Below are 72,089 nucleotides of genomic sequence, written 5' to 3' on the forward strand. Positions count from 1 at the left end.
TTTTGTGAGAATGATGACAAGTTAAAATTTTTGGTGGTTTCTTGTTCAGTCCATAGGCCTACAGCATGTGGCAAACCGGTGAGCATGTGGTTCTATTGGTATAGGAGATACCTGAAAACATATCACACTTTTCATCATAGTGCTTTTACCAATGCATAAAATGCATGGAGAAGTCATTTCGAATGAAACGTCCTTAGTGTTGTGAGAACGATGACGGGTTAAAATGTTTGGTGGTTTCTTGTTCAGTCCATAGGCCTACAGCATGTGGCAAACCGGTGAGCATGTGGCTCTATTAGTATAGGAGATACCTGAAAACATATCACACTTTTCATCATAGTGCTTTTACCAATGCATAAAATGCATGGAGAAGTCATTTCGAATGAATCGTCCTCAGTGTTGTGAGAACGATGACGGGTTAAAATTTTTGGTGGTTTCTTGTTCAGTCCATAGGCCTACAGCATGTGGCAAACCGGTGAGCATGTGGCTCTATTAATATAGGAGATACCTGAAAACATTTTCATCATAGTGCTTTTACCAATGCATAAAATGCATGGAGAAGTCATTTTGAATGAATCGTCCTCAGTGTTGTGAGAACGATGACGGGTTAAAATTTTTGGTGGTTTCTTGTTCAGTCCATAGGCCTACAGCATGTGGCAAACCGGTGAGCATGTGGCTCTATTAGTATAGGAGATACTTGAAAACATATCACACTTTTCATCATAGTGCTATTACCAATGCATAAAATGCATGGAGAAGTCATTTCGAATGAATCGTCCTCAGTTTTGTGAGAATGATGACAAGTTAAAATATTTGGTGGTTTCTTGTTCAGTCCATAGGCCTACAGCATGTGGCAAACCGGTGAGCATGTGGTTCTATTAGTATAGGAGATACCTGAAAACATATTACACTTTTCATCATAGTGCTTTTACCAATGCATAAAATGCATGGAGAAGTCATTTCGAATGAAACGTCCTCAGTGTTGTGAGAACGATGACGGGTTAAAATGTTTGGTGGTTTCTTGTTCAGTCCATAGGCCTACCGCATGTGGCAAACCGGTGAGCATGTGGCTCTATTAGTATAGGAGATACCTGAAAACATATCACACTTTTCATCATAGTGCTTTTACCAATGCATAAAATGCATGGAGAAGTCATTTCGAATGAATCGTCCTCAGTTTTGTGAGAATGATGACAAGTTAAAATTTTTGGTGGTTTCTTGTTCAGTCCATAGGCCTACAGCATGTGGCAAACCGGTGAGCATGTGGTTCTATTGGTATAGGAGATACCTGAAAACATATCACACTTTTCATCATAGTGCTTTTACCAATGCATAAAATGCATGGAGAAGTCATTTCGAATGAAACGTCCTTAGTGTTGTGAGAACGATGACGGGTTAAAATGTTTGGTGGTTTCTTGTTCAGTCCATAGGCCTACAGCATGTGGCAAACCGGTGAGCATGTGGCTCTATTAGTATAGGAGATACCTGAAAACATATCACACTTTTCATCATAGTGCTTTTACCAATGCATAAAATGCATGGAGAAGTCATTTCGAATGAATCGTCCTCAGTGTTGTGAGAACGATGACGGGTTAAAATTTTTGGTGGTTTCTTGTTCAGTCCATAGGCCTACAGCATGTGGCAAACCGGTGAGCATGTGGCTCTATTAGTATAGGAGATACCTGAAAACATTTTCATCATAGTGCTTTTACCAATGCATAAAATGCATGGAGAAGTCATTTTGAATGAATCGTCCTCAGTGTTGTGAGAACGATGACGGGTTAAAATTTTTGGTGGTTTCTTGTTCAGTCCATAGGCCTACAGCATGTGGCAAACCGGTGAGCATGTGGCTCTATTAGTATAGGAGATACCTGAAAACATATCACACTTTTCATCATAGTGCTTTTACAATGCATAAAATGCATGGAGAAGTCATTTCGAATGAATCGTCCTCAGTTTTGTGAGAATGATGACAAGTTAAAATTTTTGGTGGTTTCTTGTTCAGTCCATAGGCCTACAGCATGTGGCAAACCGGTGAGCATGTGGTTCTATTAGTATAGGAGATACCTGAAAACATATCACACTTTTCATCATAGTGCTTTTACCAATGCATAAAATGCATGGAGAAGTCATTTCGAATGAAACGTCCTTAGTGTTGTGAGAACGATGACGGGTTAAAATGTTTGGTGGTTTCTTGTTCAGTCCATAGGCCTACAGCATGTGGCAAACCGGTGAGCATGTGGCTCTATAAGTATAGGAGATACCTGAAAACATATCACACTTTTCATCATAGTGCTTTTACCAATGCATAAAATGCATGGAGAAGTCATTTCGAATGAATCGTCCTCAGTGTTGTGAGAACGATGACGGGTTAAAATTTTTGGTGGTTTCTTGTTCAGTCCATAGGCCTACAGCATGTGGCAAACCGGTGAGCATGTGGCTCTATTAGTATAGGAGATACTTGAAAACATTTTCATCATAGTGCTTTTTCCAATGCATAAAATGCATAGAGAAGTCATTTCGAATGAATCGTCCTCAGTGTTGTGAGAACGATGACGGGTTAAAATTTTTGGTGGTTTCTTGTTCAGTCCATAGGCCTACAGCATGTGGCAAACCGGTGAGCATGTGGCTCTATTAGTATAGGAAATACCTGAAAACATATCACACTTTTCATCATAGTGCTTTTACCAATGCATAAAATGCATGGAGAAGTCATTTCGAATGAATCGTCCTCAGTGCTGTGAGAACGATGACAGGTTAAAATTTTTGGTGGTTTCTTGTTCAGTCCATAGGCCTACAGCATGTGGCAACCCGGTGAGCATGTGGCTCTATTAGTATAGGAGATACCTGAAAACATATCACACTTTTCATCATAGTGCTTTTACCAATGCATAAAATGCATGGAGAAGTCATTTCGAATGAATCGTCCTCAGTGTTGTGAGAACGATGACGGGTTAAAATATATGGTGATTTCTTGTTCAGTCCATAGGCCTACAGCATGTGGCAAACCGGTGAGCATGTGGCTCTATTAGTATAGGAGACACCTGAAAACATTTTCACCATAGTGCTTTTACCAATGCATAAAATGCATGGAGAAGTCATTTCGAATGAATCGTCCTCAGTGTTGTGAGAACGATGACGGGTTAAAATTTTTGGTGGTTTCTTTTTCAGTCCATAGGCCTACATCATGTGGCAAACCGGTGAGCATGTGGCTCTATTAGTATAGGAGATACCTGAAAACATATCACACTTTTCATCATAGTGCTTTTACCAATGCCTAAAATGTATGGAGAAGTCATTTCGAATGAATCGTCATCAGTGTTGTGAGAACGATGACGGGTTAAAATTTTTGGTGGTTTCTTGTTCAGTCCATAGGCCTACAGCATGTGGCAAACCGGTGAGCATGTGGCTCTATTAGTATAGGAGATACCTGAAAACATATCACACTTTTCATCATAGTGCTTTTACCAATGTATAAAATGCATGGAGAAGTCATTTCGAATGAATCATCCTCAGTGTTGTGAGAACGATGAAGGGTTAAAATTTTTAGTGGTTTCTTGTTCAGTCCACAGGCCTACAGCATGTGGCAAACCGGTGAGCATGTGGCTCTATTAGTATAGGAGATACCTGAAAACATTTTCATCATAGTGCTTTTACCAATGCATAAAATGCATGGAGAAGTCATTTCGACTGAATCGTCCTCAGTGTTGTGAGAACGATGACGGGTTAAAATTTTTGGTGGTTTCTTGTTCAGTCCATAGGCCTACAGCATGTGGCAAACCGGTGAGCATGTGGCTCTATTAGTATAGGAGATACCTGAAAACATATCACACTTTTCATCATAGTGCTTTTACCAATGCATAAAATGCATGGAGAAGTCATTTCTAATGAATCGTCCTCAGTGCTGTGAGAACGATGACGGGTTAAAATTTTTGGTGGTTTCTTGTTCAGTCCATAGGCCTACAGCATGTGGCAAACCGGTGAGCATGTGGCTCTATTAGTATAGGAGATACCTGAAAACATATCACACTTTTCATCATAGTGCTTTTACCAATGCATAAAATGCATGGAGAAGTCATTTCGAATGAATCGTCCTCAGTGTTGTGAGAACGATGACGGGTTAAAATTTTTGGTGGTTTCTTGTTCAGTCCATAGGCCTACAGCATGTGGCAAACCGGTGAGCATGTGGCTCTATTAGTATAGGAGATACCTGAAAACATATCACACTTTTCATCATAGTGCTGTTACAAATGCATGAAATGCATGGAGAAGTCATTTCGAATGAATCGTCCTCAGTGTTGTGGGAACGATGACGGGTTAAAATTTTTGGTGGTTTCTTTTTCAGTCCATAGGCCTACAGCATGTGGCAAACCGGTGAGCATGTGGCTCTATTAGTATAGGAGATACCTGAAAACATATCACACTTTTCATCATAGTGCTTTTACCAATGCATAAAATGCATGGAGAAGTCATTTCGAATGAATCGTCCTCAGTGTTGTGAGAACGATGACGGGATAAAATCTTTGGTGGTTTCTTGTTCAGTCCATAGGCCTACAGCATGTGGCAAACCGGTGAGCATGTGGCTCTATTAGTATAGGAGATACCTGAAAACATATCACACTTTTCATCATAGTGCTTTTACCAATGCATAAAATGCATGGAGAAGTCATTTCGAATGAATCGTCCTCAGTGTTGTGAGAACGATGACAGGTTAAAATTTTTGGTGGTTTCTTGTTCAGTCCATAGGCCTACAGCATGTGGCAAACCGGTGAGCATGTGGCTCTATTAGTATAGGAGATACCTGAAAACATATCACACTTTTCATCATAGTGCTTTTACCAATGCATGAAATGCATGGAGAAGTCATTTCGAATGAATCGTCCTCAGTGTTGTGAGAACGATGATGGGTTAAAATTTTTGGTGGTTTCTTGTTCAGTCCATAGGCCTACAGCATGTGGCAAACCGGTGAGCATGTGGCTCTATTCTTATAGGAGATACCTGAAAACATATCACACTTTTCATCATAGTGCTTTTACCAATGCATAAAATGCATGGAGAAGTCATTTCGAATGAATCGTCCTCAGTGCTGTGAGAATGATGACGGGTTAAAATTTTTGGTGGTTTCTTGTTCAGTCCATAGGCCTACAGCATGTGGCAAACCGGTGAGCATGTGGCTCTATTAGTATAGGAGATACCTGAAAACATATCACACTTTTCATCATAGTGCTTTTACCAATGCATAAAATGCATGGAGAAGTCATTTCGAATGAATCGTCCTCAGTGTTGTGAGAACGATGACGGGTTAAAATTTTTGGTGGTTTCTTGTTCAGTCCATAGGCCTACAGCATGTGGCAAACCGAGGAGCATGTGGCTCTATTAGTATAGGAGATACCTGAAAACATCACACTTTTCATCATAGTGCTGTTACCAATGCATGAAATGCATGGAGAAGTCATTTCGAATGAATCGTCCTCAGTGTTGTGGGAACGATGACGGGTTAAAATTTTTGGTGGTTTCTTGTTCAGTCCATAGGCCTACAGCATGTGGCAAACCGGTGAGCATGTGGCTCTATTAGTATAGGAGATACCTGAAAACATATCACACTTTTCATCATAGTGCTTTTACCAATGCATAAAATGCATGGAGAAGTCATTTCGAATGAATCGTCCTCAGTGTTGTGAGAACGATGACGGGATAAAATCTTTGGTGGTTTCTTGTTCAGTCCATAGGCCTACAGCATGTGGCAAACCGGTGAGCATGTGGCTCTATTAGTATAGGAGATACCTGAAAACATATCACACTTTTCATCATAGTGCTTTTACCAATGCATGAAATGCATGGAGAAGTCATTTCGAATGAATCGTCCTCAGTGTTGTGAGAACGATGACGGGTTAAAATTTTTGGTGGTTTCTTGTTCAGTCCATAGGCCTACAGCATGTGACAAACCGGTGAGCATGTGGCTCTATTAGTATAGGAGATACCTGAAAACATATCACACTTTTCATCATAGTGCTTTTACCAATGCATAAAATGCATGGAGAAGTCATTTCGAATGAATCGTCCTCAGTGTTGTGAGAACGATGACGGGTTAAAATTTTTGGTGGTTTCTTGTTCAGTCCATAGGCCTACAGCATGTGGCAAACCGGTGAGCATGTGGCTCTATTAGTATAGGAGATACCTGAAAACATTTTCATCATAGTGCTTTTACCAATGCATAAAATGCATGGAGAAGTCATTTTGAATGAATCGTCCTCAGTGTTGTGAGAACGATGACAGGTTAAAACTTTTGGTGGTTTCTTGTTCAGTCCATAGGCCTACAGCATGTGGCAAACCGGTGAGCATGTGGCTCTATTAGTATAGGAGATACCTGAAAACATATCACACTTTTCATCATAGTGCTTTTACCAATGCATAAAATGCATGGAGAAGTCATTTCGAATGAATCGTCCTCAGTGTTTTGAGAACGATGACGGGTTAAAATATTTGGTGGTTTCTTGTTCAGTCCATAGGCCTACAGCATGTGGCAAACCGGTGAGCATGTGGCTCTATTAGTATAGGAGACACCTGAAAACATTTTCATCATAGTGCTTTTACCAATGCATAAAATGCATGGAGAAGTCATTTCGAATGAATCGTCCTCAGTGTTGTGAGAACGATGACGGGTTAAAATTTTTGGTGGTTTCTTGTTCATTCTATAGGCCTAAAGCATGTGGCAAACCGGTGAGCATGTGGCTCTATTAGTATAGGAGATACCTGAAAACATCACACTTTTCATCATAGTGCTTTTACCAAGGCATAAAATGTATGGAGAAGTCATTTCGAATGAATCGTCCTCAGTGTTATGAGAACGATGACGGGTTAAAATTTTTGGTGGTTTCTTGTTCAGTCCATAGGCCTACAGCATGTGGCAAACCGGTGAGCATGTGGCTCTATTAGTATAGGAGATACCTGAAAACATATCACACTTTTCATCATAGTGCTTTTACCAATGCATGAAATGCATGGAGAAGTCATTTCGAATGAATCGTCCTCAGTGTTGTGAGAACGATGACGGGTTAAAATTTTTGGTGGTTTCTTGTTCAGTCCATAGGTTTACAGCATGTGGCAAACCGGTGAGCATGTGGCTCTATTAGTATAGGAGATACCTGAAAACATATCACACTTTTCATCATAGTGCTTTTACCAATGCATAAAATGCATGGAGAAGTCATTTCGAATGAATGGTCCTCAGTGTTGTGAGAACGATGACGGGTTAAAATTTTTGGTGGTTTCTTGTTCAGTCCATAGGCCTACAGCATGTGGCAAACCGGTGAGCATGTGGCTCTATTAGTATAGGAGATACCTGAAAACATATCACACTTTTCATCATAGTGCAATTACCAATGCATAAAATGCATGGAGAAGTCATTTCGAATGAATCGTCCTCAGTGTTGTGAGAACGATGATGGGTTAAAATTTTTGGTGGTTTCTTGTTCAGTCCATAGGCCTACAGCATGTGGCAAACCGGTGAGCATGTGGCTCCATTAGTATAGGAGATACCTGAAAACATATCACACTTTTCATGATAGTGCTTTTACCAATGCATGAAATGCATGGAGAAGTCATTTCGAATGAATCGTCCTCAGTGTTGTGAGAACGATGATGGGTTAAAATTTTTGGTGGTTTCTTGTTCAGTCCATAGGCCTACAGCATGTGGCAAACCGGTGAGCATGTGGCTCTATTAGTATAGGAGATACCTGAAAACATATCACACTTTTCATCATAGTGCTTTTACCAATGCATAAAATGCATGGAGAAGTCATTTCGAATGAATCGTCCTCAGTGTTGTGAGAACGATGACGGGTTAAAATTTTTGGTGGTTTCTTGTTCAGTCCATAGGCCTACAGCATGTGGCAAACCGGTGAGCATGTGGCTCTATTAGTATAGGAGATACCTGAAAACATATCACACTTTTCATCATAGTGCTTTTACCAATGCATAAAATGCATGGAGAAGTCATTTCAAATGAATCGTCCTCAGTGTTGTGAGAACGATGACGGGTTAAAATTTTTGGTGGTTTCTTGTTCAGTCCATAGGCCTACAGCATGTGGCAAACCGGTGAGCATGTGGCTCTATTAGTATAGGAGATACCTGAAAACATATCACACTTTTCATCATAGTGCTTTTACCAATGCATAAAATGCATAGAGAAGTCATTTCGAATGAATCGTCCTCAGTGTTGTGAGAACGATGACGGGTTAAAATTTTTGGTGGTTTCTTGTTCAGTCCATAGGCCTACAGCATGTGGCAAACCGGTGAGCATGTGGCTCTGTTAGTATAGGAGATACCTGAAAACATATCACACTTTTCATCATAGTGCTTTTACCAATGCATAAAATGCATGGAGAAGTCATTTCGAATGAATCGTCCTCAGTGTTGTGAGAACGATGACGGGTTAAAATTTTTGGTGGTTTCTTGTTCAGTCCATAGGCCTACAGCATGTGGCAAACCGGTGAGCATGTGGCTCTATTAGTATAGGAGATACCTGAAAACATATCACACTTTTCATTATAGTGCTTTTACGAATGCATAAAATGCATGGAGAAGTCATTTCGAATGAATTGTCCTCAGTGTTGTGAGAACGATGACGGGTTAAAATTTTTGGTGGTTTCTTGTTCAGTCCATAGGCCTACAGCATGTGGCAAACCGGTGAGCATGTGGCTCTATTAGTATAGGAGATACCTGAAAACATATCACACTTTTCATCATAGTGCTTTTACCAATGCATAAAATGCATGGAGAAGTCATTTCGAATGAATCGTCCTCAGTGTTGTGAGAATGATGACGGGTTAAAATTTTTGGTGGTTTCTTTTTCAGTCCATAGGCCTACAGCATGTGGCAAACCGGTGAGCATGTGGCTCTATTAGTATAGGAGAAACCTGAAAACATATCACACTTTTCATCATAGTGTTTATACCAATGCATAAAAAGCATGGAGAAGTCATTTCGAATGAATCGTCCTCAGTGTTGTGAGAACGATGACGAGTTAAAATTTTTGGTGGTTTCTTGTTCAGTCCATAGGCCTACAGCATGTGGCAAACCGGTGAGCATGTGGCTCTATTAGTATAGGAGATACCTGAAAACATATCACACTTTTCATCATAGTGCTTTTACCAATGCATAAAAAGCATGGAGAAGTCATTTCGAATGAATCGTCCTCAGTGTTGTGAGAACAATGATGGGTTAAAATTTTTGGTGGTTTCTTGTTCAGTCCATAGGCCTACAGCATGTGGCAAACCGGTGAGCATGTATAGGAGATACCTGAAAACATTTTCATCATAGTGCTTTTACCAATGCATAAAATGCATGGAGAACTCATTTCGAATGAATCGTCCTCAGTGTTGTGAGAACGATGACGGGTTAAAATTTTTGGTGGTTTCTTGTTCAGTCCATAGGCCTACAGCATGTGGCAAACCGGTGAGCATGTGGCTCTATTAGTATAGGAGATACCTGAAAACATATCACACTTCATCATAGTGCTTTTACCAATGCATAAAATGCATGGAGAAGTCATTTCAAATGAATCGTCCTCAGTGTTGTGAGAACGATGACGGGTTAAAATTTTTAGTGGTTTCTTCTTCAGTCCACAGGCCTACAGCATGTGGCAAACCGGTGAGCATGTGGCTCTATTAGTATAGGAGATACCTGAAAACATTTTCATCATAGTGCTTTTACCAATGCATAAAATGCATGGAGAAGTCATTTCGACTGAATCGTCCTCAGTGTTGTGAGAACGATGACGGGTTAAAATTTTTGGTGGTTTCTTGTTCAGTCCATAGGCCTACAGCATGTGGCAAACCGGTGAGCATGTGGCTCTATTAGTATAGGAGATACCTGAAAACATATCACACTTTTCATCATAGTGCTTTTACCAATGCATAAAATGCATGGAGAAGTCATTTCTAATGAATCGTCCTCAGTGCTGTGAGAACGATGACGGGTTAAAATTTTTGGTGGTTTCTTGTTCAGTCCATAGGCCTACAGCATGTGGCAAACCGGTGAGCATGTGGCTCTATTAGTATAGGAGATACCTGAAAACATATCACACTTTTCATCATAGTGCTTTTACCAATGCATAAAATGCATGGAGAAGTCATTTCGAATGAATCGTCCTCAGTGTTGTGAGAACGATGACGGGTTAAAATTTTTGGTGGTTTCTTGTTCAGTCCATAGGCCTACAGCATGTGGCAAACCGGTGAGCATGTGGCTCTATTAGTATAGGAGATACCTGAAAACATATCACACTTTTCATCATAGTGCTGTTACAAATGCATGAAATGCATGGAGAAGTCATTTCGAATGAATCGTCCTCAGTGTTGTGGGAACGATGACGGGTTAAAATTTTTGGTGGTTTCTTTTTCAGTCCATAGGCCTACAGCATGTGGCAAACCGGTGAGCATGTGGCTCTATTAGTATAGGAGATACCTGAAAACATATCACACTTTTCATCATAGTGCTTTTACCAATGCATAAAATGCATGGAGAAGTCATTTCGAATGAATCGTCCTCAGTGTTGTGAGAACGATGACGGGATAAAATCTTTGGTGGTTTCTTGTTCAGTCCATAGGCCTACAGCATGTGGCAAACCGGTGAGCATGTGGCTCTATTAGTATAGGAGATACCTGAAAACATATCACACTTTTCATCATAGTGCTTTTACCAATGCATAAAATGCATGGAGAAGTCATTTCGAATGAATCGTCCTCAGTGCTGTGAGAATGATGACGGGTTAAAATTTTTGGTGGTTTCTTGTTCAGTCCATAGGCCTACAGCATGTGGCAAACCGGTGAGCATGTGGCTCTATTAGTATAGGAGATACCTGAAAACATATCACACTTTTCATCATAGTGCTTTTACCAATGCATAAAATGCATGGAGAAGTCATTTCGAATGAATCGTCCTCAGTGTTGTGAGAACGATGACGGGTTAAAATTTTTGGTGGTTTCTTGTTCAGTCCATAGGCCTACAGCATGTGGCAAACCGGTGAGCATGTGGCTCTATTAGTATAGGAGATACCTGAAAACATCACACTTTTCATCATAGTGCTGTTACCAATGCATGAAATGCATGGAGAAGTCATTTCGAATGAATCGTCCTCAGTGTTGTGGGAACGATGACGGGTTAAAATTTTTGGTGGTTTCTTGTTCAGTCCATAGGCCTACAGCATGTGGCAAACCGGTGAGCATGTGGCTCTATTAGTATAGGAGATACCTGAAAACATATCACACTTTTCATCATAGTGCTTTTACCAATGCATAAAATGCATGGAGAAGTCATTTCGAATGAATCGTCCTCAGTGTTGTGAGAACGATGACGGGTTAAAATTTTTGGTGGTTTCTTGTTCAGTCCATAGGCCTACAGCATGTGGCAAACCGGTGAGCATGTGGCTCTATTAGTATAGGAGATACCTGAAAACATCACACTTTTCATCATAGTGCTGTTACCAATGCATGAAATGCATGGAGAAGTCATTTCGAATGAATCGTCCTCAGTGTTGTGGGAACGATGACGGGTTAAAATTTTTGGTGGTTTCTTGTTCAGTCCATAGGCCTACAGCATGTGGCAAACCGGTGAGCATGTGGCTCTATTAGTATAGGAGATACCTGAAAACATATCACACTTTTCATCATAGTGCTTTTACCAATGCATAAAATGCATGGAGAAGTCATTTCGAATGAATCGTCCTCAGTGTTGTGAGAACGATGACGGGATAAAATCTTTGGTGGTTTCTTGTTCAGTCCATAGGCCTACAGCATGTGGCAAACCGGTGAGCATGTGGCTCTATTAGTATAGGAGATACCTGAAAACATATCACACTTTTCATCATAGTGCTTTTACCAATGCATGAAATGCATGGAGAAGTCATTTCGAATGAATCGTCCTCAGTGTTGTGAGAACGATGACGGGTTAAAATTTTGGGTGGTTTCTTGTTCAGTCCATAGGCCTACAGCATGTGGCAAACCGGTGAGCATGTGGCTCTATTAGTATAGGAGATACCTGAAAACATATCACACTTTTCATCATAGTGCTTTTACCAATGCATAAAATGCATGGAGAAGTCATTTCGAATGAATCGTCCTCAGTGTTGTGAGAACGATGACGGGTTAAAATTTTTGGTGGTTTCTTGTTCAGTCCATAGGCCTACAGCATGTGGCAAACCGGTGAGCATGTGGCTCTATTAGTATAGGAGATACCTGAAAACATATCACACTTTTCATCATAGTGCTTTTACCAAGGCATAAAATGCATGGAGAAGTCATTTCGAATGAATCGTCCTCAGTGTTGTGAGAACGATGACGGGTTAAAATTTTTGGTGGTTTCTTGTTCAGTCCATAGGCCTACAGCATGTGGCAAACCGGTGAGCATGTGGCTCTATTAGTTTAGGAGATACCTGAAAACATTTTCATCATAGTGCTTTTACCAATGCATAAAATGCATGGAGAAGTCATTTTGAATGAATCGTCCTCAGTGTTGTGAGAACGATGACAGGTTAAAACTTTTGGTGGTTTCTTGTTCAGTCCATAGGCCTACAGCATGTGGCAAACCGGTGAGCATGTGGCTCTATTAGTATAGGAGATACCTGAAAACATATCACACTTTTCATCATAGTGCTTTTACCAATGCATAAAATGCATGGAGAAGTCATTTCGAATGAATCGTCCTCAGTGTTTTGAGAACGATGACGGGTTAAAATATTTGGTGGTTTCTTGTTCAGTCCATAGGCCTACAGCATGTGGCAAACCGGTGAGCATGTGGCTCTATTAGTATAGGAGACACCTGAAAACATTTTCATCATAGTGCTTTTACCAATGCATAAAATGCATGGAGAAGTCATTTCGAATGAAACGTCCTCAGTGTTGTGAGAACGATGACGGGTTAAAATTTTTGGTGGTTTCTTGTTCATTCTATAGGCCTAAAGCATGTGGCAAACCGGTGAGCATGTGGCTCTATTAGTATAGGAGATACCTGAAAACATCACACTTTTCATCATAGTGCTTTTACCAAGGCATAAAATGTATGGAGAAGTCATTTCGAATGAATCGTCCTCAGTGTTGTGAGAACGATGACGGGTTAAAATTTTTGGTGGTTTCTTGTTCAGTCCATAGGCCTACAGCATGTGGCAAACCGGTGAGCATGTGGCTCTATTAGTATAGGAGATACCTGAAAACATATCACACTTTTCATCATAGTGCTTTTACCAATGCATGAAATGCATGGAGAAGTCATTTCGAATGAATCGTCCTCAGTGTTGTGAGAACGATGACGGGTTAAAATTTTTGGTGGTTTCTTGTTCAGTCCATAGGTTTACAGCATGTGGCAAACCGGTGAGCATGTGGCTCTATTAGTATAGGAGATACCTGAAAACATATCACACTTTTCATCATAGTGCTTTTACCAATGCATAAAATGCATGGAGAAGTCATTTCGAATGAATGGTCCTCAGTGTTGTGAGAACGATGACGGGTTAAAATTTTTGGTGGTTTCTTGTTCAGTCCATAGGCCTACAGCATGTGGCAAACCGGTGAGCATGTGGCTCTATTAGTATAGGAGATACCTGAAAACATATCACACTTTTCATCATAGTGCAATTACCAATGCATAAAATGCATGGAGAAGTCATTTCGAATGAATCGTCCTCAGTGTTGTGAGAACGATGATGGGTTAAAATTTTTGGTGGTTTCTTGTTCAGTCCATAGGCCTACAGCATGTGGCAAACCGGTGAGCATGTGGCTCCATTAGTATAGGAGATACCTGAAAACATATCACACTTTTCATGATAGTGCTTTTACCAATGCATGAAATGCATGGAGAAGTCATTTCGAATGAATCGTCCTCAGTGTTGTGAGAACGATGATGGGTTAAAATTTTTGGTGGTTTCTTGTTCAGTCCATGAGCCTACAGCATGTGGCAAACCGGTGAGCATGTGGCTCTATTAGTATAGGAGATACCTGAAAACATATCACACTTTTCATCATAGTGCTTTTACCAATGCATAAAATGCATGGAGAAGTCATTTCGAATGAATCGTCCTCAGTGTTGTGAGAACGATGACGGGTTAAAATTTTTGGTGGTTTCTTGTTCAGTCCATAGGCCTACAGCATGTGGCAAACCGGTGAGCATGTGGCTCTATTAGTATAGGAGATACCTGAAAACATATCACACTTTTCATCATAGTGCTTTTACCAATGCATAAAATGCATGGAGAAGTCATTTCAAATGAATCGTCCTCAGTGTTGTGAGAACGATGACGGGTTAAAATTTTTGGTGGTTTCTTGTTCAGTCCATAGGCCTACAGCATGTGGCAAACCGGTGAGCATGTGGCTCTATTAGTATAGGAGATACCTGAAAACATATCACACTTTTCATCATAGTGCTTTTACCAATGCATAAAATGCATAGAGAAGTCATTTCGAATGAATCGTCCTCAGTGTTGTGAGAACGATGACGGGTTAAAATTTTTGGTGGTTTCTTGTTCAGTCCATAGGCCTACAGCATGTGGCAAACCGGTGAGCATGTGGCTCTGTTAGTATAGGAGATACCTGAAAACATATCACACTTTTCATCATAGTGCTTTTACCAATGCATAAAATGCATGGAGAAGTCATTTCGAATGAATCGTCCTCAGTGTTGTGAGAACGATGACGGGTTAAAATTTTTGGTGGTTTCTTGTTCAGTCCATAGGCCTACAGCATGTGGCAAACCGGTGAGCATGTGGCTCTATTAGTATAGGAGATACCTGAAAACATATCACACTTTTCATTATAGTGCTTTTACGAATGCATAAAATGCATGGAGAAGTCATTTCGAATGAATTGTCCTCAGTGTTGTGAGAACGATGACGGGTTAAAATTTTTGGTGGTTTCTTGTTCAGTCCATAGGCCTACAGCATGTGGCAAACCGGTGAGCATGTGGCTCTATTAGTATAGGAGATACCTGAAAACATATCACACTTTTCATCATAGTGCTTTTACCAATGCATAAAATGCATGGAGAAGTCATTTCGAATGAATCGTCCTCAGTGTTGTGAGAATGATGACGGGTTAAAATTTTTGGTGGTTTCTTGTTCAGTCCATAGGCCTACAGCATGTGGCAAACCGGTGAGCATGTGGCTCTATTAGTATAGGAGAAACCTGAAAACATATCACACTTTTCATCATAGTGTTTATACCAATGCATAAAAAGCATGGAGAAGTCATTTCGAATGAATCGTCCTCAGTGTTGTGAGAACGATGACGAGTTAAAATTTTTGGTGGTTTCTTGTTCAGTCCATAGGCCTACAGCATGTGGCAAACCGGTGAGCATGTGGCTCTATTAGTATAGGAGATACCTGAAAACATATCACACTTTTCATCATAGTGCTTTTACCAATGCATAAAAAGCATGGAGAAGTCATTTCGAATGAATCGTCCTCAGTGTTGTGAGAACAATGATGGGTTAAAATTTTTGGTGGTTTCTTGTTCAGTCCATAGGCCTACAGCATGTGGCAAACCGGTGAGCATGTATAGGAGATACCTGAAAACATTTTCATCATAGTGCTTTTACCAATGCATAAAATGCATGGAGAACTCATTTCGAATGAATCGTCCTCAGTGTTGTGAGAACGATGACGGGTTAAAATTTTTGGTGGTTTCTTGTTCAGTCCATAGGCCTACAGCATGTGGCAAACCGGTGAGCATGTGGCTCTATTAGTATAGGAGATACCTGAAAACATATCACACTTCATCATAGTGCTTTTACCAATGCATAAAATGCATGGAGAAGTCATTTCAAATGAATCGTCCTCAGTGTTGTGAGAACGATGACGGGTTAAAATTTTTGGTGGTTTCTTGTTCAGTCCATAGGCCTACAGCATGTGGCAAACCGGTGAACATGTGGCTCAATTAGTATAGGAGATACCTGAAAACATATCACACTTTTCATTATAGTGCTTTTACCAATGCATAATATGCATGGAGAAGTCATTTCTAATGAATCGTCCTCAGTGTTGTGAGAACGATGATGGGTTAAAATTTTTGGTGGTTTCTTGTTCAGTCCATATGCCTACAGCATGTGGCAAACCGGTGAGCATGTGGCTCTATTAGTATAGGAGATACCTGAAAACATATCACACTTTTCATCATAGTGCTGTTACCAATGCATGAAATGCATGGAGAAGTCATTTCGAATGAATCGTCCTCAGTGTTGTGGGAACGATGACGGGTTAAAATTTTTGGTGGTTTCTTGTTCAGTCCATAGGCCTACAGCATGTGGCAAACCGGTGAGCATGTGGCTCTGTTAGGATAGGAGATACCTGAAAACATATCACACTTTTCATCATAGTGCTTTTACCAATGCATAAAATGCATTTAGAAGTCATTTCGAATGAATCGTCCTCAGTGTTGTGAGAACGATGACGGGTTAAAATTTTTGGTGGTTTCTTGTTCAGTCCATAGGCCTACAGCATGTGGCAAACCGGTGAGCATGTGGCTCTATTAGTATAGGAGATACCTGAAAACATATCACACTTTTCATCATAGTGCTTTTACCAATGCATAAAATGCATGGAGAAGTCATTTCGAATGAATCGTCCTCAGTGTTGTGAGAACGATGACGGGTTAAAATTTTTGGTGGTTTCTTGTTCAGTCCATAGGCCTACAGCATGTGGCAAACCGGTGAGCATGTGGCTCTATTAGTATAGGAGATGCCTGAAAACATATCACACTTTTCATCATAGTGCTTTTACCAATGCATGAAATGCATGGAGAAGTCATTTCGAATGAATCGTCCTCAGTGTTGTGAGAACGATGACGGGTTAAAATTTTTGGTGGTTTCTTGTTCAGTCCATAGGCCTACAGCATGTGGCAAACCGGTGAGCATGTGGCTCTATTAGTATAGGAGATACCTGAAAACATATCACACTTCATCATAGTGCTTTTACCAATGCATAAAATGCATGGAGAAGTCATTTCAAATGAATCGTCCTCAGTGTTGTGAGAACGATGACGGGTTAAAATTTTTGGTGGTTTCTTGTTCAGTCCATAGGCCTACAGCATGTGGCAAACCGGTGAACATGTGGCTCAATTAGTATAGGAGATACCTGAAAACATATCACACTTTTCATTATAGTGCTTTTACCAATGCATAAAATGCATGGAGAAGTCATTTCTAATGAATCGTCCTCAGTGTTGTGAGAACGATGACGGGTTAAAATTTTTGGTGGTTTCTTGTTCAGTCCATATGCCTACAGCATGTGGCAAACCGGTGAGCATGTGGCTCTATTAGTATAGGAGATACCTGAAAACATATCACACTTTTCATCATAGTGCTGTTACCAATGCATGAAATGCATGGAGAAGTCATTTCGAATGAATCGTCCTCAGTGTTGTGGGAACGATGACGGGTTAAAATTTTTGGTGGTTTCTTGTTCAGTCCATAGGCCTACAGCATGTGGCAAACCGGTGAGCATGTGGCTCTGTTAGGATAGGAGATACCTGAAAACATATCACACTTTTCATCATAGTGCTTTTACCAATGCATAAAATGCATTTAGAAGTCATTTCGAATGAATCGTCCTCAGTGTTGTGAGAACGATGACGGGTTAAAATTTTTGGTGGTTTCTTGTTCAGTCCATAGGCCTACAGCATGTGGCAAACCGGTGAGCATGTGGCTCTATTAGTATAGGAGATACCTGAAAACATATCACACTTTTCATCATAGTGCTTTTACCAATGCATAAAATGCATGGAGAAGTCATTTCGAATGAATCGTCCTCAGTGTTGTGAGAACGATGACGGGTTAAAATTTTTGGTGGTTTCTTGTTCAGTCCATAGGCCTACAGCATGTGGCAAACCGGTGAGCATGTGGCTCTATTAGTATAGGAGATACCTGAAAACATATCACACTTTTCATCATAGTGCTTTTACCAATGCATGAAATGCATGGAGAAGTCATTTCGAATGAATCGTCCTCAGTGTTGTGAGAACGATGACGGGTTAAAATTTTTGGTGGTTTCTTGTTCAGTCCATAGGCCTACAGCATGTGGCAAACCAGTGAGCATGTGGCTCTATTAGTATAGGAGATACCTGAAAACATATCACAATTTTCATCATAGTGCTTTTACCAATGCATAAAATCCATGGAGAAGTCATTTCGAATGAATCGTCCTCAGTGTTGTGAGAACGATGACGGGTTAAAATTTTTGGTGGTTTCTTGTTCAGTCCATAGGCCTACAACATGTGGCAAACCGGTGAGCATGTGGCTCTATTAGTATAGGAGATACCTGAAAACATATCACACTTTTCATCATAGTGCTTTTACCAATGCATAAAATGCATGGAGAAGTCATTTCAAATGAATCGTCCTCAGTGTTGTGAGAACGATGACGGGTTAAAATTTTTGGTGGTTTCTTGTTCAGTCCATAGGCCTACAGCATGTGGCAAACCGGTGAGCATGTGGCTCTATTAGTATAGGAGATACCTGAAAACATTTTCATCATAGTGCTTTTACCAATGCATAAAATGCATGGAGAAGTCATTTTGAATGAATCATCCTCAGTGTTGTGAGAACGATGACGGGTTAAAATTTTTGGTGGTTTCTTGTTCAGTCCATAGGCCTACAACATGTGGCAAACCGGTGAGCATGTGGCTCTATTAGTATAGGAGATACCTGAAAACATATCACACTTTTCATCATAGTGCTTTTACCAATGCATAAAATGCATGGAGAAGTCATTTCAAATGAATCGTCCTCAGTGTTGTGAGAACGATGACGGGTTAAAATTTTTGGTGGTTTCTTGTTCAGTCCATAGGCCTACAGCATGTGGCAAACCGGTGAGCATGTGGCTCTATTAGTATAGGAGATACCTGAAAACATATCACACTTTTCATCATAGTGCTTTTACCAATGCATGAAATGCATGGAGAAGTCATTTCGAATGAATCGTCCTCAGTGTTGTGAGAACGATGACGGGTTAAAATTTTTGGTGGTTTCTTGTTCAGTCCATAGGCCTACAGCATGTGGCAAACCAGTGAGCATGTGGCTCTATTAGTATAGGAGATACCTGAAAACATATCACACTTTTCATCATAGTGCTTTTACCAATGCATAAAATCCATGGAGAAGTCATTTCGAATGAATCGTCCTCAGTGTTGTGAGAACGATGACGGGTTAAAATTTTTGGTGGTTTCTTGTTCAGTCCATAGGCCTACAACATGTGGCAAACCGGTGAGCATGTGGCTCTATTAGTATAGGAGATACCTGAAAACATATCACACTTTTCATCATAGTGCTTTTACCAATGCATAAAATGCATGGAGAAGTCATTTCAAATGAATCGTCCTCAGTGTTGTGAGAACGATGACGGGTTAAAATTTTTGGTGGTTTCTTGTTCAGTCCATAGGCCTACAGCATGTGGCAAACCGGTGAGCATGTGGCTCTATTAGTATAGGAGATACCTGAAAACATTTTCATCATAGTGCTTTTACCAATGCATAAAATGCATGGAGAAGTCATTTTGAATGAATCATCCTCAGTGTTGTGAGAACGATGACGGGTTAAAATTTTTGGTGGTTTCTTGTTCAGTCCATAGGCCTACAACATGTGGCAAACCGGTGAGCATGTGGCTCTATTAGTATAGGAGATACCTGAAAACATATCACACTTTTCATCATAGTGCTTTTACCAATGCATAAAATGCATGGAGAAGTCATTTCAAATGAATCGTCCTCAGTGTTGTGAGAACGATGACGGGTTAAAATTTTTGGTGGTTTCTTGTTCAGTCCATAGGCCTACAGCATGTGGCAAACCGGTGAGCATGTGGCTCTATTAGTATAGGAGATACCTGAAAACATATCACACTTTTCATTATAGTGCTTTTACGAATGCATAAAATGCATGGAGAAGTCATTTCGAATGAATTGTCCTCAGTGTTGTGAGAACGATGACGGGTTAAAATTTTTGGTGGTTTCTTGTTCAGTCCATAGGCCTACAGCATGTGGCAAACCGGTGAGCATGTGGCTCTATTAGTATAGGAGATACCTGAAAACATATCACACTTTTCATCATAGTGCTTTTACCAATGCATAAAATGCATGGAGAAGTCATTTCGAATGAATCGTCCTCAGTGTTGTGAGAATGATGACGGGTTAAAATTTTTGGTGGTTTCTTGTTCAGTCCATAGGCCTACAGCATGTGGCAAACCGGTGAGCATGTGGCTCTATTAGTATAGGAGAAACCTGAAAACATATCACACTTTTCATCATAGTGTTTATACCAATGCATAAAAAGCATGGAGAAGTCATTTCGAATGAATCGTCCTCAGTGTTGTGAGAACGATGACGAGTTAAAATTTTTGGTGGTTTCTTGTTCAGTCCATAGGCCTACAGCATGTGGCAAACCGGTGAGCATGTGGCTCTATTAGTATAGGAGATACCTGAAAACATATCACACTTTTCATCATAGTGCTTTTACCAATGCATAAAAAGCATGGAGAAGTCATTTCGAATGAATCGTCCTCAGTGTTGTGAGAACAATGATGGGTTAAAATTTTTGGTGGTTTCTTGTTCAGTCCATAGGCCTACAGCATGTGGCAAACCGGTGAGCATGTGGCTCTATTAGTATAGGAGAAACCTGAAAACATATCACACTTTTCATCATAGTGTTTATACCAATGCATAAAAAGCATGGAGAAGTCATTTCGAATGAATCGTCCTCAGTGTTGTGAGAACGATGACGAGTTAAAATTTTTGGTGGTTTCTTGTTCAGTCCATAGGCCTACAGCATGTGGCAAACCGGTGAGCATGTGGCTCTATTAGTATAGGAGATACCTGAAAACATATCACACTTTTCATCATAGTGCTTTTACCAATGCATAAAAAGCATGGAGAAGTCATTTCGAATGAATCGTCCTCAGTGTTGTGAGAACAATGATGGGTTAAAATTTTTGGTGGTTTCTTGTTCAGTCCATAGGCCTACAGCATGTGGCAAACCGGTGAGCATGTATAGGAGATACCTGAAAACATTTTCATCATAGTGCTTTTACCAATGCATAAAATGCATGGAGAACTCATTTCGAATGAATCGTCCTCAGTGTTGTGAGAACGATGACGGGTTAAAATTTTTGGTGGTTTCTTGTTCAGTCCATAGGCCTACAGCATGTGGCAAACCGGTGAGCATGTGGCTCTATTAGTATAGGAGATACCTGAAAACATATCACACTTCATCATAGTGCTTTTACCAATGCATAAAATGCATGGAGAAGTCATTTCAAATGAATCGTCCTCAGTGTTGTGAGAACGATGACGGGTTAAAATTTTTGGTGGTTTCTTGTTCAGTCCATAGGCCTACAGCATGTGGCAAACCGGTGAACATGTGGCTCAATTAGTATAGGAGATACCTGAAAACATATCACACTTTTCATTATAGTGCTTTTACCAATGCATAAAATGCATGGAGAAGTCATTTCTAATGAATCGTCCTCAGTGTTGTGAGAACGATGACGGGTTAAAATTTTTGGTGGTTTCTTGTTCAGTCCATATGCCTACAGCATGTGGCAAACCGGTGAGCATGTGGCTCTATTAGTATAGGAGATACCTGAAAACATATCACACTTTTCATCATAGTGCTTTTACCAATGCATGAAATGCATGGAGAAGTCATTTCGAATGAATCGTCCTCAGTGTTGTGAGAACGATGACGGGTTAAAATTTTTGGTGGTTTCTTGTTCAGTCCATAGGCCTACAGCATGTGGCAAACCAGTGAGCATGTGGCTCTATTAGTATAGGAGATACCTGAAAACATATCACACTTTTCATCATAGTGCTTTTACCAATGCATAAAATCCATGGAGAAGTCATTTCGAATGAATCGTCCTCAGTGTTGTGAGAACGATGACGGGTTAAAATTTTTGGTGGTTTCTTGTTCAGTCCATAGGCCTACAACATGTGGCAAACCGGTGAGCATGTGGCTCTATTAGTATAGGAGATACCTGAAAACATATCACACTTTTCATCATAGTGCTTTTACCAATGCATAAAATGCATGGAGAAGTCATTTCAAATGAATCGTCCTCAGTGTTGTGAGAACGATGACGGGTTAAAATTTTTGGTGGTTTCTTGTTCAGTCCATAGGCCTACAGCATGTGGCAAACCGGTGAGCATGTGGCTCTATTAGTATAGGAGATACCTGAAAACATTTTCATCATAGTGCTTTTACCAATGCATAAAATGCATGGAGAAGTCATTTTGAATGAATCATCCTCAGTGTTGTGAGAACGATGACGGGTTAAAATTTTTGGTGGTTTCTTGTTCAGTCCATAGGCCTACAACATGTGGCAAACCGGTGAGCATGTGGCTCTATTAGTATAGGAGATACCTGAAAACATATCACACTTTTCATCATAGTGCTTTTACCAATGCATAAAATGCATGGAGAAGTCATTTCAAATGAATCGTCCTCAGTGTTGTGAGAACGATGACGGGTTAAAATTTTTGGTGGTTTCTTGTTCAGTCCATAGGCCTACAGCATGTGGCAAACCGGTGAGCATGTGGCTCTATTAGTATAGGAGATACCTGAAAACATTTTCATCATAGTGCTTTTACCAATGCATAAAATGCATGGAGAAGTCATTTTGAATGAATCATCCTCAGTGTTGTGAGAACGATGACGGGTTAAAATTTTTGGTGGTTTCTTGTTCAGTCCATAGGCCTACAACATGTGGCAAACCGGTGAGCATGTGGCTCTATTAGTATAGGAGATACCTGAAAACATATCACACTTTTCATCATAGTGCTTTTACCAATGCATAAAATGCATGGAGAAGTCATTTCAAATGAATCGTCCTCAGTGTTGTGAGAACGATGACGGGTTAAAATTTTTGGTGGTTTCTTGTTCAGTCCATAGGCCTACAGCATGTGGCAAACCGGTGAGCATGTGGCTCTATTAGTATAGGAGATACCTGAAAACATATCACACTTTTCATTATAGTGCTTTTACGAATGCATAAAATGCATGGAGAAGTCATTTCGAATGAATTGTCCTCAGTGTTGTGAGAACGATGACGGGTTAAAATTTTTGGTGGTTTCTTGTTCAGTCCATAGGCCTACAGCATGTGGCAAACCGGTGAGCATGTGGCTCTATTAGTATAGGAGATACCTGAAAACATATCACACTTTTCATCATAGTGCTTTTACCAATGCATAAAATGCATGGAGAAGTCATTTCGAATGAATCGTCCTCAGTGTTGTGAGAATGATGACGGGTTAAAATTTTTGGTGGTTTCTTGTTCAGTCCATAGGCCTACAGCATGTGGCAAACCGGTGAGCATGTGGCTCTATTAGTATAGGAGAAACCTGAAAACATATCACACTTTTCATCATAGTGTTTATACCAATGCATAAAAAGCATGGAGAAGTCATTTCGAATGAATCGTCCTCAGTGTTGTGAGAACGATGACGAGTTAAAATTTTTGGTGGTTTCTTGTTCAGTCCATAGGCCTACAGCATGTGGCAAACCGGTGAGCATGTGGCTCTATTAGTATAGGAGATACCTGAAAACATATCACACTTTTCATCATAGTGCTTTTACCAATGCATAAAAAGCATGGAGAAGTCATTTCGAATGAATCGTCCTCAGTGTTGTGAGAACAATGATGGGTTAAAATTTTTGGTGGTTTCTTGTTCAGTCCATAGGCCTACAGCATGTGGCAAACCGGTGAGCATGTGGCTCTATTAGTATAGGAGAAACCTGAAAACATATCACACTTTTCATCATAGTGTTTATACCAATGCATAAAAAGCATGGAGAAGTCATTTCGAATGAATCGTCCTCAGTGTTGTGAGAACGATGACGAGTTAAAATTTTTGGTGGTTTCTTGTTCAGTCCATAGGCCTACAGCATGTGGCAAACCGGTGAGCATGTGGCTCTATTAGTATAGGAGATACCTGAAAACATATCACACTTTTCATCATAGTGCTTTTACCAATGCATAAAAAGCATGGAGAAGTCATTTCGAATGAATCGTCCTCAGTGTTGTGAGAACAATGATGGGTTAAAATTTTTGGTGGTTTCTTGTTCAGTCCATAGGCCTACAGCATGTGGCAAACCGGTGAGCATGTATAGGAGATACCTGAAAACATTTTCATCATAGTGCTTTTACCAATGCATAAAATGCATGGAGAACTCATTTCGAATGAATCGTCCTCAGTGTTGTGAGAACGATGACGGGTTAAAATTTTTGGTGGTTTCTTGTTCAGTCCATAGGCCTACAGCATGTGGCAAACCGGTGAGCATGTGGCTCTATTAGTATAGGAGATACCTGAAAACATATCACACTTCATCATAGTGCTTTTACCAATGCATAAAATGCATGGAGAAGTCATTTCAAATGAATCGTCCTCAGTGTTGTGAGAACGATGACGGGTTAAAATTTTTGGTGGTTTCTTGTTCAGTCCATAGGCCTACAGCATGTGGCAAACCGGTGAACATGTGGCTCAATTAGTATAGGAGATACCTGAAAACATATCACACTTTTCATTATAGTGCTTTTACCAATGCATAAAATGCATGGAGAAGTCATTTCTAATGAATCGTCCTCAGTGTTGTGAGAACGATGACGGGTTAAAATTTTTGGTGGTTTCTTGTTCAGTCCATATGCCTACAGCATGTGGCAAACCGGTGAGCATGTGGCTCTATTAGTATAGGAGATACCTGAAAACATATCACACTTTTCATCATAGTGCTGTTACCAATGCATGAAATGCATGGAGAAGTCATTTCGAATGAATCGTCCTCAGTGTTGTGGGAACGATGACGGGTTAAAATTTTTGGTGGTTTCTTGTTCAGTCCATAGGCCTACAGCATGTGGCAAACCGGTGAGCATGTGGCTCTGTTAGGATAGGAGATACCTGAAAACATATCACACTTTTCATCATAGTGCTTTTACCAATGCATAAAATGCATTTAGAAGTCATTTCGAATGAATCGTCCTCAGTGTTGTGAGAACGATGACGGGTTAAAATTTTTGGTGGTTTCTTGTTCAGTCCATAGGCCTACAGCATGTGGCAAACCGGTGAGCATGTGGCTCTATTAGTATAGGAGATACCTGAAAACATATCACACTTTTCATCATAGTGCTTTTACCAATGCATAAAATGCATGGAGAAGTCATTTCGAATGAATCGTCCTCAGTGTTGTGAGAACGATGACGGGTTAAAATTTTTGGTGGTTTCTTGTTCAGTCCATAGGCCTACAGCATGTGGCAAACCGGTGAGCATGTGGCTCTATTAGTATAGGAGATACCTGAAAACATATCACACTTTTCATCATAGTGCTTTTACCAATGCATGAAATGCATGGAGAAGTCATTTCGAATGAATCGTCCTCAGTGTTGTGAGAACGATGACGGGTTAAAATTTTTGGTGGTTTCTTGTTCAGTCCATAGGCCTACAGCATGTGGCAAACCGGTGAGCATGTGGCTCTATTAGTATAGGAGATACCTGAAAACATATCACACTTCATCATAGTGCTTTTACCAATGCATAAAATGCATGGAGAAGTCATTTCTAATGAATCGTCCTCAGTGTTGTGAGAACGATGACGGGTTAAAATTTTTGGTGGTTTCTTGTTCAGTCCATATGCCTACAGCATGTGGCAAACCGGTGAGCATGTGGCTCTATTAGTATAGGAGATACCTGAAAACATATCACACTTTTCATCATAGTGCTGTTACCAATGCATGAAATGCATGGAGAAGTCATTTCGAATGAATCGTCCTCAGTGTTGTGGGAACGATGACGGGTTAAAATTTTTGGTGGTTTCTTGTTCAGTCCATAGGCCTACAGCATGTGGCAAACCGGTGAGCATGTGGCTCTGTTAGGATAGGAGATACCTGAAAACATATCACACTTTTCATCATAGTGCTTTTACCAATGCATAAAATGCATTTAGAAGTCATTTCGAATGAATCGTCCTCAGTGTTGTGAGAACGATGACGGGTTAAAATTTTTGGTGGTTTCTTGTTCAGTCCATAGGCCTACAGCATGTGGCAAACCGGTGAGCATGTGGCTCTATTAGTATAGGAGATACCTGAAAACATATCACACTTTTCATCATAGTGCTTTTACCAATGCATAAAATGCATGGAGAAGTCATTTCGAATGAATCGTCCTCAGTGTTGTGAGAACGATGACGGGTTAAAATTTTTGGTGGTTTCTTGTTCAGTCCATAGGCCTACAGCATGTGGCAAACCGGTGAGCATGTGGCTCTATTAGTATAGGAGATACCTGAAAACATATCACACTTTTCATCATAGTGCTTTTACCAATGCATGAAATGCATGGAGAAGTCATTTCGAATGAATCGTCCTCAGTGTTGTGAGAACGATGACGGGTTAAAATTTTTGGTGGTTTCTTGTTCAGTCCATAGGCCTACAGCATGTGGCAAACCGGTGAGCATGTGGCTCTATTAGTATAGGAGATACCTGAAAACATATCACACTTTTCATCATAGTGCTTTTACCAATGCATAAAATGCATGGAGAAGTCATTTCAAATGAATCGTCCTCAGTGTTGTGAGAACGATGACGGGTTAAAATTTTTGGTGGTTTCTTGTTCAGTCCATAGGCCTACAGCATGTGGCAAACCAGTGAGCATGTGGCTCTATTAGTATAGGAGATACCTGAAAACATATCACACTTTTCATCATAGTGCTTTTACCAATGCATAAAATCCATGGAGAAGTCATTTCGAATGAATCGTCCTCAGTGTTGTGAGAACGATGACGGGTTAAAATTTTTGGTGGTTTCTTGTTCAGTCCATAGGCCTACAACATGTGGCAAACCGGTGAGCATGTGGCTCTATTAGTATAGGAGATACCTGAAAACATATCACACTTTTCATCATAGTGCTTTTACCAATGCATAAAATGCATGGAGAAGTCATTTCAAATGAATCGTCCTCAGTGTTGTGAGAACGATGACGGGTTAAAATTTTTGGTGGTTTCTTGTTCAGTCCATAGGCCTACAGCATGTGGCAAACCGGTGAGCATGTGGCTCTATTAGTATAGGAGATACCTGAAAACATTTTCATCATAGTGCTTTTACCAATGCATAAAATGCATGGAGAAGTCATTTTGAATGAATCATCCTCAGTGTTGTGAGAACGATGACGGGTTAAAATTTTTGGTGGTTTCTTGTTCAGTCCATAGGCCTACAGCATGTGGCAAACCGGTGAGCATGTGGCTCTATTAGTATAGGAGATACCTGAAAACATATCACACTTTTCATCATAGTGCTTTTACCAATGCATAAAATGCATGGAGAAGTCATTTCGAATGAATCGTCCTCAGTGATGTGAGAATGATGACGGGTTAAAATTTTTGGCGGTTTCTTGTTCAGTCCATAGGCCTACCGCATGTGGCAAACCGGTGAGCATGTGGCTCTATTAGTATAGGAGATACCTGAAAACATATCACACTTTTCATCATAGTGCTTTTACCAATGCATAAAATGCATGGAGAAGTCATTTCGAATGAATCGTCCTCAGTTTTGTGAGAATGATGACAAGTTAAAATTTTTGGTGGTTTCTTGTTCAGTCCATAGGCCTACAGCATGTGGCAAACCGGTGAGCATGTGGTTCTATTGGTATAGGAGATACCTGAAAACATATCACACTTTTCATTATAGTGCTTTTACCAATGCATAAAATGCATGGAGAAGTCATTTCGAATGAAACGTCCTTAGTGTTGTGAGAACGATGACGGGTTAAAATGTTTGGTGGTTTCTTGTTCAGTCCATAGGCCTACAGCATGTGGCAACCCGGTGAGCATGTGGCTCTATTAGTATAGGAGATACCTGAAAACATATCACACTTTTCATCATAGTGCTTTTACCAATGCATAAAATGCATGGAGAAGTCATTTTGAATGAATCGTCCTCAGTGTTGTGAGAACGATGACGGGTTAAAATTTTTGGTGGTTTCTTGTTCAGTCCATAGGCCTACAGCATGTGGCAAACCGGTGAGCATGTGGCTCTATTAGTATAGGAGATACCTGAAAACATATCACACTTTTCATCATAGTGCTTTTACCAATGCATAAAATGCATGGAGAAGTCATTTCGAATGAATCGTCCTCAGTTTTGTGAGAATGATTACAAGTTAAAATTTTTGGTGGTTTCTTGTTCAGTCCATAGGCCTACAGCATGTGGCAAACCGGTGAGCATGTGGTTCTATTAGTATAGGAGATACCTGAAAACATATCACACTTTTCATCATAGTGCTTTTACCAATGCATAAAATGCATGGAGAAGTCATTTCAAATGAAACGTCCTTAGTGTTGTGAGAACGATGACGGGTTAAAATGTTTGGTGGTTTCTTGTTCAGTCCATAGGCCTACAGCATGTGGCAAACCGGTGAGCATGTGGCTCTATTAGTATAGGAGATACCTGAAAACATATCACACTTTTCATCATAGTGCTTTTACCAATGCATAAAATGCATGGAGAAGTCATTTCGAATGAATCGTCCTCAGTGTTGTGAGAACGATGACGGGTTAAAATTTTTGGTGGTTTCTTGTTCAGTCCATAGGCCTACAGCATGTGGCAAACCGGTGAGCATGTGGCTCTATTAGTATAGGAGATACCTGAAAACATTTTCATCATAGTGCTTTTACCAATGCATAAAATGCATAGAGAAGTCATTGCGAATGAATCGTCCTCAGTGTTGTGAGAACGATGACGGGTTAAAATTTTTGGTGGTTTCTTGTTCAGTCCATAGGCCTACAGCATGTGGCAAACCGGTGAGCATGTGGCTCTATTTGTATAGGAGATACCTGAAAACATATCACACTTTTCATCATAGTGCTTTTACCAATGCATAAAATGCATGGAGAAGTCATTTCGAATGAATCGCCCTCAGTTTTGTGAGAATGATGACAAGTTAAAATTTTTGGTGGTTTCTTGTTCAGTCCATAGGCCTACAGCATGTGGCAAACCGGTGAGCATGTGGTTCTATTAGTATAGGAGATACCTGAAAACATATCACACTTTTCATCATAGTGCTTTTACCAATGCATAAAATGCATGGAGAAGTCATTTCGAATGAAACGTCCTTAGTGTTGTGAGAACGATGACGGGTTAAAATGTTTGGTGGTTTCTTGTTCATTCCATAGGCCTACAGCATGTGGCAAACCGGTGAGCATGTGGCTCTATTAGTATAGGAGATACCTGAAAACATATCACACTTTTCATCACAGTGCTTTTACCAATGCATAAAATGCATGGAGAAGTCATTTCGAATGAATCGTCCTCAGTTTTGTGAGAATGATGACAAGTTAAAATTTTTGGTGGTTTCTTGTTCAGTCCATAGGCCTACAGCATGTGGCAAACCGGTGAGCATGTGGTTCTATTAGTATAGGAGATACCTGAAAACATATCACACTTTTCATCATAGTGCTTTTACCAATGCATAAAATGCATGGAGAAGTCATTTCGAATGAAACGTCCTTAGTGTTGTGAGAACGATGACGGGTTAAAATGTTTTGTGGTTTCTTGTTCAGTCCATAGGCCTACAGCATGTGGCAAACCGGTGAGCATGTGGCTCTATGTATAGGAGATACCTGAAAACATATCACACTTTTCATCATAGTGCTTTTACCAATGCATAAAATGCATGGAGAAGTCATTTCGAATGAATCGTCCTCAGTGTTGTGAGAACGATGACGGGTTAAAATTTTTGGTGGTTTCTTGTTCAGTCCATAGGCCTACAGCATGTGGCAAACCGGTGAGCATGTGGCTCTATTAGTATAGGAGATACCTGAAAACATTTTCATCATAGTGCTTTTACCAATGCATAAAATGCATAGAGAAGTCATTTCGAATGAATCGTCCTCAGTGTTGTGAGAACGATGACGGGTTAAAATTTTTGGTGGTTTCTTGTTCAGTCCATAGGCCTACAGCATGTGGCAAACCGGTGAGCATGTGGCTCTATTTGTATAGGAGATACCTGAAAACATATCACACTTTTCATCATAGTGCTTTTACCAATGCATAAAATGCATGGAGAAGTCATTTCGAATGAATCGTCCTCAGTTTTGTGAGAATGATGACAAGTTAAAATTTTTGGTGGTTTCTTGTTCAGTCCATAGGCCTACAGCATGTGGCAAACCGGTGAGCATGTGGTTCTATTAGTATAGGAGATACCTGAAAACATATCACACTTTTCATCATAGTGCTTTTACCAATGCATAAAATGCATGGAGAAGTCATTTCGAATGAAACGTCCTTAGTGTTGTGAGAACGATGACGGGTTAAAATGTTTGGTGGTTTCTTGTTCAGTCCATAGGCCTACAGCATGTGGCAAACCGGTGAGCATGTGGCTCTATTAGTATAGGAGATACCTGAAAACATATCACACTTTTCATCATAGTGCTTTTACCAATGCATAAAATGCATGGAGAAGTCATTTCGAATGAATCGTCCTCAGTGTTGTGAGAATGATGACGGGTTAAAATTTTTGGCGGTTTCTTGTTCAGTCCATAGGCCTACCGCATGTGGCAAACCGGTGAGCATGTGGCTCTATTAGTATAGGAGATACCTGAAAACATATCACACTTTTCATCATAGTGCTTTTACCAATGCATAAAATGCATGGAGAAGTCATTTCGAATGAATCGTCCTCAGTTTTGTGAGAATGATGACAAGTTAAAATTTTTGGTGGTTTCTTGTTCAGTCCATAGGCCTACAGCATGTGGCAAACCGGTGAGCATGTGGTTCTATTAGTATAGGAGATACCTGAAAACATATCACACTTTTCATCATAGTGCTTTTACCAATGCATAAAATGCATGGAGAAGTCATTTCGAATGAAACGTCCTTAGTGTTGTGAGAACGATGACGGGTTAAAATGTTTGGTGGTTTCTTGTTCAGTCCATAGGCCTACAGCATGTGGCAAACCGGTGAGCATGTGGCTCTATTAGTATAGGAGATACCTGAAAACATATCACACTTTTCATCATAGTGCTTTTACCAATGCATAAAATGCATGGAGAAGTCATTTCGAATGAATCGTCCTCAGTGTTGTGAGAACGATGACGGGTTAAAATTTTTGGTGGTTTCTTGTTCAGTCCATAGGCCTACAGCATGTGGCAAACCGGTGAGCATGTGGCTCTATTAGTATAGGAGATACCTGAAAACATTTTCATCATAGTGCTTTTACCAATGCATAAAATGCATAGAGAAGTCATTTCGAATGAATCGTCCTCAGTGTTGTGAGAACGATGACGGGTTAAAATTTTTGGTGGTTTCTTGTTCAGTCCATAGGCCTACAGCATGTGGCAAACCGGTGAGCATGTGGCTCTATTAGTATAGGAGATACCTGAAAACATATCACACTTTTCATCATAGTGCTTTTACCAATGCATAAAATGCATGGAGAAGTCATTTCGAATGAATCGTCCTCAGTTTTGTGAGAATGATGACAAGTTAAAATTTTTGGTGGTTTCTTGTTCAGTCCATAGGCCTACAGCATGTGGCAAACCGGTGAGCATGTGGTTCTATTAGTATAGGAGATACCTGAAAACATATCACACTTTTCATCATAGTGCTTTTACCAATGCATAAAATGCATGGAGAAGTCATTTCGAATGAAACGTCCTTAGTGTTGTGAGAACGATGACGGGTTAAAATGTTTGGTGGTTTCTTGTTCAGTCCATAGGCCTACAGCATGTGGCAAACCGGTGAGCATGTGGCTCTATTAGCATAGGACATACCTGAAAACATATCACACTTTTCATCATAGTGCTTTTACCAATGCATAAAATGCATGGAGAAGTCATTTCGAATGAAACGTCCTCAGTGTTGTGAGAACGATGACGGGTTAAAATGTTTGGTGGTTTCTTGTTCAGTCCATAGGCCTACCGCATGTGGCAAACCGGTGAGCATGTGGCTCCATTAGTATAGGAGATACCTGAAAACATTTTCATCATAGTGCTTTTACCAATGCATAAAATGCATGGAGAAGTAATTTTGAATGAATCGTCCTCAGTGTTGTGAGAACGATGACGGGTTAAAATTTTTGGTGGTTTCTTGTTCAGTCCATAGGCCTACAGCATGTGGCAAACCGGTGAGCATGTGGCTCTATTAGTATAGGAGATACCTGAAAACATATCACACTTTTCATCATAGTGCTTTTACCAATGCATAAAATGCATGGAGAAGTCATTTCGAATGAATCGTCCTCAGTGTTGTGAGAATGATGACGGGTTAAAATTTTTGGCGGTTTCTTGTTCAGTCCATAGGCCTACCGCATGTGGCAAACCGGTGAGCATGTGGCTCTATTAGTATAGGAGATACCTGAAAACATATCACACTTTTCATCATAGTGCTTTTACCAATGCATAAAATGCATGGAGAAGTCATTTCGAATGAATCGTCCTCAGTTTTGTGAGAATGATGACAAGTTAAAATTTTTGGTGGTTTCTTGTTCAGTCCATAGGCCTACAGCATGTGGCAAACCGGTGAGCATGTGGTTCTATTAGTATAGGAGATACCTGAAAACATATCACACTTTTCATCATAGTGCTTTTACCAATGCATAAAATGCATGGAGAAGTCATTTCGAATGAAACGTCCTCAGTTTTGTGAGAATGATGACAAGTTAAAATTTTTGGTGGTTTCTTGTTCAGTCCATAGGCCTACAGCATGTGGCAAACCGGTGAGCATGTGGTTCTATTGGTATAGGAGATACCTGAAAACATATCACACTTTTCATCATAGTGCTTTTACCAATGCATAAAATGCATGGAGAAGTCATTTCGAATGAATCATCCTCAGTGTTGTGAGAACGATGACGGGTTAAAATTTTTGGTGGTTTCTTGTTCAGTCCATAGGCCTACAGCATGTGGCAAACCGGTGAGCATGTGGCTCTATTAGTATAGGAGATACCTGAAAACATTTTCATCATAGTGCTTTTACCAATGCATAAAATGCATGGAGAAGTCATTTCGAATGAATCGTCCTCAGTGTTGTGAGAACGATGACGGGTTAAAATTTTTGGTGGTTTCTTGTTCAGTCCATAGGCCTACAGCATGTGGCAAACCGGTGAGCATGTGGCTCTATTAGTATAGGAGATACCTGAAAACATATCACACTTTTCATCATAGTGCTTTTACCAATGCATAAAATGCATGGAGAAGTCATTTCGAATGAATCGTCCTCAGTGTTGTGAGAACGATGACGGGTTAAAATATATGGTGATTTCTTGTTCAGTCCATAGGCCTACAGCATGTGGCAAACCGGTGAGCATGTGGCTCTATTAGTATAGGAGACACCTGAAAACATTTTCACCATAGTGCTTTTACCAATGCATAAAATGCATGGAGAAGTCATTTCGAATGAATCGTCCTCAGTGTTGTGAGAACGATGACGGGTTAAAATTTTTGGTGGTTTCTTTTTCAGTCCATAGGCCTACATCATGTGGCAAACTGGTGAGCATGTGGCTCTATTAGTATAGGAGATACCTGAAAACATATCACACTTTTCATCATAGTGCTTTTACCAATGCATAAAATGTATGGAGAAGTCATTTCGAATGAAACGTCCTCAGTGTTGTGAGAACGATGACGAGTTAAAATGTTTGGTGGTTTCTTGTTCAGTCCATAGGCCTACAGCATGTGGCATACCGGTGAGCATGTGGCTCTATTAGTATAGGAGATACCTGAAAACATATCACACTTTTCATCATAGTGCTTTTACCAATGCATAAAATGCATGGAGAAGTCATTTCGAATGAATCGTCCTCAGTGTTGTGAGAACGATGACGGGTTAAAATTTTTGGTGGTTTCTTGTTCAGTCCATAGGCCTACAGCATGTGGCAAACCGGTGAGCATGTGGCTCTATTAGTATAGGAGATACCTGAAAACATTTTCATCATAGTGCTTTTACCAATGCATGAAATGCATGGAGAAGTCATTCCGAATGAATCGTCCTCAGTGCTGTGAGAACGATGACAGGTTAAAATTTTTGGTGGTTTCTTGTTCAGTCCATAGGCCTACAGCATGTGGCAAACCGGTGAGCATGTGGCTCTATTAGTATAGGAGATACCTGAAAACATATCACACTTTTCATCATAGTGCTTTTACCAATGCATAAAATGCATGGAGAAGTCATTTCGAATGAATCGTCCTCAGTGTTGTGAGAACGGTGACGGGGTAAAATTTTTGGTGGTTTCTTGTTCAGTCCACAGGCCTACAGCATGTGGCAAACCGGTGAGCATGTGGCTCTAGAAGTATAGGAGATACCTGAAAACATTTTCATCATAGTGCTTTTACCAATGCATAAAATGCATGGAGAAGTCATTTCGAATGAATCGTCCTCAGTGTTGTGAGAACGATGACGGGTTAAAATTTTTGGTGGTTTCTTGTTCAGTCCATAGGCCTACAGCATGTGGCAAACCGGTGAGCATGTGGCTCTATTAGTATAGGAGATACCTGAAAACATATCACACTTTTCATCATAGTGCTTTTACCAATGCATAAAATGCATGGAGAAGTCATTTCGAATGAATCGTCCTCAGTGTTGTGAGAACGATGACGGGTTAAAATATATGGTGATTTCTTGTTCAGTCCATAGGCCTACAGCATGTGGCAAACCGGTGAGCATGTGGCTCTATTAGTATAGGAGACACCTGAGAACATTTTCATCATAGTGCTTTTACCAATGCATAAAATGCATGGAGAAGTCATTTCGAATGAATCGTCCTCAGTGTTGTGAGAACGATGACGGGTTAAAATTTTTGGTGGTTTCTTGTTCAGTCCATAGGCCTACATCATGTGGCAAACCGGTGAGCATGTGGCTCTATTAGTATAGGAGATACCTGAAAACATATCACACTTTTCATCATAGTGCTTTTACCAATGCATAAAATGTATGGAGAAGTCATTTCGAATGAATCGTCATCAGTGTTGTGAGAACGATGACGGGTTAATATTTTTGGTGGTTTCTTGTTCAGTCCATAGGCCTACAGCATGTGGCAAACCGGTGAGCATGTGGCTCTATTAGTATAGGAGATACCTGAAAACATATCACACTTTTCATCATAGTGCTTTTACCAATGCATAAAATGCATGGAGAAGTCATTTCGAATGAATGATCCTCAGTGTTGTGAGAATGATGACGGGTTAAAATTTTTAGTGGTTTCTTGTTCAGTCCACAGGCCTACAGCATGTGGCAAACTGGTGAGCATGTGGCTCTATTAGTATAGGAGATACCTGAAAACATTTTCATCATAGTGCTTTTACCAATGCATAAAATGCATGGAGAAGTCATTTCGACTGAATCGTCCTCAGTGTTGTGAGAACGATGACGGGTTAAAATTTTTGGTGGTTTCTTGTTCAGTCCATAGGCCTACAGCATGTGGCAAACCGGTGAGCATATGGCTCTATTAGTATAGGAGATACCTGAAAACATATCACACTTTTCATCATTGTGCTTTTACCAATGCATAAAATGCATGGAGAAGTCATTTCGAATGAATTGTCCTCAGTGTTGTGAGAACGATGACGGGTTAAAATATATGGTGGTTTCTTGTTCAGTCCATAGGCCTACAGCATGTTGCAAACTGGTGAGCATGTGGCTCTATTAGTATAGGAGACACCTGAAAACATTTTCATCATAATGCTTTTACCAATGCATAAAATGCATGGAGAAGTCATTTCGAATGAATCGTCCTCAGTGTTGTGAGAACGATGACGGGTTAAAATTTTTGGTGGTTTCTTGTTCAGTCCATAGGCCTACATCATGTGGCAAACCGGTGAGCATGTGGCTCTATTAGTATAGGAGATACCTGAAAACATATCACACTTTTCATCATAGTGCTTTTACCAATGCATAAAATGTATGGAGAAGTCATTTCGAATGAATCGTCCTCAGTGTTGTGAGAACGATGACGGGTTAAAATTTTTGGTGGTTTCTTGTTCAGTCCATAGGCCTACAGCATGTGGCAAACCGGTGAGCATGTGGCTCTATTAGTATAGGAGATACCTGAAAACATATCACACTTTTCATCATAGTGCTATTACCAATGCATAAAATGCATGGAGAAGTCATTTCGAATGAATCGTCCTCAGTTTTGTGAGAATGATGACAAGTTAAAATTTTTGGTGGTTTCTTGTTCAGTCCATAGGCCTACAGCATGTGGCAAACCGGTGAGCATGTGGTTCTATTAGTATAGGAGATACCTGAAAACATATCACACTTTTCATCATAGTGCTTTTACCAATGCATACGAATGAAACGTCCTCAGTGTTGTGAGAACGATGACGGGTTAAAATGTTTGGTGGTTTCTTGTTCAGTCCATAGGCCTACAGCATGTGGCATACCGGTGAGCATGTGGCTCTATTAGTATAGGAGATACCTGAAAACATATCACACTTTTCATCATAGTGAATGGAGAAGTCATTTCGAATGAATCGTCCTCAGTGTTGTGAGAACGATGACGGGTTAAAATTTTTGGTGGTTTCTTGTTCAGTCCATAGGCCTACAGCATGTGGCAAACCGGTGAGCATGTGGCTCTATTAGTATAGGAGATACCTGAAAACATTTTCATCATAGTGCTTTTACCAATGCATGAAATGCATAGAGAAGTCATTTCGAATGAATCATCCTCAGTGTTGTGAGAACGATGACGGGTTAAAATTTTTGGTGGTTTATTGTTCAGTCCATAGGCCTACAGCATGTGGCAAACCGGTGAGCATGTGGCTCTATTAGTATAGGAAATACCTGAAAACATATCACACTTTTCATCATAGTGCTTTTACCAATGCATAAAATGCATGGAGAAGTCATTTCGAATGAATCGTCCTCAGTGCTGTGAGAACGATGACAGGTTAAAATTTTTGGTGGTTTCTTGTTCAGTCCATAGGCCTACAGCATGTGGCAAACCGGTGAGCATGTGGCTCTATTAGTATAGGAGATACCTGAAAACATTTTCATCATAGTGCTTTTACCAATGCATAAAATGCATGGAGAAGTCATTTTGAATGAATCGTCCTCAGTGTTGTGAGAACGATGAAGGGTTAAAATTTTTGGTGGTTTCTTGTTCAGTCCATAGGCCTACAGCATGTAGCAACCCGGTGAGCATGTGGCTCTATTAGTATAGGAGATACCTGAAAACATATCACACTTTTCATCATAGTGCTTTTACCAATGCATAAAATGCATGGAGAAGTCATTTCGAATGAATCGTCCTCAGTGTTGTGAGAACGATGACGGGTTAAAATTTTTGGTGGTTTCTTGTTCAGTCCATAGGCCTACAGCATGTGGCAAACCGGTGAGCATGTGGCTCTATTAGTATAGGAGATACCTGAAAACATTTTCATCATAGTGCTTTTACCAATGCATAAAATGCATAGAGAAGTCATTTCGAATGAATCGTCCTCAGTGTTGTGAGAACGATGATGGGTTAAAATTTTTGGTGGTTTCTTGTTCAGTCCATAGGCCTACAGCATGTGGCAAACCGGTGAGCATGTGGCTCTATTAGTATAAGAAATACCTGAAAACATATCACACTTTTCATCATAGTGCTTTTACCAATGCATAAAATGCATGGAGAAGTCATTTCGAATGAATCGTCCTCAGTGCTGTGAGAATGATGACAGGTTAAAATTTTTGGTGGTTTCTTGTTCAGTCCATAGGCCTACAGCATGTGGCAAACCGGTGAGCATGTGGCTCTATTAGTATAGGAGATACCTGAAAACATATCACACTTTTCATCATAGTGCTTTTACCAATGCATAAAATGCATGGAGAAGTCATTTCGAATGAATCGTCCTCAGTGTTGTGAGAACGATGACGGGGTAAAATTTTTGGTGGTTTCTTGTTCAGTCCATAGGCCTACAGCATGTGGCAAACCGGTGAGCATGTGGCTCTATTAGTATAGGAGATACCTGAAAACATTTTCATCATAGTGCTTTTACCAATGCATAAAATGCATGGGGAAGTCATTTCGAATGAATCGTCCTCAGTGTTGTGAGAACGATGACGGGTTAAAATTTTTGGTGGTTTCTTGTTCAGTCCATAGGCCTACAGCATGTGGCAAACCGGTGAGCATGTGGCTCTATTAGTATAGGAGATACCTGAAAACATATCACACTTTTCATCATAGTGCTTTTACCAATGCATAAAATGCATGGAGAAGTCATTTCGAATGAATCGTCCTCAGTGTTGTGAGAACGATGACGGGTTAAAATATATGGTGATTTCTTGTTCAGTCCATAGGCCTACAGCATGTGGCAAACCGGTGAGCATGTGGCTCTATTAGTATAGGAGACACCTGAAAACATTTTCATCATAGTGCTTTTACCAATGCATAAAATGCATGGAGAAGTCATTTCGAATGAATCGTCCTCAGTGTTGTGAGAACGATGACGGGTTAAAATTTTTAGTGATTTCTTGTTCAGTCCATAGGCCTACATCATGTGGCAAACCGGTGAGCATGTGGCTCTATTAGTATAGGAGATACCTGAAAACATATCACACTTTTCATCATAGTGCTTTTACCAATGCATAAAATGTATGGAGAAGTCATTTCGAATGAATCGTCCTCAGTGTTGTGAGAACGATGACGGGTTAAAATTTTTGGTGGTGTCTTGTTCAGTCCATAGGCCTACAGCATGTAGCAACCCGGTGAGCATGTGGCTCTATTAGTATAGGAGATACCTGAAAACATATCACACTTTTCATCATAGTGCTTTTACCAATGCATAAAATGCATGGAGAAGTCATTTCGAATGAATCGTCCTCAGTGTTGTGAGAACGATGACGGGTTAAAATTTTTGGTGGTTTCTTGTTCAGTCCATAGGCCTACAGCATGTGGCAAACCGGTGAGCATGTGGCTCTATTAGTATAGGAGATACCTGAAAACATTTTCATCATAGTGCTTTTACCAATGCATAAAATGCATAGAGAAGTCATTTCGAATGAATCGTCCTCAGTGTTGTGAGAACGATGATGGGTTAAAATTTTTGGTGGTTTCTTGTTCAGTCCATAGGCCTACAGCATGTGGCAAACCGGTGAGCATGTGGCTCTATTAGTATAAGAAATACCTGAAAACATATCACACTTTTCATCATAGTGCTTTTACCAATGCATAAAATGCATGGAGAAGTCATTTCGAATGAATCGTCCTCAGTGCTGTGAGAATGATGACAGGTTAAAATTTTTGGTGGTTTCTTGTTCAGTCCATAGGCCTACAGCATGTGGCAAACCGGTGAGCATGTGGCTCTATTAGTATAGGAGATACCTGAAAACATATCACACTTTTCATCATAGTGCTTTTACCAATGCATAAAATGCATGGAGAAGTCATTTCGAATGAATCGTCCTCAGTGTTGTGAGAACGATGACGGGGTAAAATTTTTGGTGGTTTCTTGTTCAGTCCATAGGCCTACAGCATGTGGCAAACCGGTGAGCATGTGGCTCTATTAGTATAGGAGATACCTGAAAACATTTTCATCATAGTGCTTTTACCAATGCATAAAATGCATGGGGAAGTCATTTCGAATGAATCGTCCTCAGTGTTGTGAGAACGATGACGGGTTAAAATTTTTGGTGGTTTCTTGTTCAGTCCATAGGCCTACAGCATGTGGCAAACCGGTGAGCATGTGGCTCTATTAGTATAGGAGATACCTGAAAACATATCACACTTTTCATCATAGTGCTTTTACCAATGCATAAAATGCATGGAGAAGTCATTTCGAATGAATCGTCCTCAGTGTTGTGAGAACGATGACGGGTTAAAATATATGGTGATTTCTTGTTCAGTCCATAGGCCTACAGCATGTGGCAAACCGGTGAGCATGTGGCTCTATTAGTATAGGAGATACCTGAAAACATATCACACTTTTCATCATAGTGCTTTTACCAATGCATAAAATGTATGGAGAAGTCATTTCGAATGAATCGTCCTCAGTGTTGTGAGAACGATGACGGGTTAAAATTTTTGGTGGTGTCTTGTTCAGTCCATAGGCCTACAGCATGTGGCAAACCGGTGAGCATGTGGCTCTATTAGTATAGGAGATACCTGAAAACATATCACACTTTTCATCGTAGTGCTTTTACCAATGCATAAAATGCATGGAGAAGTCATTTCGAATGAATCGTCCTCAGTGTTGTGAGAACGATGACGGGTTAAAATTTTTGGTGGTTTCTTGTTCAGTCCATAGGCCTACAGCATGTGGCAAACCGGTGAGCATGTGGCTCTATTAGTATAGGAGATACCTGAAAACATATCACACTTTTCATCATAGTGCTTTTACCAATGCATAAAATGCATGGAGAAGTCATTTCGAATGAATCGTCCTCAGTTTTGTGAGAATGATGACAAGTTAAAATTTTTGGTGGTTTCTTGTTCAGTCCATAGGCCTACAGCATGTGGCAAACCGGTGAGCATGTGGCTCTATTAGTATAGGAGACACCTGAAAACATTTTCATCATAGTGCTTTTACCAATGCATAAAATGCATGGAGAAGTCATTTCGAATGAATCGTCCTCAGTGTTGTGAGAATGATGACGGGTTAAAATTTTTGGTGGTTTCTTGTTCAGTCCATAGGCCTACATCATGTGGCAAACCGGTGAGCATGTGGCTCTATTAGTATAGGAGATACCTGAAAACATATCACACTTTTCATCATAGTGCTTTTACCAATGCATAAAATGTATGGAGAAGTCATTTCGAATGAATCGTCCTCAGTGTTGTGAGAACGATGACGGGTTAAAATTTTTGGTGGTGTCTTGTTCAGTCCATAGGCCTACAGCATGTGGCAAACCGGTGAGCATGTGGCTCTATTAGTATAGGAGATACCTGAAAACATATCACACTTTTCATCATAGTGCTTTTACCAATGCATAAAATGCATGGAGAAGTCATTTCGAATGAATCATCCTCAGTGTTGTGAGAACGATGACGGGTTAAAATTTTTGGTGGTTTCTTGTTCAGTCCACAGGCCTACAGCATGTAGCAAACCGGTGAGCATGTGGCTCTATTAGTATAGGAGATACCTGAAAACATTTTCATCATAGTGCTTTTACCAATGCATAAAATGCATGGAGAAGTCATTTCGACTGAATCGTCCTCAGTGTTGTGAGAACGATGACGGGTTAAAATTTTTGGTGGTTTCTTGTTCAGTCCATAGGCCTACAGCATGTGGCAAACCGGTGAGCATGTGGCTCTATTAGTATAGGAGATACCTGAAAACATATCACACTTTTCATCATAGTGCTTTTACCAATGCATAAAATGCATGGAGAAGTCATTTCGAATGAATCGTCCTCAGTTTTGTGAGAATGATGACAAGTTAAAATTTTTGGTGGTTTCTTGTTCAGTCCATAGGCCTACAGCATGTGGCAAACCGGTGAGCATGTGGCTCCATTAGTATAGGAGACACCTGAAAACATTTTCATCATAGTGCTTTTACCAATGCATAAAATGCATGGAGAAGTCATTTCGAATGAATCGTCCTCAGTGTTGTGAGAACGATGACGGGTTAAAATTTTTGGTGGTTTCTTGTTCAGTCCATAGGCCTACATCATGTGGCAAACCGGTGAGCATGTGGCTCTATTAGTATAGGAGATACCTGAAAACATATCACACTTTTCATCATAGTGCTTTTACCAATGCATAAAATGTATGGAGAAGTCATTTCGAATGAATCGTCCTCAGTGTTGTGAGAACGATGACGGGTTAAAATTTTTGGTGGTGTCTTGTTCAGTCCATAGGCCTACAGCATGTGGCAAACTGGTGAGCATGTGGCTCTATTAGTATAGGAGACACCTGAAAACATATCACACTTTTCATCATAGTGCTTTTACCAATGCATAAAATGCATGGAGAAGTCATTTCGAATGAATCATCCTCAGTGTTGTGAGAACGATGACGGGTTAAAATTTTTGGTGGTTTCTTGTTCAGTCCACAGGCCTACAGCATGTAGCAAACCGGTGAGCATGTGGCTCTATTAGTATAGGAGATACCTGAAAACATTTTCATCATAGTGCTTTTACCAATGCATAAAATGCATGGAGAAGTCATTTCGACTGAATCGTCCTCAGTGTTGTGAGAACGATGACGGGTTAAAATATATGGTGATTTCTTGTTCAGTCCATAGGCCTACATCATGTGGCAAACCGGTGAGCATGTGGCTCTATTAGTATAGGAGACACCTGAGAACATTTTCATCATAGTGCTTTTACCAATGCATAAAATGCATGGAGAAGTCATTTCGAATGAATCGTCCTCAGTGTTGTGAGAACGATGACGGGTTAAAATCTTTGGTGGTTTCTTGTTCAGTCCATAGGCCTACATCATGTGGCAAACCGGTGAGCATGTGGCTCTATTAGTATAGGAGATACCTGAAAACATATCACACTTTTCATCATAGTGCTTTTACCAATGCATAAAATGTATGGAGAAGTCATTTCGAATGAATCGTCATCAGTGTTGTGAGAACGATGACGGGTTAAAATTTTTGGTGGTTTATTGTTCAGTCCATAGGCCTACAGCATGTGGCAAACCGGTGAGCATGTGGCTCTATTAGTATAGGAGATACCTGAAAACATATCACACTTTTCATCATAGTGCTTTTACCAATGCATAAAATGCATGGAGAAGTCATTTCGAATGAATCATCCTCAGTGTTGTGAGAACGATGACGGGTTAAAATTTTTAGTGGTTTCTTGTTCAGTCCACAGGCCTACAGCATGTGGCAAACCGGTGAGCATGTGGCTCTATTAGTATAGGAGATACCTGAAAACATTTTCATCATAGTGCTTTTACCAATGCATAAAATGCATGGAGAAGTCATTTCGACTGAATCGTCCTCAGTGTTGTGAGAACGATGACGGGTTAAAATTTTTGGTGGTTTCTTGTTCAGTCCATAGGCCTACAGCATGTGGCAAACCGGTGAGCATATGGCTCTATTAGTATAGGAGATACCTGAAAACATATCACACTTTTCATCATAGTGCTTTTACCAATGCATAAAATGCATGGAGAAGTCATTTCGAATGAATTGTCCTCAGTGTTGTGAGAACGATGACGGGTTAAAATATATGGTGGTTTCTTGTTCAGTCCATAGGCCTACAGCATGTTGCAAACTGGTGAGCATGTGGCTCTATTAGTATAGGAGACACCTGAAAACATTTTCATCATAATGCTTTTACCAATGCATAAAATGCATGGAGAAGTCATTTCGAATGAATCGTCCTCAGTGTTGTGAGAACGATGACGGGTTAAAATTTTTGGTGGTTTCTTGTTCAGTCCATAGGCCTACATCATGTGGCAAACCGGTGAGCATGTGGCTCTATTAGTATAGGAGATACCTGAAAACATATCACACTTTTCATCATAGTGCTTTTACCAATGCATAAAATGCATGGAGAAGTCATTTCGAATGAATCGTCCTCAGTGTTGTGAGAACGATGACGGGTTAAAATTTTTGGTGGTTTCTTGTTCAGTCCATAGGCCTACAGCATGTGGCAAACCGGTGAGCATGTGGCTCTATTAGTATAGGAGATACCTGAAAACATTTTCATCATAGTGCTTTTACCAATGCATAAAATGCATAGAGAAGTCATTTCGAATGAATCGTCCTCAGTGTTGTGAGAACGATGATGGGTTAAAATTTTTGGTGGTTTCTTGTTCAGTCCATAGGCCTACAGCATGTGGCAAACCGGTGAGCATGTGGCTCTATTAGTATAAGAAATACCTGAAAACATATCACACTTTTCATCATAGTGCTTTTACCAATGCATAAAATGCATGGAGAAGTCATTTCGAATGAATCGTCCTCAGTGCTGTGAGAACGATGACAGGTTAAAATTTTTGGTGGTTTCTTGTTCAGTCCATAGGCCTACAGCATGTGGCAAACCGGTGAGCATGTGGCTCTATTAGTATAGGAGATACCTGAAAACATATCACACTTTTCATCATAGTGCTTTTACCAATGCATAAAATGCATGGAGAAGTCATTTCGAATGAATCGTCCTCAGTGTTGTGAGAACGATGACGGGGTAAAATTTTTGGTGGTTTCTTGTTCAGTCCATAGGCCTACAGCATGTGGCAAACCGGTGAGCATGTGGCTCTATTAGTATAGGAGATACCTGAAAACATTTTCATCATAGTGCTTTTACCAATGCATAAAATGCATGGGGAAGTCATTTCGAATGAATCGTCCTCAGTGTTGTGAGAACGATGACGGGTTAAAATTTTTGGTGGTTTCTTGTTCAGTCCATAGGCCTACAGCATGTGGCAAACCGGTGAGCATGTGGCTCTATTAGTATAGGAGATACCTGAAAACATATCACACTTTTCATCATAGTGCTTTTACCAATGCATAAAATGCATGGAGAAGTCATTTCGAATGAATCGTCCTCAGTGTTGTGAGAACGATGACGGGTTAAAATATATGGTGATTTCTTGTTCAGTCCATAGGCCTACAGCATGTGGCAAACCGGTGAGCATGTGGCTCTATTAGTATAGGAGACACCTGAAAACATTTTCATCATAGTGCTTTTACCAATGCATAAAATGCATGGAGAAGTCATTTCGAATGAATCGTCCTCAGTGTTGTGAGAACAATGACGGGTTAAAATTTTTGGTGATTTCTTGTTCAGTCCATAGGCCTACATCATGTGGCAAACCGGTGAGCATGTGGCTCTATTAGTATAGGAGATACCTGAAAACATATCACACTTTTCATCATAGTGCTTTTACCAATGCATAAAATGTATGGAGAAGTCATTTCGAATGAATCGTCCTCAGTGTTGTGAGAACGATGACGGGTTAAAATTTTTGGTGGTGTCTTGTTCAGTCCATAGGCCTACAGCATGTGGCAAACCGGTGAGCATGTGGCTCTATTAGTATAGGAGATACCTGAAAACATATCACACTTTTCATCGTAGTGCTTTTACCAATGCATAAAATGCATGGAGAAGTCATTTCGAATGAATCGTCCTCAGTGTTGTGAGAACGATGACGGGTTAAAATTTTTGGTGGTTTCTTGTTCAGTCCATAGGCCTACAGCATGTGGCAAACCGGTGAGCATGTGGCTCTATTAGTATAGGAGATACCTGAAAACATATCACACTTTTCATCATAGTGCTTTTACCAATGCATAAAATGCATGGAGAAGTCATTTCGAATGAATCGTCCTCAGTTTTGTGAGAATGATGACAAGTTAAAATTTTTGGTGGTTTCTTGTTCAGTCCATAGGCCTACAGCATGTGGCAAACCGGTGAGCATGTGGCTCTATTAGTATAGGAGACACCTGAAAACATTTTCATCATAGTGCTTTTACCAATGCATAAAATGCATGGAGAAGTCATTTCGAATGAATCGTCCTCAGTGTTGTGAGAATGATGACGGGTTAAAATTTTTGGTGGTTTCTTGTTCAGTCCATAGGCCTACATCATGTGGCAAACCGGTGAGCATGTGGCTCTATTAGTATAGGAGATACCTGAAAACATATCACACTTTTCATCATAGTGCTTTTACCAATGCATAAAATGTATGGAGAAGTCATTTCGAATGAATCGTCCTCAGTGTTGTGAGAACGATGACGGGTTAAAATTTTTGGTGGTGTCTTGTTCAGTCCATAGGCCTACAGCATGTGGCAAACCGGTGAGCATGTGGCTCTATTAGTATAGGAGATACCTGAAAACATATCACACTTTTCATCATAGTGCTTTTACCAATGCATAAAATGCATGGAGAAGTCATTTCGAATGAATCATCCTCAGTGTTGTGAGAACGATGACGGGTTAAAATTTTTGGTGGTTTCTTGTTCAGTCCACAGGCCTACAGCATGTAGCAAACCGGTGAGCATGTGGCTCTATTAGTATAGGAGATACCTGAAAACATTTTCATCATAGTGCTTTTACCAATGCATAAAATGCATGGAGAAGTCATTTCGACTGAATCGTCCTCAGTGTTGTGAGAACGATGACGGGTTAAAATTTTTGGTGGTTTCTTGTTCAGTCCATAGGCCTACAGCATGTGGCAAACCGGTGAGCATGTGGCTCTATTAGTATAGGAGATACCTGAAAACATATCACACTTTTCATCATAGTGCTTTTACCAATGCATAAAATGCATGGAGAAGTCATTTCGAATGAATCGTCCTCAGTTTTGTGAGAATGATGACAAGTTAAAATTTTTGGTGGTTTCTTGTTCAGTCCATAGGCCTACAGCATGTGGCAAACCGGTGAGCATGTGGCTCCATTAGTATAGGAGACACCTGAAAACATTTTCATCATAGTGCTTTTACCAATGCATAAAATGCATGGAGAAGTCATTTCGAATGAATCGTCCTCAGTGTTGTGAGAACGATGACGGGTTAAAATTTTTGGTGGTTTCTTGTTCAGTCCATAGGCCTACATCATGTGGCAAACCGGTGAGCATGTGGCTCTATTAGTATAGGAGATACCTGAAAACATATCACACTTTTCATCATAGTGCTTTTACCAATGCATAAAATGTATGGAGAAGTCATTTCGAATGAATCGTCCTCAGTGTTGTGAGAACGATGACGGGTTAAAATTTTTGGTGGTGTCTTGTTCAGTCCATAGGCCTACAGCATGTGGCAAACTGGTGAGCATGTGGCTCTATTAGTATAGGAGACACCTGAAAACATATCACACTTTTCATCATAGTGCTTTTACCAATGCATAAAATGCATGGAGAAGTCATTTCGAATGAATCATCCTCAGTGTTGTGAGAACGATGATGGGTTAAAATTTTTGGTGGTTTCTTGTTCAGTCCACAGGCCTACAGCATGTAGCAAACCGGTGAGCATGTGGCTCTATTAGTATAGGAGATACCTGAAAACATTTTCATCATAGTGCTTTTACCAATGCATAAAATGCATGGAGAAGTCATTTCGACTGAATCGTCCTCAGTGTTGTGAGAACGATGACGGGTTAAAATATATGGTGATTTCTTGTTCAGTCCATAGGCCTACATCATGTGGCAAACCGGTGAGCATGTGGCTCTATTAGTATAGGAGACACCTGAGAACATTTTCATCATAGTGCTTTTACCAATGCATAAAATGCATGGAGAAGTCATTTCGAATGAATCGTCCTCAGTGTTGTGAGAACGATGACGGGTTAAAATCTTTGGTGGTTTCTTGTTCAGTCCATAGGCCTACATCATGTGGCAAACCGGTGAGCATGTGGCTCTATTAGTATAGGAGATACCTGAAAACATATCACACTTTTCATCATAGTGCTTTTACCAATGCATAAAATGTATGGAGAAGTCATTTCGAATGAATCGTCATCAGTGTTGTGAGAACGATGACGGGTTAAAATTTTTGGTGGTTTATTGTTCAGTCCATAGGCCTACAGCATGTGGCAAACCGGTGAGCATGTGGCTCTATTAGTATAGGAGATACCTGAAAACATATCACACTTTTCATCATAGTGCTTTTACCAATGCATAAAATGCATGGAGAAGTCATTTCGAATGAATCATCCTCAGTGTTGTGAGAACGATGACGGGTTAAAATTTTTAGTGGTTTCTTGTTCAGTCCACAGGCCTACAGCATGTGGCAAACCGGTGAGCATGTGGCTCTATTAGTATAGGAGATACCTGAAAACATTTTCATCATAGTGCTTTTACCAATGCATAAAATGCATGGAGAAGTCATTTCGACTGAATCGTCCTCAGTGTTGTGAGAACGATGACGGGTTAAAATTTTTGGTGGTTTCTTGTTCAGTCCATAGGCCTACAGCATGTGGCAAACCGGTGAGCATATGGCTCTATTAGTATAGGAGATACCTGAAAACATATCACACTTTTCATCATAGTGCTTTTACCAATGCATAAAATGCATGGAGAAGTCATTTCGAATGAATTGTCCTCAGTGTTGTGAGAACGATGACGGGTTAAAATATATGGTGGTTTCTTGTTCAGTCCATAGGCCTACAGCATGTTGCAAACTGGTGAGCATGTGGCTCTATTAGTATAGGAGACACCTGAAAACATTTTCATCATAATGCTTTTACCAATGCATAAAATGCATGGAGAAGTCATTTCGAATGAATCGTCCTCAGTGTTGTGAGAACGATGACGGGTTAAAATTTTTGGTGGTTTCTTGTTCAGTCCATAGGCCTACATCATGTGGCAAACCGGTGAGCATGTGGCTCTATTAGTATAGGAGATACCTGAAAACATATCACACTTTTCATCATAGTGCTATTACCAATGCATAAAATGCATGGAGAAGTCATTTCGAATGAATCGTCCTCAGTTTTGTGAGAATGATGACAAGTTAAAATTTTTGGTGGTTTCTTGTTCAGTCCATAGGCCTACAGCATGTGGCAAACCGGTGAGCATGTGGTTCTATTGGTATAGGAGATACCTGAAAACATATCACACTTTTCATCATAGTGCTTTTACCAATGCATAAAATGCATGGAGAAGTCATTTCGAATGAAACGTCCTCAGTGTTGTGAGAACGATGACGGGTTAAAATGTTTGGTGGTTTCTTGTTCAGTCCATAGGCCTACAGCATGTGGCATACCGGTGAGCATGTGGCTCTATTAGTATAGGAGATACCTGAAAACATATCACACTTTTCATCATAGTGCTTTTACCAATGCATAAAATGCATGGAGAAGTCATTTCGAATGAATCGTCCTCAGTGTTGTGAGAACGATGACGGGTTAAAATTTTTGGTGGTTTCTTGTTCAGTCCATAGGCCTACAGCATGTGGCAAACCGGTGAGCATGTGGCTCTATTAGTATAGGAGATACCTGAAAACATTTTCATCATAGTGCTTTTACCAATGCATGAAATGCATAGAGAAGTCATTTCGAATGAATCGTCCTCAGTGTTGTGAGAACGATGACGGGTTAAAATTTTTGGTGGTTTCTTGTTCAGTCCATAGGCCTACAGCATGTGGCAAACCGGTGAGCATGTGGCTCTATTAGTATAGGAAATACCTGAAAACATATCACACTTTTCATCATAGTGCTTTTACCAATGCATAAAATGCATGGAGAAGTCATTTCGAATGAATCGTCCTCAGTGCTGTGAGAACGATGACAGGTTAAAATTTTTGGTGGTTTCTTGTTCAGTCCATAGGCCTACAGCATGTGGCAAACCGGTGAGCATGTGGCTCTATTAGTATAGGATATACCTGAAAACATTTTCATCATAGTGCTTTTACCAATGCATAAAATGCATGGAGAAGTCATTTTGAATGAATCGTCCTCCGTGTTGTGAGAACGATGAAGGGTTAAAATTTTTGGTGGTTTCTTGTTCAGTCCATAGGCCTACAGCATGTAGCAACCCGGTGAGCATGTGGCTCTATTAGTATAGGAGATACCTGAAAACATATCACACTTTTCATCATAGTGCTTTTACCAATGCATAAAATGCATGGAGAAGTCATTTCGAATGAATCGTCCTCAGTGTTGTGAGAACGATGACGGGTTAAAATTTTTGGTGGTTTCTTGTTCAGTCCATAGGCCTACAGCATGTGGCAAACCGGTGAGCATGTGGCTCTATTAGTATAGGAGATACCTGAAAACATTTTCATCATAGTGCTTTTACCAATGCATAAAATGCATAGAGAAGTCATTTCGAATGAATCGTCCTCAGTGTTGTGAGAACGATGATGGGTTAAAATTTTTGGTGGTTTCTTGTTCAGTCCATAGGCCTACAGCATGTGGCAAACCGGTGAGCATGTGGCTCTATTAGTATAAGAAATACCTGAAAACATATCACACTTTTCATCATAGTGCTTTTACCAATGCATAAAATGCATGGAGAAGTCATTTCGAATGAATCGTCCTCAGTGCTGTGAGAACGATGACAGGTTAAAATTTTTGGTGGTTTCTTGTTCAGTCCATAGGCCTACAGCATGTGGCAAACCGGTGAGCATGTGGCTCTATTAGTATAGGAGATACCTGAAAACATATCACACTTTTCATCATAGTGCTTTTACCAATGCATAAAATGCATGGAGAAGTCATTTCGAATGAATCGTCCTCAGTGTTGTGAGAACGATGACGGGGTAAAATTTTTGGTGGTTTCTTGTTCAGTCCATAGGCCTACAGCATGTGGCAAACCGGTGAGCATGTGGCTCTATTAGTATAGGAGATACCTGAAAACATTTTCATCATAGTGCTTTTACCAATGCATAAAATGCATGGGGAAGTCATTTCGAATGAATCGTCCTCAGTGTTGTGAGAACGATGACGGGTTAAAATTTTTGGTGGTTTCTTGTTCAGTCCATATGCCTACAGCATGTGGCAAACCGGTGAGCATGTGGCTCTATTAGTATAGGAGATACCTGAAAACATATCACACTTTTCATCATAGTGCTTTTACCAATGCATAAAATGCATGGAGAAGTCATTTCGAATGAATCGTCCTCAGTGTTGTGAGAACGATGACGGGTTAAAATTTTTGGTGGTTTCTTGTTCAGTCCATAGGCCTACATCATGTGGCAAACCGGTGAGCATGTGGCTCTATTAGTATAGGAGATACCTGAAAACATATCACACTTTTCATCATAGTGCTTTTACCAATGCATAAAATGTATGGAGAAGTCATTTCGAATGAATCGTCCTCAGTGTTGTGAGAACGATGACGGGTTAAAATTTTTGGTGGTGTCTTGTTCAGTCCATAGGCCTACAGCATGTGGCAAACCGGTGAGCATGTGGCTCTATTAGTATAGGAGATACCTGAAAACATATCACACTTTTCATCATAGTGCTTTTACCAATGCATAAAATGCATGGAGAAGTCATTTCGAATGAATCATCCTCAGTGTTGTGAGAACGATGACGGGTTAAAATTTTTGGTGGTTTCTTGTTCAGTCCACAGGCCTACAGCATGTAGCAAACCGGTGAGCATGTGGCTCTATTAGTATAGGAGATACCTGAAAACATTTTCATCATAGTGCTTTTACCAATGCATAAAATGCATGGAGAAGTCATTTCGACTGAATCGTCCTCAGTGTTGTGAGAACGATGACGGGTTAAAATTTTTGGTGGTTTCTTGTTCAGTCCATAGGCCTACAGCATGTGGCAAACCGGTGAGCATGTGGCTCTATTAGTATAGGAGATACCTGAAAACATATCACACTTTTCATCATAGTGCTTTTACCAATGCATAAAATGCATGGAGAAGTCATTTCGAATGAATCGTCCTCAGTTTTGTGAGAATGATGACAAGTTAAAATTTTTGGTGGTTTCTTGTTCAGTCCATAGGCCTACAGCATGTGGCAAACCGGTGAGCATGTGGCTCTATTAGTATAGGAGACACCTGAAAACATTTTCATCATAGTGCTTTTACCAATGCATAAAATGCATGGAGAAGTCATTTCGAATGAATCGTCCTCAGTGTTGTGAGAACGATGACGGTTTAAAATTTTTGGTGGTTTCTTGTTCAGTCCATAGGCCTACATCATGTGGCAAACCGGTGAGCATGTGGCTCTATTAGTATAGGAGATACCTGAAAACATATCACACTTTTCATCATAGTGCTTTTACCAATGCATAAAATGTATGGAGAAGTCATTTCGAATGAATCGTCCTCAGTGTTGTGAGAACGATGACGGGTTAAAATTTTTGGTGGTGTCTTGTTCAGTCCATAGGCCTACAGCATGTGGCAAACCGGTGAGCATGTGGCTCTATTAGTATAGGAGACACCTGAAAACATATCACACTTTTCATCATAGTGCTTTTACCAATGCATAAAATGCATGGAGAAGTCATTTCGAATGAATCATCCTCAGTGTTGTGAGAACGATGACGGGTTAAAATTTTTGGTGGTTTCTTGTTCAGTCCACAGGCCTACAGCATGTAGCAAACCGGTGAACATGTGGCTCTATTAGTATAGGAGATACCTGAAAACATTTTCATCATAGTGCTTTTACCAATGCATAAAATGCATGGAGAAGTCATTTCGACTGAATCGTCCTCAGTGTTGTGAGAACGATGACGGGTTAAAATTTTTGGTGGTTTCTTGTTCAGTCCATAGGCCTACAGCATGTGGCAAACCGGTGAGCATGTGGCTCTATTAGTATAGGAGATACCTGAAAACATATCACACTTTTCATCATAGTGCTTTTACCAATGCATAAAATGCAAGGAGAAGTCATTTCGAATGAAACGTCCTTAGTGTTGTGAGAACGATGACGGGTTAAAATGTTTGGTGGTTTCTTGCTCAGTCCATAGGCCTACAGCATGTGGTAAACCGGTGAGCATGTGGCTCTATTAGTATAGGAGATACCTGAAAACATTTTCATCATAGTGCTTTTACCAATGCATAAAATGCATAGAGAAGTCATTTCGAATGAATCATCCTCAGTGTTGTGAGAACGATGACGGGTTAAAATTTTTGGTGGTTTCTTGTTCAGTCCATAGGCCTACAGCATGTGGCAAACCGGTGAGCATGTGGCTCTATTAGTATAAGAAATACCTGAAAACATATCACACTTTTCATCATAGTGCTTTTACCAATGCATAAAATGCATGGAGAAGTCATTTCGAATGAATCGTCCTCAGTGCTGTGAGAACGATGACAGGTTAAAATTTTTGGTGGTTTCTTGTTCAGTCCATAGGCCTACAGCATGTGGCAAACCGGTGAGCATGTGGCTCTATTAGTATAGGAGATACCTGAAAACATATCACACTTTTCATCATAGTGCTTTTACCAATGCATAAAATGCATGGAGAAGTCATTTCGAATGAATCGTCCTCAGTGTTGTGAGAACGATGACGGGGTAAAATTTTTGGTGGTTTCTTGTTCAGTCCATAGGCCTACAGCATGTGGCAAACCGGTGAGCATGTGGCTCTATTAGTATAGGAGATACCTGAAAACATTTTCATCATAGTGCTTTTACCAATGCATAAAATGCATGGAGAAGTCATTTCGAATGAATCGTCCTCAGTGTTGTGAGAACGATGACGGGTTAAAATTTTTGGTGGTTTCTTGTTCAGTCCATAGGCCTACAGCATGTGGCAAACCGGTGAGCATGTGGCTCTATTAGTATAGGAGATACCTGAAAACATATCACACTTTTCATCATAGTGCTTTTACCAATGCATAAAATGCATGGAGAAGTCATTTCGAATGAATCATCCTCAGTGTTGTGAGAACGATGACGGGTTAAAATTTTTGGTGGTTTCTTGTTCAGTCCACAGGCCTACAGCATGTAGCAAACCGGTGAGCATGTGGCTCTATTAGTATAGGAGATACCTGAAAACATTTTCATCATAGTGCTTTTACCAATGCATAAAATGCATGGAGAAGTCATTTCGACTGAATCGTCCTCAGTGTTGTGAGAACGATGACGGGTTAAAATTTTTGGTGGTTTCTTGTTCAGTCCATAGGCCTACAGCATGTGGCAAACCTGTGAGCATGTGGCTCTATTAGTATAGGAGATACCTGAAAACATATCACACTTTTCATCATAGTGCTTTTACCAATGCATAAAATGCATGGAGAAGTCATTTCGAATGAATCGTCCTCAGTGTTGTGAGAACGATGACGGGTTAAAATTTTTGGTGGTTTCTTGTTCAGTCCATAGGCCTACAGCATGTGGCAAACCGGTGAGCATGTGGCTCTATTAGTATAGGAGATACCTGAAAACATTTTCATCATAGTGCTTTTACCAATGCATAAAATGCATGGAGAAGTCATTTCGACTGAATCGTCCTCAGTGTTGTGAGAACGATGACGGGTTAAAATATATGGTGGTTTCTTGTTCAGTCCATAGGCCTACAGCATGTTGCAAACCGGTGAGCATGTGGCTCTATTAGTATAGGAGACACCTGAAAACATTTTCATCATAATGCTTTTACCAATGCATAAAATGCATGGAGAAGTCATTTCGAATGAATCGTCCTCAGTGTTGTGAGAACGATGACGGGTTAAAATTTTTGGTGGTTTCTTGTTCAGTCCATAGGCCTACAGCATGTGGCAAACCGGTGAGCATGTGGCTCTATTAGTATAGGAGATACCTGAAAACATATCACACTTTTCATCATAGTGCTTTTACCAATGCATAAAATGCATGGAGAAGTCATTTCGAATGAATCGTCCTCAGTGTTGTGAGAACGATGACGGGTTAAAATATATGGTGATTTCTTGTTCAGTCCATAGGCCTACAGCATGTGGCAAACCGGTGAGCATGTGGCTCTATTAGTATAGGAGACACCTGAAAACATTTTCATCATAGTGCTTTTACCAATGCATAAAATGCATGGAGAAGTCATTTCGAATGAATCGTCCTCAGTGTTGTGAGAACGATGACGGGTTAAAATTTTTGGTGGTTTCTTGTTCAGTCCATAGGCCTACATCATGTGGCAAACCGGTGAGCATGTGGCTCTATTAGTATAGGAGATACCTGAAAACATATCACACTTTTCATCATAGTGCTTTTACCAATGCATAAAATGTATGGAGAAGTCATTTCGAATGAATCGTCCTCAGTGTTGTGAGAACGATGACGGGTTAAAATTTTTGGTGGTGTCTTGTTCAGTCAATAGGCCTACAGCATGTGGCAAACCGGTGAGCATGTGGCTCTATTAGTATAGGAGATACCTGAAAACATATCACACTTTTCATCATAGTGCTTTTACCAATGCATAAAATGCATGGAGAAGTCATTTCGAATGAATCATCCTCAGTGTTGTGAGAACGATGACGGGTTAAAATTTTTGGTGGTTTCTTGTTCAGTCCACAGGCCTACAGCATGTAGCAAACCGGTGAGCATGTGGCTCTATTAGTATAGGAGATACCTGAAAACATTTTCATCATAGTGCTTTTACCAATGCATAAAATGCATGGAGAAGTCATTTCGACTGAATCGTCCTCAGTGTTGTGAGAACGATGACGGGTTAAAATTTTTGGTGGTTTCTTGTTCAGTCCATAGGCCTACAGCATGTGGCAAACCGGTGAGCATGTGGCTCTATTAGTATAGGAGATACCTGAAAACATATCACACTTTTCATCATAGTGCTTTTACCAATGCATAAAATGCATGGAGAAGTCATTTCGAATGAATCGTCCTCAGTTTTGTGAGAATGATGACAAGTTAAAATTTTTGGTGGTTTCTTGTTCAGTCCATAGGCCTACAGCATGTGGCAAACCGGTGAGCATGTGGCTCTATTAGTATAGGAGACACCTGAAAACATTTTCATCATAGTGTTTTTACCAATGCATAAAATGCATGGAGAAGTCATTTCGAATGAATCGTCCTCAGTGTTGTGAGAACGATGACGGGTTAAAATTTTTGGTGGTTTCTTGTTCAGTCCATAGGCCTACATCATGTGGCAAACCGGTGAGCATGTGGCTCTATTAGTATAGGAGATACCTGAAAACATATCACACTTTTCATCATAGTGCTTTTACCAATGCATAAAATGCATGGAGAAGTCATTTCGAATGAATCGTCCTCAGTGCTGTGAGAACGATGACAGGTTAAAATTTTTGGTGGTTTCTTGTTCAGTCCATAGGCCTACAGCATGTGGCAAACCGGTGAGCATGTGGCTCTATTAGTATAGGAGATACCTGAAAACATATCACACTTTTCATCATAGTGCTTTTACCAATGCATAAAATGCATGGAGAAGTCATTTCGAATGAATCGTCCTCAGTGTTGTGAGAACGATGACGGGGTAAAATTTTTGGTGGTTTCTTGTTCAGTCCATAGGCCTACAGCATGTGGCAAACCGGTGAGCATGTGGCTCTATTAGTATAGGAGATACCTGAAAACATTTTCATCATAGTGCTTTTACCAATGCATAAAATGCATGGAGAAGTCATTTCGAATGAATCGTCCTCAGTGTTGTGAGAACGATGACGGGTTAAAATTTTTGGTGGTTTCTTGTTCAGTCCATAGGCCTACAGCATGTGGCAAACCGGTGAGCATGTGGCTCTATTAGTATAGGAGATACCTGAAAACATATCACACTTTTCATCATAGTGCTTTTACCAATGCATAAAATGCATGGAGAAGTCATTTCGAATGAATCATCCTCAGTGTTGTGAGAACGATGACGGGTTAAAATTTTTGGTGGTTTCTTGTTCAGTCCACAGGCCTACAGCATGTAGCAAACCGGTGAGCATGTGGCTCTATTAGTATAGGAGATACCTGAAAACATTTTCATCATAGTGCTTTTACCAATGCATAAAATGCATGGAGAAGTCATTTCGACTGAATCGTCCTCAGTGTTGTGAGAACGATGACGGGTTAAAATTTTTGGTGGTTTCTTGTTCAGTCCATAGGCCTACAGCATGTGGCAAACCTGTGAGCATGTGGCTCTATTAGTATAGGAGATACCTGAAAACATATCACACTTTTCATCATAGTGCTTTTACCAATGCATAAAATGTATGGAGAAGTCATTTCGAATGAATCGTCCTCAGTGTTGTGAGAACGATGACGGGTTAAAATTTTTGGTGGTGTCTTGTTCAGTCCATAGGCCTACAGCATGTGGCAAACCGGTGAGCATGTGGCTCTATTAGTATAGGAGATACCTGAAAACATATCACACTTTTCATCATAGTGCTTTTACCAATGCATAAAATGCATGGAGAAGTCATTTCGAATGAATCATCCTCAGTGTTGTGAGAACGATGACGGGTTAAAATTTTTGGTGGTTTCTTGTTCAGTCCACAGGCCTACAGCATGTAGCAAACCGGTGAGCATGTGGCTCTATTAGTATAGGAGATACCTGAAAACATTTTCATCATAGTGCTTTTACCAATGCATAAAATGCATGGAGAAGTCATTTCGACTGAATCGTCCTCAGTGTTGTGAGAACGATGACGGGTTAAAATTTTTGGTGGTTTCTTGTTCAGTCCATAGGCCTACAGCATGTGGCAAACCGGTGAGCATGTGGCTCTATTAGTATAGGAGATACCTGAAAACATATCACACTTTTCATCATAGTGCTTTTACCAATGCATAAAATGCATGGAGAAGTCATTTCGAATGAATCGTCCTCAGTTTTGTGAGAATGATGACAAGTTAAAATTTTTGGTGGTTTCTTGTTCAGTCCATAGGCCTACAGCATGTGGCAAACCGGTGAGCATGTGGTTCTATTAGTATAGGAGATACCTGAAAACATATCACACTTTTCATTATAGTGCTTTTACCAATGCATAAAATGCAAGGAGAAGTCATTTCGAATGAAACGTCCTTAGTGTTGTGAGAACGATGACGGGTTAAAATGTTTGGTGGTTTCTTGCTCAGTCCATAGGCCTACAGCATGTGGCAAACCGGTGAGCATGTGGCTCTATTAGTATAGGAGATACCTGAAAACATTTTCATCATAGTGCTTTTACCAATGCATAAAATGCATAGAGAAGTCATTTCGAATGAATCGTCCTCAGTGTTGTGAGAACGATGACGGGTTAAAATTTTTGGTGGTTTCTTGTTCAGTCCATAGGCCTACAGCATGTGGCAAACCGGTGAGCATGTGGCTCTATTAGTATAAGAAATACCTGAAAACATATCACACTTTTCATCATAGTGCTTTTACCAATGCATAAAATGCATGGAGAAGTCATTTCGAATGAATCGTCCTCAGTGCTGTGAGAACGATGACAGGTTAAAATTTTTGGTGGTTTCTTGTTCAGTCCATAGGCCTACAGCATGTGGCAAACCGGTGAGCATGTGGCTCTATTAGTATAGGAGATACCTGAAAACATATCACACTTTTCATCATAGTGCTTTTACCAATGCATAAAATGCATGGAGAAGTCATTTCGAATGAATCGTCCTCAGTGTTGTGAGAACGATGACGGGGTAAAATTTTTGGTGGTTTCTTGTTCAGTCCATAGGCCTACAGCATGTGGCAAACCGGTGAGCATGTGGCTCTATTAGTATAGGAGATACCTGAAAACATTTTCATCATAGTGCTTTTACCAATGCATAAAATGCATGGAGAAGTCATTTCGAATGAATCGTCCTCAGTGTTGTGAGAACGATGATGGGTTAAAATTTTTGGTGGTTTCTTGTTCAGTCCATAGGCCTACAGCATGTGGCAAACCGGTGAGCATGTGGCTCTATTAGTATAGGAGATACCTGAAAACATATCACACTTTTCATCATAGTGCTTTTACCAATGCATAAAATGCATGGAGAAGTCATTTCGAATGAATCATCCTCAGTGTTGTGAGAACGATGACGGGTTAAAATTTTTGGTGGTTTCTTGTTCAGTCCACAGGCCTACAGCATGTAGCAAACCGGTGAGCATGTGGCTCTATTAGTATAGGAGATACCTGAAAACATTTTCATCATAGTGCTTTTACCAATGCATAAAATGCATGGAGAAGTCATTTCGACTGAATCGTCCTCAGTGTTGTGAGAACGATGACGGGTTAAAATTTTTGGTGGTTTCTTGTTCAGTTCATAGGCCTACAGCATGTGGCAAACCTGTGAGCATGTGGCTCTATTAGTATAGGAGATACCTGAAAACATATCACACTTTTCATCATAGTGCTTTTACCAATGCATAAAATGTATGGAGAAGTCATTTCGAATGAATCGTCCTCAGTGTTGTGAGAACGATGACGGGTTAAAATTTTTGGTGGTGTCTTGTTCAGTCCATAGGCCTACAGCATGTGGCAAACCGGTGAGCATGTGGCTCTATTAGTATAGGAGATACCTGAAAACATATCACACTTTTCATCATAGTGCTTTTACCAATGCATAAAATGCATGGAGAAGTCATTTCGAATGAATCATCCTCAGTGTTGTGAGAACGATGACGGGTTAAAATTTTTGGTGGTTTCTTGTTCAGTCCACAGGCCTACAGCATGTAGCAAACCGGTGAGCATGTGGCTCTATTAGTATAGGAGATACCTGAAAACATTTTCATCATAGTGCTTTTACCAATGCATAAAATGCATGGAGAAGTCATTTCGACTGAATCGTCCTCAGTGTTGTGAGAACGATGACGGGTTAAAATTTTTGGTGGTTTCTTGTTCAGTCCATAGGCCTACAGCATGTGGCAAACCGGTGAGCATGTGGCTCTATTAGTATAGGAGATACCTGAAAACATATCACACTTTTCATCATAGTGCTTTTACCAATGCATAAAATGCATGGAGAAGTCATTTCGAATGAATCGTCCTCAGTTTTGTGAGAATGATGACAAGTTAAAATTTTTGGTGGTTTCTTGTTCAGTCCATAGGCCTACAGCATGTGGCAAACCGGTGAGCATGTGGTTCTATTAGTATAGGAGATACCTGAAAACATATCACACTTTTCATTATAGTGCTTTTACCAATGCATAAAATGCAAGGAGAAGTCATTTCGAATGAAACGTCCTTAGTGTTGTGAGAACGATGACGGGTTAAAATGTTTGGTGGTTTCTTGCTCAGTCCATAGGCCTACAGCATGTGGCAAACCGGTGAGCATGTGGCTCTATTAGTATAGGAGATACCTGAAAACATTTTCATCATAGTGCTTTTACCAATGCATAAAATGCATAGAGAAGTCATTTCGAATGAATCGTCCTCAGTGTTGTGAGAACGATGACGGGTTAAAATTTTTGGTGGTTTCTTGTTCAGTCCATAGGCCTACAGCATGTGGCAAACCGGTGAGCATGTGGCTCTATTAGTATAAGAAATACCTGAAAACATATCACACTTTTCATCATAGTGCTTTTACCAATGCATAAAATGCATGGAGAAGTCATTTCGAATGAATCGTCCTCAGTGCTGTGAGAACGATGACAGGTTAAAATTTTTGGTGGTTTCTTGTTCAGTCCATAGGCCTACAGCATGTGGCAAACCGGTGAGCATGTGGCTCTATTAGTATAGGAGATACCTGAAAACATATCACACTTTTCATCATAGTGCTTTTACCAATGCATAAAATGCATGGAGAAGTCATTTCGAATGAATCGTCCTCAGTGTTGTGAGAACGATGACGGGGTAAAATTTTTGGTGGTTTCTTGTTCAGTCCATAGGCCTACAGCATGTGGCAAACCGGTGAGCATGTGGCTCTATTAGTATAGGAGATACCTGAAAACATTTTCATCATAGTGCTTTTACCAATGCATAAAATGCATGGAGAAGTCATTTCGAATGAATCGTCCTCAGTGTTGTGAGAACGATGATGGGTTAAAATTTTTGGTGGTTTCTTGTTCAGTCCATAGGCCTACAGCATGTGGCAAACCGGTGAGCATGTGGCTCTATTAGTATAGGAGATACCTGAAAACATATCACACTTTTCATCATAGTGCTTTTACCAATGCATAAAATGCATGGAGAAGTCATTTCGAATGAATCATCCTCAGTGTTGTGAGAACGATGACGGGTTAAAATTTTTGGTGGTTTCTTGTTCAGTCCACAGGCCTACAGCATGTAGCAAACCGGTGAGCATGTGGCTCTATTAGTATAGGAGATACCTGAAAACATTTTCATCATAGTGCTTTTACCAATGCATAAAATGCATGGAGAAGTCATTTCGACTGAATCGTCCTCAGTGTTGTGAGAACGATGACGGGTTAAAATTTTTGGTGGTTTCTTGTTCAGTCCATAGGCCTACAGCATGTGGCAAACCTGTGAGCATGTGTCTATTAGTATAGGAGATACCTGAAAACATATCACACTTTTCATCATAGTGCTTTTACCAATGCATAAAATGTATGGAGAAGTCATTTCGAATGAATCGTCCTCAGTGTTGTGAGAACGATGACGGGTTAAAATTTTTGGTGGTGTCTTGTTCAGTCCATAGGCCTACAGCATGTGGCAAACCGGTGAGCATGTGGCTCTATTAGTATAGGAGATACCTGAAAACATATCACACTTTTCATCATAGTGCTTTTACCAATGCATAAAATGCATGGAGAAGTCATTTCGAATGAATCATCCTCAGTGTTGTGAGAACGATGACGGGTTAAAATTTTTGGTGGTTTCTTGTTCAGTCCACAGGCCTACAGCATGTAGCAAACCGGTGAGCATGTGGCTCTATTAGTATAGGAGATACCTGAAAACATTTTCATCATAGTGCTTTTACCAATGCATAAAATGCATGGAGAAGTCATTTCGACTGAATCGTCCTCAGTGTTGTGAGAACGATGACGGGTTAAAATTTTTGGTGGTTTCTTGTTCAGTCCATAGGCCTACAGCATGTGGCAAACCGGTGAGCATGTGGCTCTATTAGTATAGGAGATACCTGAAAACATATCACACTTTTCATCATAGTGCTTTTACCAATGCATAAAATGCATGGAGAAGTCATTTCGAATGAATCGTCCTCAGTTTTGTGAGAATGATGACAAGTTAAAATTTTTGGTGGTTTCTTGTTCAGTCCATAGGCCTACAGCATGTGGCAAACCGGTGAGCATGTGGTTCTATTAGTATAGGAGATACCTGAAAACATATCACACTTTTCATTATAGTGCTTTTACCAATGCATAAAATGCAAGGAGAAGTCATTTCGAATGAAACGTCCTTAGTGTTGTGAGAACGATGACGGGTTAAAATGTTTGGTGGTTTCTTGCTCAGTCCATAGGCCTACAGCATGTGGCAAACCGGTGAGCATGTGGCTCTATTAGTATAGGAGATACCTGAAAACATTTTCATCATAGTGCTTTTACCAATGCATAAAATGCATAGAGAAGTCATTTCGAATGAATCGTCCTCAGTGTTGTGAGAACGATGACGGGTTAAAATTTTTGGTGGTTTCTTGTTCAGTCCATAGGCCTACAGCATGTGGCAAACCGGTGAGCATGTGGCTCTATTAGTATAAGAAATACCTGAAAACATATCACACTTTTCATCATAGTGCTTTTACCAATGCATAAAATGCATGGAGAAGTCATTTCGAATGAATCGTCCTCAGTGCTGTGAGAACGATGACAGGTTAAAATTTTTGGTGGTTTCTTGTTCAGTCCATAGGCCTACAGCATGTGGCAAACCGGTGAGCATGTGGCTCTATTAGTATAGGAGATACCTGAAAACATATCACACTTTTCATCATAGTGCTTTTACCAATGCATAAAATGCATGGAGAAGTCATTTCGAATGAATCGTCCTCAGTGTTGTGAGAACGATGACGGGGTAAAATTTTTGGTGGTTTCTTGTTCAGTCCATAGGCCTACAGCATGTGGCAAACCGGTGAGCATGTGGCTCTATTAGTATAGGAGATACCTGAAAACATTTTCATCATAGTGCTTTTACCAATGCATAAAATGCATGGAGAAGTCATTTCGAATGAATCGTCCTCAGTGTTGTGAGAACGATGATGGGTTAAAATTTTTGGTGGTTTCTTGTTCAGTCCATAGGCCTACAGCATGTGGCAAACCGGTGAGCATGTGGCTCTATTAGTATAGGAGATACCTGAAAACATATCACACTTTTCATCATAGTGCTTTTACCAATGCATAAAATGCATGGAGAAGTCATTTCGAATGAATCATCCTCAGTGTTGTGAGAACGATGACGGGTTAAAATTTTTGGTGGTTTCTTGTTCAGTCCACAGGCCTACAGCATGTAGCAAACCGGTGAGCATGTGGCTCTATTAGTATAGGAGATACCTGAAAACATTTTCATCATAGTGCTTTTACCAATGCATAAAATGCATGGAGAAGTCATTTCGACTGAATCGTCCTCAGTGTTGTGAGAACGATGACGGGTTAAAATTTTTGGTGGTTTCTTGTTCAGTCCATAGGCCTACAGCATGTGGCAAACCTGTGAGCATGTGGCTCTATTAGTATAGGAGATACCTGAAAACATATCACACTTTTCATCATAGTGCTTTTACCAATGCATAAGATGCATGGAGAAGTCATTTCGAATGAATCGTCCTCAGTGTTGTGAGAACGATGACGGGTTAAAATTTTTGGTGGTTTCTTGTTCAGTCCATAGGCCTACAGCATGTGGCAAACCGGTGAGCATGTGGCTCTATTAGTATAGGAGATACCTGAAAACATATCACACTTTTCATCATAGTGCTTTTACCAATGCATAAAATGCATGGAGAAGTCATTTCGAATGAATCATCCTCAGTGTTGTGAGAACGATGACGGGTTAAAATTTTTGGTGGGTTCTTGTTCAGTCCACAGGCCTACAGCATGTAGCAAACCGGTGAGCATGTGGCTCTATTAGTATAGGAGATACCTGAAAACATTTTCATCATAGTGCTTTTACCAATGCATAAAATGCATGGAGAAGTCATTTCGACTGAATCGTCCTCAGTGTTGTGAGAACGATGACGGGTTAAAATTTTTGGTGGTTTCTTGTTCAGTCCATAGGCCTACAGCATGTGGCAAACCTGTGAGCATGTGGCTCTATTAGTATAGGAGATACCTGAAAACATATCACACTTTTCATCATAGTGCTTTTACCAATGCATAAGATGCATGGAGAAGTCATTTCGAATGAATCGTCCTCAGTGTTGTGAGAACGATGACGGGTTAAAATTTTTGGTGGTTTCTTGTTCAGTCCATAGGCCTACAGCATGTGGCAAACCGGTGAGCATGTGGCTCTATTAGTATAGGAGATACCTGAAAACATATCACACTTTTCATCATAGTGCTTTTACCAATGCATAAAATGCATGGAGAAGTCATTTCGAATGAAACGTCCTCAGTGTTGTGAGAACGATGACAGGTTAAAATTTTTGGTGGTTTCTTGTTCAGTCCACAGGCCTACAGCATGTGGCAAACCGGTGAGCATGTGGCTCTATTAGTATAGGAGATACCTGAAAACATTTTCATCATAGTGCTTTTACCAATGCATAAAATGCATGGAGAAGTCATTTCGACTGAATCGTCCTCAGTGTTGTGAGAACGATGACGGGTTAAAATATATGGTGGTTTCTTGTTCAGTCCATAGGCCTACAGCATGTTGCAAACCGGTGAGCATGTGGCTCTATTAGTATAGGAGACACCTGAAAACATTTTCATCATAATGCTTTTACCAATGCATAAAATGCATGGAGAAGTCATTTCGAATGAATCGTCCTCAGTGTTGTGAGAACGATGACGGGTTAAAATTTTTGGTGGTTTCTTGTTCAGTCCATAGGCCTACAGCATGTGGCAAACCGGTGAGCATGTGGCTCTATTAGTATAGGAGATACCTGAAAACATATCACACTTTTCATCATAGTGCTTTTACCAATGCATAAAATGCATGGAGAAGTCATTTCGAATGAATCGTCCTCAGTGTTGTGAGAACGATGACGGGTTAAAATATATGGTGATTTCTTGTTCAGTCCATAGGCCTACAGCATGTGGCAAACCGGTGAGCATGTGGCTCTATTAGTATAGGAGACACCTGAAAACATTTTCATCATAGTGCTTTTACCAATGCATAAAATGCATGGAGAAGTCATTTCGAATGAATCGTCCTCAGTGTTGTGAGAACGATGACGGGTTAAAATTTTTGGTGGTTTCTTGTTCAGTCCATAGGCCTACAGCATGTGGCAAACCGGTGAGCATGTGGCTCTATTAGTATAGGAGATACCTGAAAACATATCACACTTTTCATCATAGTGCTTTTACCAATGCATAAAATGCATGGAGAAGTCATTTCGAATGAATCGTCCTCAGTTTTGTGAGAATGATGACAAGTTAAAATTTTTGGTGGTTTCTTGTTCAGTCCATAGGCCTACAGCATGTGGCAAACCGGTGAGCATGTGGCTCTATTAGTATAGGAGACACCTGAAAACATTTTCATCATAGTGTTTTTACCAATGCATAAAATGCATGGAGAAGTCATTTCGAATGAATCGTCCTCAGTGTTGTGAGAACGATGACGGGTTAAAATTTTTGGTGGTTTCTTGTTCAGTCCATAGGCCTACATCATGTGGCAAACCGGTGAGCATGTGGCTCTATTAGTATAGGAGATACCTGAAAACATATCACACTTTTCATCATAGTGCTTTTACCAATGCATAAAATGCATGGAGAAGTCATTTCGAATGAATCGTCCTCAGTGCTGTGAGAACGATGACAGGTTAAAATTTTTGGTGGTTTCTTGTTCAGTCCATAGGCCTACAGCATGTGGCAAACCGGTGAGCATGTGGCTCTATTAGTATAGGAGATACCTGAAAACATATCACACTTTTCATCATAGTGCTTTTACCAATGCATAAAATGCATGGAGAAGTCATTTCGAATGAATCGTCCTCAGTGTTGTGAGAACGATGACGGGGTAAAATTTTTGGTGGTTTCTTGTTCAGTCCATAGGCCTACAGCATGTGGCAAACCGGTGAGCATGTGGCTCTATTAGTATAGGAGACACCTGAAAACATTTTCATCATAGTGTTTTTACCAATGCATAAAATGCATGGAGAAGTCATTTCGAATGAATCGTCCTCAGTGTTGTGAGAACGATGACGGGTTAAAATTTTTGGTGGTTTCTTGTTCAGTCCATAGGCCTACATCATGTGGCAAACCGGTGAGCATGTGGCTCTATTAGTATAGGAGATACCTGAAAACATATCACACTTTTCATCATAGTGCTTTTACCAATGCATAAAATGCATGGAGAAGTCATTTCGAATGAATCGTCCTCAGTGCTGTGAGAACGATGACAGGTTAAAATTTTTGGTGGTTTCTTGTTCAGTCCATAGGCCTACAGCATGTGGCAAACCGGTGAGCATGTGGCTCTATTAGTATAGGAGATACCTGAAAACATATCACACTTTTCATCATAGTGCTTTTACCAATGCATAAAATGTATGGAGAAGTCATTTCGAATGAATCGTCCTCAGTGTTGTGAGAACGATGACGGGGTAAAATTTTTGGTGGTTTCTTGTTCAGTCCATAGGCCTACAGCATGTGGCAAACCGGTGAGCATGTGGCTCTATTAGTATAGGAGATACCTGAAAACATTTTCATCATAGTGCTTTTACCAATGCATAAAATGCATGGAGAAGTCATTTCGAATGAATCGTCCTCAGTGTTGTGAGAACGATGACGGGTTAAAATTTTTGGTGGTTTCTTGTTCAGTCCATAGGCCTACAGCATGTGGCAAACCGGTGAGCATGTGGCTCTATTAGTATAGGAGATACCTGAAAACATATCACACTTTTCATCATAGTGCTTTTACCAATGCATAAAATGCATGGAGAAGTCATTTCGAATGAATCATCCTCAGTGTTGTGAGAACGATGACGGGTTAAAATTTTTGGTGGTTTCTTGTTCAGTCCACAGGCCTACAGCATGTAGCAAACCGGTGAGCATGTGGCTCTATTAGTATAGGAGATACCTGAAAACATTTTCATCATAGTGCTTTTACCAATGCATAAAATGCATGGAGAAGTCATTTCGACTGAATCGTCCTCAGTGTTGTGAGAACGATGACGGGTTAAAATTTTTGGTGGTTTCTTGTTCAGTCCATAGGCCTACAGCATGTGGCAAACCTGTGAGCATGTGGCTCTATTAGTATAGGAGATACCTGAAAACATATCACACTTTTCATCATAGTGCTTTTACCAATGCATAAAATGTATGGAGAAGTCATTTCGAATGAATCGTCCTCAGTGTTGTGAGAACGATGACGGGTTAAAATTTTTGGTGGTGTCTTGTTCAGTCCATAGGCCTACAGCATGTGGCAAACCGGTGAGCATGTGGCTCTATTAGTATAGGAGATACCTGAAAACATATCACACTTTTCATCATAGTGCTTTTACCAATGCATAAAATGCATGGAGAAGTCATTTCGAATGAATCATCCTCAGTGTTGTGAGAACGATGACGGGTTAAAATTTTTGGTGGTTTCTTGTTCAGTCCACAGGCCTACAGCATGTAGCAAACCGGTGAGCATGTGGCTCTATTAGTATAGGAGATACCTGAAAACATTTTCATCATAGTGCTTTTACCAATGCATAAAATGCATGGAGAAGTCATTTCGACTGAATCGTCCTCAGTGTTGTGAGAACGATGACGGGTTAAAATTTTTGGTGGTTTCTTGTTCAGTCCATAGGCCTACAGCATGTGGCAAACCGGTGAGCATGTGGCTCTATTAGTGTAGGAGATACCTGAAAACATATCACACTTTTCATCATAGTGCTTTTACCAATGCATAAAATGCATGGAGAAGTCATTTCGAATGAATCGTCCTCAGTTTTGTGAGAATGATGACAAGTTAAAATTTTTGGTGGTTTCTTGTTCAGTCCATAGGCCTACAGCATGTGGCAAACCGGTGAGCATATGGTTCTATTAGTATAGGAGATACCTGAAAACATATCACACTTTTCATTATAGTGCTTTTACCAATGCATAAAATGCAAGGAGAAGTCATTTCGAATGAAACGTCCTTAGTGTTGTGAGAACGATGACGGGTTAAAATGTTTGGTGGTTTCTTGCTCAGTCCATAGGCCTACAGCATGTGGCAAACCGGTGAGCATGTGGCTCTATTAGTATAGGAGATACCTGAAAACATTTTCATCATAGTGCTTTTACCAATGCATAAAATGCATAGAGAAGTCATTTCGAATGAATCGTCCTCAGTGTTGTGAGAACGATGACGGGTTAAAATTTTTGGTGGTTTCTTGTTCAGTCCATAGGCCTACAGCATGTGGCAAACCGGTGAGCATGTGGCTCTATTAGTATAAGAAATACCTGAAAACATATCACACTTTTCATCATAGTGCTTTTACCAATGCATAAAATGCATGGAGAAGTCATTTCGAATGAATCGTCCTCAGTGCTGTGAGAACGATGACAGGTTAAAATTTTTGGTGGTTTCTTGTTCAGTCCATAGGCCTACAGCATGTGGCAAACCGGTGAGCATGTGGCTCTATTAGTATAGGAGATACCTGAAAACATATCACACTTTTCATCATAGTGCTTTTACCAATGCATAAAATGCATGGAGAAGTCATTTCGAATGAATCGTCCTCAGTGTTGTGAGAACGATGACGGGGTAAAATTTTTGGTGGTTTCTTGTTCAGTCCATAGGCCTACAGCATGTGGCAAACCGGTGAGCATGTGGCTCTATTAGTATAGGAGATACCTGAAAACATTTTCATCATAGTGCTTTTACCAATGCATAAAATGCATGGAGAAGTCATTTCGAATGAATCGTCCTCAGTGTTGTGAGAACGATGATGGGTTAAAATTTTTGGTGGTTTCTTGTTCAGTCCATAGGCCTACAGCATGTGGCAAACCGGTGAGCATGTGGCTCTATTAGTATAGGAGATACCTGAAAACATATCACACTTTTCATCATAGTGCTTTTACCAATGCATAAAATGCATGGAGAAGTCATTTCGAATGAATCATCCTCAGTGTTGTGAGAACGATGACGGGTTAAAATTTTTGGTGGTTTCTTGTTCAGTCCACAGGCCTACAGCATGTAGCAAACCGGTGAGCATGTGGCTCTATTAGTATAGGAGATACCTGAAAACATTTTCATCATAGTGCTTTTACCAATGCATAAAATGCATGGAGAAGTCATTTCGACTGAATCGTCCTCAGTGTTGTGAGAACGATGACGGGTTAAAATTTTTGGTGGTTTCTTGTTCAGTCCATAGGCCTACAGCATGTGGCAAACCTGTGAGCATGTGGCTCTATTAGTATAGGAGATACCTGAAAACATATCACACTTTTCATCATAGTGCTTTTACCAATGCATAAGATGCATGGAGAAGTCATTTCGAATGAATCGTCCTCAGTGTTGTGAGAACGATGACGGGTTAAAATTTTTGGTGGTTTCTTGTTCAGTCCATAGGCCTACAGCATGTGGCAAACCGGTGAGCATGTGGCTCTATTAGTATAGGAGATACCTGAAAACATATCACACTTTTCATCATAGTGCTTTTACCAATGCATAAAATGCATGGAGAAGTCATTTCGAATGAATCATCCTCAGTGTTGTGAGAACGATGACGGGTTAAAATTTTTGGTGGGTTCTTGTTCAGTCCACAGGCCTACAGCATGTAGCAAACCGGTGAGCATGTGGCTCTATTAGTATAGGAGATACCTGAAAACATTTTCATCATAGTGCTTTTACCAATGCATAAAATGCATGGAGAAGTCATTTCGACTGAATCGTCCTCAGTGTTGTGAGAACGATGACGGGTTAAAATTTTTGGTGGTTTCTTGTTCAGTCCATAGGCCTACAGCATGTGGCAAACCTGTGAGCATGTGGCTCTATTAGTATAGGAGATACCTGAAAACATATCACACTTTTCATCATAGTGCTTTTACCAATGCATAAGATGCATGGAGAAGTCATTTCGAATGAATCGTCCTCAGTGTTGTGAGAACGATGACGGGTTAAAATTTTTGGTGGTTTCTTGTTCAGTCCATAGGCCTACAGCATGTGGCAAACCGGTGAGCATGTGGCTCTATTAGTATAGGAGATACCTGAAAACATATCACACTTTTCATCATAGTGCTTTTACCAATGCATAAAATGCATGGAGAAGTCATTTCGAATGAAACGTCCTCAGTGTTGTGAGAACGATGACAGGTTAAAATTTTTGGTGGTTTCTTGTTCAGTCCACAGGCCTACAGCATGTGGCAAACCGGTGAGCATGTGGCTCTATTAGTATAGGAGATACCTGAAAACATTTTCATCATAGTGCTTTTACCAATGCATAAAATGCATGGAGAAGTCATTTCGACTGAATCGTCCTCAGTGTTGTGAGAACGATGACGGGTTAAAATATATGGTGGTTTCTTGTTCAGTCCATAGGCCTACAGCATGTTGCAAACCGGTGAGCATGTGGCTCTATTAGTATAGGAGACACCTGAAAACATTTTCATCATAATGCTTTTACCAATGCATAAAATGCATGGAGAAGTCATTTCGAATGAATCGTCCTCAGTGTTGTGAGAACGATGACGGGTTAAAATTTTTGGTGGTTTCTTGTTCAGTCCATAGGCCTACAGCATGTGGCAAACCGGTGAGCATGTGGCTCTATTAGTATAGGAGATACCTGAAAACATATCACACTTTTCATCATAGTGCTTTTACCAATGCATAAAATGCATGGAGAAGTCATTTCGAATGAATCGTCCTCAGTGTTGTGAGAACGATGACGGGTTAAAATATATGGTGATTTCTTGTTCAGTCCATAGGCCTACAGCATGTGGCAAACCGGTGAGCATGTGGCTCTATTAGTATAGGAGACACCTGAAAACATTTTCATCATAGTGCTTTTACCAATGCATAAAATGCATGGAGAAGTCATTTCGAATGAATCGTCCTCAGTGTTGTGAGAACAATGACGGGTTAAAATTTTTGGTGGTTTCTTGTTCAGTCCATAGGCCTACAGCATGTGGCAAACCGGTGAGCATGTGGCTCTATTAGTATAGGAGATACCTGAAAACATATCACACTTTTCATCATAGTGCTTTTACCAATGCATAAAATGCATGGAGAAGTCATTTCGAATGAATCATCCTCAGTGTTGTGAGAACGATGACGGGTTAAAATTTTTGGTGGTTTCTTGTTCAGTCCACAGGCCTACAGCATGTGGCAAACCGGTGAGCATGTGGCTCTATTAGTATAGGAGATACCTGAAAACATTTTCATCATAGTGCTTTTACCAATGCATAAAATGCATGGAGAAGTCATTTCGAATGAATCGTCCTCAGTGTTGTGAGAACGATGACGGGTTAAAATATATGGTGGTTTCTTGTTCAGTCCATAGGCCTACAGCATGTTGCAAACCGGTGAGCATGTGGCTCTATTAGTATAGGAGACACCTGAAAACATTTTCATCATAATGCTTTTACCAATGCATAAAATGCATGGAGAAGTCATTTCGAATGAATCGTCCTCAGTGTTGTGAGAACGATGACGGGTTAAAATTTTTGGTGGTTTCTTGTTCAGTCCATAGGCTTACATCATGTGGCAAACCGGTGAGCATGTGGCTCTATTAGTATAGGAGATACCTGAAAACATATCACACTTTTCATCATAGTGCTTTTACCAATGCATAAAATGTATGGAGAAGTCATTTCGAATGAATCGTCCTCAGTGTTGTGAGAACGATGACGGGTTAAAATGTTTGGTGGTTTCTTGTTCAGTCCATAGGCCTACAGCATGTGGCAAACCGGTGAGCATGTGGCTCTATTAGTATAGGAGATACCTGAAAACATATCACACTTTTCATCATAGTGCTTTTACCAATGCATAAAATGCATGGAGAAGTCATTTCGAATGAATCATCCTCAGTGTTGTGAGAACGATGACGGGTTAAAATTTTTGGTGGTTTCTTGTTCAGTCCACAGGCCTACAGCATGTAGCAAACCGGTGAGCATGTGGCTCTATTAGTATAGGAGATACCTGAAAACATTTTCATAGTAACATAGTAACATAGTAACATAGTAACATAGTTAGTAAGGCCGAAAAAAGACATTTGTCCATCCAGTTCAGCCTATATTCCATTATAATAAATACCCAGATCTACGTCCTTCTACAGAACCTAATAATTGTATGATACAATATTGTTCTGCTCCAGGAAGACATCCAGGCCTCTCTTGAACCCCTCGACTGAGTTCGCCATCACCACCTCCTCAGGCAAGCAATTCCAGATTCTCACTGCCCTAACAGTAAAGAATCCTCTTCTATGTTGGTGGAAAAACCTTCTCTCCTCCAGACGCAAAGAATGCCCTCTTGTGCCCGTCACCTTCCTTGGTATAAACAGATCCTCAGCGAGATATTTGTATTGTCCCCTTATATACTTATACATGGTTATTAGATCGCCCCTCAGTCGTCTTTTTTCTAGACTAAATAATCCTAATTTCGCTAATCTATCTGGGTATTGTAGTTCTCCCATCCCCTTTATTAATTTTGTTGCCCTCCTTTGTACTCTCTCTAGTTCCATTATATCCTTCCTGAGCACCGGTGCCCAAAACTGGACACAGTACTCCATGTGCGGTCTAACTAGGGATTTGTACAGAGGCAGTATAATGCTCTCATCATGTGTATCCAGACCTCTTTTAATGCACCCCATGATCCTGTTTGCCTTGGCAGCTGCTGCCTGGCACTGGCTGCTCCAGGTAAGTTTATCATTAACTAGGATCCCCAAGTCCTTCTCCCTGTCAGATTTACCCAGTGGTTTCCCGTTCAGTGTGTAATGGTGAT

The sequence above is a fragment of the Ranitomeya imitator genome, chromosome 9, assembly GCF_032444005.1.
Source record: "Ranitomeya imitator isolate aRanImi1 chromosome 9, aRanImi1.pri, whole genome shotgun sequence".
Classification (NCBI taxonomy): domain Eukaryota; kingdom Metazoa; phylum Chordata; class Amphibia; order Anura; family Dendrobatidae; genus Ranitomeya; species Ranitomeya imitator.